This window comes from Dermacentor silvarum, chromosome 4 (genome assembly GCF_013339745.2).
Source record: "Dermacentor silvarum isolate Dsil-2018 chromosome 4, BIME_Dsil_1.4, whole genome shotgun sequence".
NCBI classification, from domain to species: domain Eukaryota; kingdom Metazoa; phylum Arthropoda; class Arachnida; order Ixodida; family Ixodidae; genus Dermacentor; species Dermacentor silvarum.
Genome location: NC_051157.2, coordinates 178,271,222 through 178,343,108, shown reverse-complemented (window position 1 = coordinate 178,343,108; position 71,887 = coordinate 178,271,222). Strand labels below are relative to the sequence as shown.

The window sequence follows — 71,887 nt, the reverse complement described above, 5'->3', positions numbered from 1 at the left end:
CAGTGAATTAAGGTAGAGTTAATTAAGGCATTAGAACCCGCGACCTTTGTTGAGAGTTGAACCCTCGACCATTGCTGGGAGTCGAACCCACAACCTTCCGTTGTGCGCAAATTGTTACGAACACCGTTGGTACTCGCAATTACACAATGCATCAGAAGGTTTCGGTCATGTAGTTATCAATGACTGAAAGAGCATAATCATCGCGTGGTGGGCGTAATGCTCTCGCATTCATCCACGTAGGGTAACGAATTGCTCCTTGATTTTCGTCTACTAGAGCGCTATAACGTAAAGCTGTTCTAAATTGGTTCTATTCCACTTCTGTAAGGAGCTAGTTGGTATGGCATCCTTCTGTTGAGTGTTCTATACTGTTTTTCAAAGGACGAAAAAAAAAAAACTGACACACGTGTGCGCATTTCTGTACTCAGCCCTCCACGATTGGTCAAACATTTCTCTGCCTACCCCCGATTTGTCTGTCTGTCACGCGATGTCACGAAAACCACGAAAATTCCCCACCTGATATGACGTGTGCGGACTGATTATGCATGATTAGACCGAACAAGAACTTTAGCCACTATCCCTCCGCGATTGGACAAAATTATCGGGCTGTCCCCACTTCGCCCTTTCTGTCACGCCATGTCAGAAAACCGCGAACACTCACCACGTCAAATTGATGTGCACGCATTAAAGATGCATTGATATGCCGAAGAAAACAATATTTTTTTTCTAAATAGCCGGAGACTGCCCCATTTTCAAAAGAAGGAATAGAAGACGTCTGCCTACTGGTCGCTCTGGCAATGGCTACTCGTAGCAGCTGGTGAGAATGGATTTATTTGCGTGTAATATTTTTTATGTGGCAATATAACGTTGTCGAGCCCTTTCGGCACGTATACAACATCGCTTTGCCAACTCTTCTTCCCTGAGGATCCGTTTTAGCGACATTAGTAACCTTCAGTTGCACGCCGCCGCGATTTTCGATCAGCCACCGCAAATTAGGCAAGGGGAAGTGGGCCAATCCCAGACGCCGGCACCAGCCTCCTCATTCGGTTATCTACTTTCACTGCGCAAGCTCGGCCACACTGAAATCATCTCCGTTTCTACGTGCTTCTTGTCTCTTGTCAGCCAATTACGTTAAATGAGGCAGTGCTATTCGCTTCGAAAGCAAACAAAGATGACCTCCTGTAAACGAGGAAAGCGTTTCATTGGGCTGTTCAATAAACGCTGCGGGTCACCGCCTGATGCGGTTACGTAAATTTGACGTCAGGAGATTGGAATAAAAAAGAGGTTGGAATAGGTTTATTTTATGGGGGCCCTGGTACAAATATTTGCTTGATTAAATTGCATGGACAGATGCCTATTCAGCAAATTCAGCAAAATGCACAATATTCAAAGTGCGTGGAAAACGCAACCATCTCATCATGTTGTATAAAAGCTACTTTTCATTACTTGAGACTCAGACGAAAAACGCAACATAGTGCGGCGGATTGAGATGTTGACTGCACATCTAGGATTTTTATGCAGACTGGCCTCATTCGATAAGCACTTCACGTTGCCTTTTCGTCCTTTCTGATGACACAGCGATCTAGATGAAATTGAGGGGAATTTTTTCGAAAGCTGACGCCAAGTATGTAATCGAACCCATATGGTTCCACATGCGTGTGACGATATATCGGATAAGTCTTTTACGTAATCTACTGCATAAGAATGGATAGTTGGGCGAGTTGGTGCGGTAACATTTCTTTTTCTGCCTCCGTCCGTGTCTTCTTCGCGCTTATATCAAGAATATTTTACGTAATAGTTTTGGGGTTCATTTTAAAAATGATTGAAGGCGATGTAGAATACTACGTGCAAGCTGTCTGGAGAATGCAAGTAGAACCCGGTTATAACTAACAGGCTATGCACCAAAAGATAGTTCGATATTTTCAATACTGCGATATACTCACGTAGCCATAATGAACTTACACCTACTCTAAGTTCAATAACGTGTTGTCGCTTCTGTTCCATGGCGGCCCTAGCGGCTGGCGAAGGCGTCGCATGCTTGACAAATAAAAGAGTCACATCGCCATCTCGATGATGGAGGGTGCTGACAAGCTCATCAGGAGAACATGTGCTTCGGTAATTTCGTGTTACGAACCATTTACCTTTGGACGTTGGTGATGAGAGGCCTTTTCCTTGAGGTTGGCACACCGGGCGCTGCTTCCTCGGACGATGTGTCAGGGAAGTCTGGGACTGCAACATGGCGTTAGAGGCTGCCTTAAACTCGCACGGTGACCCGAAGGACTGGAATGGCAGCCTGCGAGGCCTTGCTCGCTGATATCTTCTTAGACCGAGCTGGAGTGTCGCGAGACAGTGTCGGTGTGAGGCGGTGGCGCTTTTGCTGCTGATGATAATCTAACTTTGCGGCGCGTACTGCGCCGCACAACGTTGCAGCAGGGTGGCAAGAATTGAAATGTTAGCTTTGCATTACAAATATTGTGGCGTGAATTATTATATTGCGTCTTCTCCATTTGTTGTCTAAATGTCACCGTGTCGAGCTACTGTCACATCAGTGCAGTTCCAATTTTGCCTTTAATTAACCCCCTTTTATTGTACTCGTACGAAGCGTTGACACCAGAGGTCCGAATATGTGCGAGCTTCATGCACCGCATGAAGGAACGTGGGGCTGGGCCTGATATCCAGGATGTTTTAACACACACGTTTATATGCTATTTTGTGCAAAAATGAGGATGAACACTGAAGATAGGATGCTCACGTTTGAGTTCAAGCTGCCTATTCTCGATGACCATGCGTCCGTCTCGTCTTTTAACACCTCCGTCGACCTGGTCCCGTCACCTTCCCCTGTCCGGCGTCTGGCGATGGACGACATCTTTCCGCGCCAAACCGGTGGTTTGTAGCCCTTTTCATCCGAGGAGAGCTTAGTGTTGGCTTGGCCCAAAACACACACACATCACTGTGCACGAACAGGGAAAGAGGGAAGCACAATGACCCCATCTCCGACACGGACGTGGCACTTTGGGCCTGGCGGTATTCCAGAAGGGCGTCTGTGTCTTGTTTGCTTCTTCTTAGTCCCCCCGAGGTCATGTGAAGGAATGTCCCCTTACAAATTGCCCAAGCCCGTCCTGGCAGTTTACAACTGGTTTCCTTGAATCATCGCAGTTGTTGTTGTCCTCTTGAACTTATGGCATGTACTCATGAGGGAGGATTGGCCATGGCTTGCAATGGAAACATAATGTTGAGTCCTTGCTTCCCGTTAACTCATTGGTCTGTGTTGCCTATATATAAATAATACTGATAATAAATAGTTTTTTTTTCTTTTTTAAAAGTGCTTGCAAATGACTGACGATGGCGTCGGTTAGTCCACCATTGTCACGTTCTCTGTAAGCGATTGCTTTCACGAGGTAAGCTCCCGATCACAACAGAACTGGCAAGCATGTAATGTCTGTACCTGTTCTTTCCTTTTTTAGAAACGCTAAGTACTTGCAATCAAGGAATGCATCGAAAACAACAAAGAAGAAGATTATGACAGCGATGATGATTATTACGTTATCATGGTGATCCTCTACTACGGCACCAAGAAACCGGGGCCCGAATTAACAAAAACTTCTTACGCTAGACTTGTTAGTAAGAAAGAATTTCAGCCAATCTGGATGCAAGACATATTATTATCTAAGGCGACCGGCCATTGGCAAAGAGCACCTACGAAGGAAAGCTTTTTGAATCTGGCCCCGGATTTTTAGGAGACGACGAAGTGAAGTGAATCGAACGCAGACCGACTCTTTAAAATCTGTGTTAAGGAGTTACCAAAATCTTAATTTTGATTATTCACCTTTACCATTTTGTTCGTTGTTAGGTGCATGTTTTATTTTATCCAGTGTGGCCAATCCCCCTCGTGGGTACGAGCCATGTTTTGAGGCAACAACAACAACAACGACTCTTTAAAAAATGTCTGGATACCTTCAGAATGGAAAATTGCTAAGGTAACTCCGATACTCAAAAAACATGAAGGTGGATATTATTTAGATAATATTAGACCAATTTCTCACACATCCAACTTGGTTAAACTAATATAAAGAATTTTGAATGGCCGAATGACGACATACACAGCTGAAAACTCAATACTTAGCCCCAGTCAAGTTGGCTTTATATTAGGGTGCTCGATATGATGTGCGCACCTAGCTTTGGAGAGTCGAGTACAACTTGCACGTCGTAGGAGAGAATATTCAGCATTGGTGACTTTAGATCTAGCTAAAGCTTACGATTCCGTGGAGCATGGACTTCTGATAAAGCAACTGGAGATGTACAGGTTTCCGAAATACATCACGGCGTGGATTGCAGAATTTTTAAGGAAAAGAGAATTCTATTGGTTTCAAAGCGGATGTTCATCGTCAAGGTATAGGCAGAAACGCGGAGTACCACAAGGATCAGTGTTATCTCCTGTTTTATTTAATATATTTTTAAGCTCCATTCCTTCGCTCCAGGACATTCATGTATATGTTTATGCTGATGACAGCGCTTTTTTCGCGTCCAATGATGATCTAAATTCACTGTATCAATCGTTACAAAATTACTTATGCATGCTTGAAACCTGTATTGATAATATGTCTCTGAATGCTAGAAAAAGTGCACTTCTTGTCTTTCCTTTAGATGTTCCCATTAATATTTCATTGGTGTATCGTCAAGAGTTCATTCCCCAAGTGAATTGCCTTAAATACCTGGGAATCACGTATGATGGGTCACTAAACTGGAGAAGCCACATTGAAAGAGTTGCGTCTAAGGCAACTCGTGCCGTGGGATGGCTACGTAAGATCAGTCACCAACGATATGGGCTGCGACGGCATACATTAATTATGATATACAAAATGTATGTCCGACCCATCATGGAATTTGGGAGTGTTTTGTTTTCTGGTAGCCCAGCTTATAAAATTCAACCTCTGATAATATTAGAAAGGGAAGCTCTGCGATTGTGCCTTGGACTCCATAAGTTTGTTGCAAACACCATGCTGTATATGGAAGCACGAATACCAAGCTTAAAAGGCAGATTGAGGATTCTTACAGTCCAAACGTATCTAAAAATTTACGAATCTCCTCAAAGAAGACCAATGTATATTTTTATTAACGAACCAAGTTCCTTCTTTAGTAGTCATTGGTCGCGATTACACACCGCTCAGATCGTATTCGTACAGGCACAGCTATCACCATTGAATGTGCAAATTCAACGCATTCACCCAACAAGTCAATCAAAATAAACCTCCAGATAGAATTTGATAATATTTTCCCCTCAAATGCTAAACTAATGCCATACCAATATTTAAACGATCAGTTACAAGATTACCTCTCTCACCTGGAAACAAACAATATCATAGCCACTGATGCTTCACAGTCCGAAGAGAAGGCTGGCGTAGGTATTTTCTCTGCTTCCCTTAATTGGTCCTTTTCTATTCGCCTTCCAGATTACACGCCTATTTTCATAGCAGAATTATTGGCGATTGTTCTAGCGCTACGTAAACTTCCTGCAAATCAATCAACAGCTGTTGTAGTTACAGATTCTCTATCGGTATGTGTGTCGCTTTTCACGGAAACGATTTCAGCTCTCCTTAGCTTGTTTCACGATTTAGTCCCTAAAAGTTTACAAAAAATTAACTTGCTGTGGGTTCCTTACCACTGCGGTTTATATCTAAACGAAATGGCAGATTTATTAGCAAGAACATCTCTAAATGGACCTTTGATCCCTGTTTTACCGGATACTTCTTACGTCACTGCATCGAGATGCAGAAAATTTTGTTTGCAAAATGGTTTAAGCAACTTACCGATGAAACCATCTCCGGACTTTCAGCATGTCGGTTTTAGCTGGAATAAACAGTGGTGCTCTTCTCGGCAGTTGGAAGTTACTTACACCAGACTACGCTGTCGCATCCCGCAATTGAATTTTTATTTACACAGAGCTGACCTCACGATGTCTCCTCTATGTCACAACTGCAAGGAAATTGAATCAATAGAGCATTACTTTTTATCATGCAGACGATATTCACACCACAGAAAGTTATTGCTGGAGGCTCCAATCTACAAAATTGGATTACGTTTAAACATACCAGTATTGTTATCATTTGGGGCCTCAGAACTAGGCTATAGTCACAGAGACGTGTGTTGCGCAGTATTTAATTTTTTAACTGAAACAAAACGATTACCTTGCTAATTATTGTATATGTATTCTACACATCAGATGCATTCATATCACCTAAATTGATTTCTCCAAATTGTTTTGTTAATATTACCTCCCCGTGGATGTAACAGCTCTTCACTTTCACCTTTTCAGCTAGTCTGACTGGTCGCTCGCATGGAAATCTAGCTATTGCGGCATCTGCCTTTCTTTTTTCTTTGTCTTTTACTTGGCGTTTCTTGTTTGCTTGTTTTCAAATATGAATTTTCTTTAGCATTCCCACTGCCGCCAGATTCTTGGTCTATCCCCTTTAGTGGGTGCGAGCCATGACAGAGGTACATCATCATCATCATCATCATCATCATCATCATCATCATCATCATCATCATCATCATCATCATCACCTGATAAACAATGGGCTACCAAGGAATACGTCAGCCTGCTCAGGTCATACGTTTAGCCAATAGGTCTCGTCGTCGTCAGATGACAATTAAGAAGACCCAAATTTGTCTCACGCGCGAAAACGAGATTCAGTGAGTAAAATAACTTTTTATTGGAGGTCAGGCGAGGAAGTGAACTCGTCACGCACCCGGCTAGTCCGACGTCGGGACCGGCAGGTCTAGCCCACCGGCCCGGTCGCTGGTCAGCCGGACAGCCTGGATTTGCTTGTCTAGAACGGGGCTACGCATAAGCGAGTCCCACTCCTCCTTGCTGAACTTGGGGTATCTCGACCCGCACTCCCAGGGCATGTGTGCTAGAGTGGAGGTCTACCCATAAGACGGGCAGGCGTCGTCGCGATATACGTCAGGGTAAACTTCGTGTGGAACGGCCAGACACGGGTATGTGTCGGTGTGTAAAAGTCTAAGAGAAACGGCTTGCGCCCTATTAAATTTGGGTTAGGGGGTGGAAAGACCCTTCTAGACATTTAGAAGAATTTGGTAAGCTCGTTGTGAGCACACCTGCTCACCTTATATTTTGCTGCGGCATTGAGGCCACAGCAAAATATAAGGCGAGCAGGAGGGAGCATCCCTGTGGCCATAGGGGGGAGGGGAGTCGGCGCCCCTTACAGAAGAAGCGCGGTCGGTGAGGTCGAGCGCAGCCTCGTGAGCAGACTCGTTGAGGTTCGGGGGAGCACCCTCGGCCGACCCTATCGTGAGCGGGAAACGAGTGAATCGAATGATGCGTGAGAGCATCTGGACTCGAGACGCTAAGAAGACGAGCAGCTTGCTCGGCGATGCGACCCTTCTGAAAAGCCCTAACTGCCGTTTTGGAATTGCTATAGATCTCGAACCCACGACCATCTAGCAGGGCGAGGACGATGGCGGCTTGCTCGGCGACTTCAGGGTCTGAAGTGCGAATTGAAATTCTATTGGAAATCTTGCCGCTGGAGTCGACCACGACGACGGCAAAGGTATTCCCATCACTGTACTCCGCGGCGTCGACGAAGCGTGCTCTGATGCCTTGTTGCTTGATCTGTTTGAGAATCGCTACTGCTCTCGCCTTGCGTCTGCCCTCGTTGTGGACGGGATGAACGTTTCGAGGCGCGGGGGCCACTTCGCACTTGTCACGAATGCATCTAGGGATCGGTGCACTGACAATCGAGGATAACGCAGGAGGGTAACCCAGCTCTCCGAGGATGCATTTACCTGCCGCTGTGGTGGTCAGGCGAGCGAGTTGCGCGCGTTCTTGGGCCTCGGCAATCTCCTCGGCGGTGTTGTGTACCCCCAGCTTGAGGAGATCTTCGGTATGGGTCCTAATGGGTAGCCCGAGAGCCCTTTTAACTATTTGCGGTTGAGAGCGTTGAGCTTGTCTCGCTCCGCTGTGAGCCAGTTGTGCATATAAATCGTGTACGTGAAGTGTCATAATACGAAGTCGTTGATCAGGCTGAGGAGACTGGCTTCCTTCATGCTTCGGTGTCTGTTTGCGATTCTGCGAACGAGGCTGGAAGCGTTGTCCGTCTTTGCGATTATCTTGCGGAGAGATTACATGCTTTTCTTCATCGCGATAAATGACTCACCACTGAGTGGGAAGAGGGGTAATGCCTATAGACCAAGCGTTCGATTTGACAAACATCTACGAAGTGACTGTCCGATTATCATAAAATGTATGTCGGGAAAGATGCGACAGGCTCCAGCAAAATATTTTAGTGGCGTATACATGTGGATACACGCAGAGGGCATTAGCTGAACGTCAGGCAAGTTTCGAGTCTCACGATAGCACTAGGGGAAGGACATACAACGCGTGTAATATTTTGACAATCATAGTTTCCTAAAGCAGTGTTACCATTGGGTACTCGAGAATAGGTTTTCGCTTGGCCACCCTGATACCAATGCAAGTGACGCGCCCGGGATTCGAGTCCGCGACCTCGTGATCAGAATGGCAGAGCCGCTGATCCGTATTGCAAGTACGGGAACTACACGAAGTAGCATGCAAAGCTCTGAGAACGATAGTGGTCGAAATATACGCGCGATTTGTGCTTGCTCATTAAAACATTTTTTTTCTCAGTAGAGAGCTGGTATGGATGTCGTCTTGCGTGACCATTACATTTTAACCACATTACTTGAACCTAAGCAGTCTTGCGTTGACGCACTATTTTTAGGATCATATTTTAAGTCAGTAAATTTTGCCTTCGAAGTTAATGGCTTTGACCTAGTAATTTACTTGTACTTGCCTAAGATTTTTTTTTCAATGGAGATTGCTCCGAGTGGCATCTCCATTAGACAACATGTACACGGTGTCCCGCTAAATTTAGCCCCTATTTAAAAATTTTAAGACGCGCTATGGAGAAACCGACTTAAAGCGTTTGGTTAACAACTCTACGAAACAAATCAGACAATATTTTTCAGTCTATTTAGTTGCATATTACATTTTTATTTAACTTCGCAAGTTTTAAAGCAAACAAAAACAGCCAATGAAAGATTTGTAGTGTTTTCCTTATATTGGGGATTCTCAATTTCTTTTTTTTTTCGTGGCATAAACAAAACCAGCCAATTATGAAAGAAACTGGTGCGACTATGTGTTGGTGCGCAATGGTCGCAGTTCTTTTAAACCTGCCACGCGTGAACGAAGCGCGGTGTCAACCTAGCGCGCTGCCGGCGAGAAAGTGACAGGGCGAAGGCGTTGGCATCGGAAGTTCACGCCATAGGTTGGTCTCGGTTCCACCGCTGAAGGAACAGACGCGTGGGTTTAAGATATATGGATAAGCATAACGAGGAACCCGCGCCGCCCTGTCACTTTATCGGGGACTGGAGAATAAAAGCAAATATTAAGTCAGCATGGACTGTTAAATACACATTCTAGAAACCTCGTAGCGCTTTCTTCGGGCAAAAAAAAAAAAAAAAAAATAGACATAGTTCCGGAAAATCGCTGCCTGTTTAGTACAAGTTACACATTACATTGCAATCGCCAATTCTAAAAGCTTTCCTTTTTTTTTGTGCTCGCCAACGTGCTGGCTTTTTTACCCTGGTAAGTTTTTTTTCAGTTCTCATGACTTCATTGTAATGACTTGTAATGACTTGTATTGTAGACCCTTAATGCGGCTAGAACAGCTAGCCAAAATTCCAGTTGCGAACTTTTGAAGACGGAGGAAGTGAACACGGACAAAATGAAAACAAAAATAAGTTCGTGCTGACAGCTAGCCGAATAACTACAATTTTTGTCGGCTAGAACCACATGCAGCCAACGGGCAAGGAAGCCCCGGAAAGCATAAAGAAATTTAAGTGTTCACGTATTTAAAATATGTGAATGATATGGCAAAGGGAAAATAAGGGTGGAAGAAAGGGCAACTTCCCGCAACTGGGTCCAGAACCCACGGATTTCGCGGTAAGCCCGCGATGCTCTGGGAATTGAGCTACTGTGAGTGTCGTCCACTTTCCTGTATATTTGTGTTTGTATGCTAGATCTAGCCGTAGGAGTGCTAGACAGGGCGTCATGCAACCACGACGGGGGACTTAGAATATCCTTTCAACTGCAGCTGACGAGGTGGCATGACGACGATCCCGACTGGATGATGACTACTACGGCAACTGTTGTCAGCGGCACGGGAAAAAAAAAAAAAAATGGGCGGACGCACAGGTAGGCACAGCAAACCCAATATCAAGCTTTGAAGTACTGTCGCAGTCAGATTATCTATCTATCTATCTATCTATCTATCTATCTATCTATCTATCTATCTATCTATCTATCTATCTATCTATCTATCTATCTATCTATCTATCTATCTATCTATCTATCTATCTATCTATCTATCTATCTATCTATCTATCTATCTATCTATCTATCTATCTATCTATCTATCTATCTATCTATCTATCTATCTATCTATCTATCTATCTATCTATCTATCTATCTATCTATCTATCTATCTGTATTATGTTCCCGATCTATTTCATTTCATTTGTTTCTACCTTAAAGGCCCGAATGTGCACTATAACGCAAGCACACGTCAAAAAACACCAGGTGGTCAAAATTAATCCGAAACCCTCCACTACGGCGTGCCTCATTATCAGAACTGGTTTTGGCACGTAAAACGCCAGAAAAGCAGAAAAGAAAGGCTAGAAAGCATTGCTAAAGCGCAGACGTCGACATGTTTTATATAGCTGAATACTGCATATTGAAATATTACAATATTGAATATTACAATATTCCAGAGCTATTTTTCTCTTTTCTGAAGTACTTAGTGTACTTAACAATGTATGATTCCTGCAGCATTCCGCAGCATTCCTGTTATTTATTTATTTCATTGTTCATTTCTCTCTTTTATATCGTTTTTCACACCGCATTTGCCTTCTGTGTACTTTCTGCTTTGCCCGTGCGCCTTGTGTGTTGCCCTGTTTTTAAGTAAACCAATACACTCTTTGTAGCTGGGCACCATGATGAACATTTAGACTTAGTGCCAGACTGGCAATGCGGGGCCTCTTGTGAGAGTGGCGGTCGGCAGGCAGTAACTTCGCCGTTAGTTTCCAACACCTGATACCGAAGGCTTGAAGGATTGCATTCTACCACGAAATGCCATTTACACCAAGGACACAATGCTATTGCTATGGACTTTCGAGCGCACCACCGGCGTCGGCCATATAATACGTGATTATTTTTCTCCATTCTTTTCGATAAACTAGGCCGTAAAGACATCTCATCGCAAAAGAGGCATTCAATCAATAAATGTTTCCCAATTCTACACCAATACCCCCTGGGGTTTTGTGCCATTGTTAGGGAACCGCTCCTGCTGGTAGCGTGCCGACGAGGAAGACGAAGACTCTGTAAGCGTTCTGTTCGCATCACTGGACTTTCGACTGCGGCCCAAGAATGACTTCAGGCACACCGTAAGTCAACCCTCTGCTAATGTTACTATGCTACCTTTCAGTCCTCAATTTTAGCCGCAGTGAGGACGCACTCGTATACTTTTCTGTTAAACTGTTTCATCTTGGCTCCTTATCACTTATCGCGTCGATAAAGTGAGAAACTCACTCGAGTGTGACCGTCTTTAATGGTGCTAAGTACGGGTAAATCATTCAAACGAAACGAAAAGTGGTTCTCAGGTTGACGGGATCCCCGGAATTCGTGTGTGTTTGGCAAATCGCAAAGATATACTCTAGAATTGCTCGTAAGAGAAATTTTCAGCCAGTCTTGATGTATGACATATTACTAGCGAAGCCGGCAGGCCAACGAAAAATAGCATTTACAATTAAAAGGTTTTGTAAATGTGGCCCTAGAATGTCTAGACTGTGCTTGTGTCCTTGTGTCCGGACTTCACAATTTATTGCTGCCACACAACATAAAGAGCTCTTTTACAGGAGGCGCCAGTGATTTGCTAATAATACACGTTGAACGGCGAGACAACTGTTCATTAAATAAACAAAGGTGCCCCTCCGTTTGAGGATGCTTGGCTTGCCCATTAGGAAGCGGGCCGGTAGCCCAAGCTACCCGCTGAACAAGTAGGCGGCGGATACCTCCGCCGCCTACTTGTTCAAGAATTGTTCCCGAGGGACGCCGAATTAAGAAGCGGGCCTCCGCCGTGACGTCATGGAAATCAGCAAAATGTAATTGGCTACTGCATGTACACTGATTCTGTTTGTGCAGGAGCGTGCTGAACTGGGCTGGTGTGTGCATGTGGGACACTTCGTCCGATATTCTGCGCTGTTCTTTCGCCCTCAGATTCGGTTGCAGTTGGGCAGCGGTGCATTTGACCCTGCGTTCTTTACTTCTCCTCGAGAATGATTTATGAAGCGACGAAATGTTGCATAATTCGTTCAGCGTATGTGGTGGATACCTTAGAAATGTTCTTTCAGCACGAAAATAACTGCTATAAAATGTGGTGCATGATTATCTTTGCGAATGGAGTGCCATCCATTCTTTAGATACACTGCTCAAGCGGCGCACTGCGAAGCAATATTTCTGTAGCGCTACCGTTTCAGATAGCTTTGTTTTGTGACTGTTCATATTTTGTGTCTGCTGCATTTTTTTTCGCGGTAGTGTATTTTACAAGTAAAACCAAGAGGAAGATGTCGCTTTGTTAAATCTGTAGCGCACTACTGCGGTGCTACAAGAGATCATGTTGGGACATACGTGGCTACTCAACATAAGTTACCTAACTTGCATCTAGTTCCATCCTCGGTGAAGTACATGAATAGTGAAGTAAAATCCACCATATACGCTGAAGCTACTTCATTGTTGTTATAATAACTTACCCAGATTTAATTACAGCGATTCATTCAGTCCTTATGTGACTTCAAAGGTGAACATAGTAGAACGTAATAAAAATCAATACGGCCACAGGTAACTAGAACCTTTTACGCCCTAGGCACACAATTGTGCATGTAAATGATGACGTTAGGTTTAATTCCCCAAGATGCGAAGCAGTAAGATCATTAGGAGAACTTGTCACTGGACATATTACAAAAAACTATCAATAAAAGCAAAGCTCTCCAGCGTCATAGCAATAACGTTCACTAACAAAAGCGTTACCGAGCGAAAAAAATAAAAAGTCTTAAGAAGAAGCTTCAGCTCAGCCCCAAATCTGACGCCACCTATTAACAAATGTAAAACGCAGAAATGCTTTTCCGAGATAAACCATGGGCAGATTTTGTTGAAATTTGGTGCATTGGAGATAAAAAATAAATTCTAGTGACGGTTGGAAGCGACATTGTGAATTGTGGTCTTGATTTATTCACAAAAATAGCCGAGAAGTGGTAATTACGAAAAAAAAATAGATTTTCAACAGCTTTTATAAACACATTGACAGCTTAAGTAAAAACTCGCTTCCAACAGTCCCTAGATTTTATCTTTTTCTTTGATATGCAACAAACCTCATCCTATTTGGTGCCGTGGTTGCCGATAAAAACGATTTCTCCTTTCCCATGTGTTTAGGTGGGAGCCCGCGAGCTCCCTCTTAACTGCTGTCGTTTAGTACAGAAAAACACCTATACCAGTCGCAAAGCTAAACACTATATATAAAGTAGTAACGCCGGCGCGTCTTCCCTGTCGTTCCCCAAGGCGGTGGTGAAATGTCACAAAGCGTCTCAAAACGCACATTCCCACAAGAAAACGACGAGGCAAGCTGGCGTACTCTCACATTTATGCACACGCCAAGTGTCTCAAAGCGCCAGCTTGCACAAGGAAATGAGTGGTGTAAGGTCGTTTCACGCGTACTTCTGTGGGCCTATAGCATCAGGTAGCCGCCATGATAGACTAGTTCAAAGTACACCATCCGTCGCGGCAATCTTTCATTAAGCGACCGCTTGTGTTAAACGCGTTCTGGCGTCTTTGTCACATATAGACCCTTGTCGCCGTCTAGTTCAATCACTATTAACAGATGGCGCCACTTGCCCCAAGACCCGCCATGTTGGTGGTACGATTGTCGGTGGCGGACGGCGCGTTGCGATCCGAAAACGCCGCTGTGCTTAGATTTAGTTGTACTTTAAAGAACAGCAGTTGCCACCTGTCCTGACGCTGTGTTCTTTGTCCTCGTCTAGATTGCGCCCTGAATTTTTTTTTAGTTTTGAACAAGATGACCTAAATGAATCTCGAGTCCCAGCACTACCGCAACGCTCATAACCCACTGTGCTGTTTGAGGACGCAAGAACCCCGCATAATACACGTACACACTTAAGTAAAACGCTGCTTCCCAATTAGTCGATTCACAATTGTGGCATTTCTGCACGTAAAGGTTGATCAGCTGGCAGCGTTTTGTGTTCAAAATGATGAAGCACCGAAAAAAATGAGTGGCAATTTAGCGGTGAATGCGAGAGTAATGCGTGAGTTTTGCACCGCACCTCTTTGAGGTCCCGGATCCCGGGCGTTCACCTCATTGCAAAGTGTGGTTCAGCAGCTCATTCGACATACGTCCTTCCTTTCCGAGGAGCAAAGTGGAAATGACGCTGATCTGGGTCCTATAAGGGGTCAGTTGCGATATACATATGCACATATCCCTCATTACGTAGCGAGGGTCTTGAATCCGGCAGCTTTGGTGCATTCAGACTGCATGTGTGGGTTCATTGACCAGTTACGTTCATCCATACTGTTCATGCCACAGGAGTGACGTCTGTGGCAAAATGGCTGTTCCACATCCGCCACTATGTCCAGGAGTAGTGGTGCTGGCAAACACTCCCACGATTAGTTTTAGTAGATAAAAACAAATACCCCAGAGGGCGAATGGGAAAAAGTGCGCCGCGATAGCTAAATTGGTAAGAGCATCGCACGCGTAATGCGAAGACGTGGGTTTGTATACCATATGTGGCCAGTTGTTTTTTCACCCACTTTCATTTCCATTTATGTGTCATTCCTTTGATTCAATTAAGAACTGCAAGTAAATTCGCCTATGCTGTCTTTTCTGTCTATGGAGCCACCGTCCTGCCATGTTTTCGTACTCCTTGGGCGCTATAACGTAAAATGATTCCCAACTGTTTTGATTCCAATTTCTGCAATCAGCCTCCACGATTGGTCAAAACATTTTCGGGCCACTCCCAACTTCGTCCTTCTGTCACGCGATGTCACAAGAACTGCGATAGCTCCCCATCTGATATTACGTGTACACACTGATTATGCATGATTAAACCGCACAAAAGAAAAATAATCATTCCTGATTCCACGCCTCTTCACCATTAGCCCTCTGGTATTGGTCAAATGTTTTCTGGCCACGCCCACTTCGCCTGTCTGTCGCGCGACCCCACAAAACCGCGAAAACTCACCAGGTGAAAGTGACGTGCACGGGAAAAAATGCATTAATATGCCGAACAAAACTAAATATTTTCCCGAATAGCCACAGACTGCCCCGTTCCGAAAGGAATAGAAGATGGCTGCCCGTCGATCGCTCAGGCCCTCGCTACTCCCACGTGCCAGTGAGCATGTATTTATTTGCGCATAATAAACCTTCTTGCGTGGCAGTAAAACGTTATCGAGCCCTTTCGGCATGCATACGACATCGCTCTGCCAACTCTTCCTTGCTGAGGATCCGATTTAGCGGAATTCTTATCCTTCCGCTGCACGGCACCGCGATTTTCGACCAGCCACCGCAAGCTAAGTAAGGCGAAGCGGACCAATCGGAGAAGCCGGCACCACCCTCTTCATGCGGTTATCTATTTTCACTGTGCTGGCTCGGCCCCATCGAAACCCTCTCCACTAGAGCGTGCTCCTCGCCTCTTGTCAGCCAATTAGATAAGAAAAACCGCTGAGTGTAGATAATGTTATTGATTTTCAGAGTGAACAAAGGTGACCTCCTATAAACGAGGAGAGTGTTTGATTGGGTTGTTCAGACAACGCTGTGGGTCACCGCCCGATGCTTGCGTCGGTGGTTAAGTAAATTTGACGTCAGGATTTGGGATTCAAAACAGTTTAGAATCATTTTACGTAATAGCGCCCCTTGTTTCCTTGCACCGCAATACAGCAACAAAATGTCGAATTATCATTTGACTCAAACTAATGTATTGCTGCAATGTAAGAATTTTGCGATTATGTTTTATCTGAGGCAAAGCTTCCACAAGAACTGTGATGGACAGATAAATCCGCCAATTTAGTTAGACACTTGCTCCATCTTGTAAACATTATTTTCTGGTCTCTGCTAACGTCCAGCCATATTCACAGAAACTTATTGAGATTTAAAGTCACGTACTAGATTTCAGTGCCCTCGCTAGAATTCACGAATACCAATGAGTGGCTTACAACTATGTTACGTAAGAAATGTTTAAAGCGGAGCATTTTGTTAGGAGCCCCAACGTAAACAAGTGATATTACGTATATTCTGAAGCCTACTACAAAACTTCGAAACATCAACGTTTTAAGCTCAGCGCTCATCGTGAACAAACCTAGCGCAATCGATACATTCACGAGTGATTACGCAGAAAATAAATATCATGATGGCATCGCTCCACTAAACGTTACTGAAGAAATAGTATGATAACTTGTGGCTTCCGATTCATTTACAATTAATAAGGAAAAGAAATTATGAGCGAATAACAATCATCCTTATTTAATGCCGCGTTGTAGCGCTGTGTCCTTGAAAACAATTTTTAGCCCTGCCTTACAGTACGCGCCCCGCACAGCAGTAATTGTAGCGTTTAGGCAACGCTTTATTAAAGAGCTCGGAAGGATGGATATACGACATTTAAATGTCCTCGGAAGCTCTCGCCAAAGTTTTGTATCGTTCACGCAGTCAGTGTCATGTGACAAACGCCCAAACAGCGGCTCGCTGCACTGCACGACATCGCGTGCTGCCGTTGTAGACCGAGGGAACGGAGGCCGGTGGAGGCAAGCAATGGGCGCGTGACCACGTAATCCAACCTGACGGCGCCCGCGGATGTGAGCCGAAAATGATCTGCAAGCAAAGACGGCGCACCAAAAATGGAAACGGTTATACCTTTTCGCAACGCTGCGAATATCTGAGAAACCCAGTCACACAGCCATGGCTGTGCAAAAAAAAAAAAAAAAAAAGAAAGAAAAACTTGGGATACTTTTTTTTTCTTTTTTTAATGCCAAGCCTTCTATGTCTCACTGATTCCTTCGTGAGCGGCGAGAACGCACTGCAGGGAAGCGAACTTAGACAATGGAACCATCTGCGCACACAACAGAACAACGGCGCACGACATACGTATCGCAGAACACTACAGTTTACAATCGCAGTTGTACCCGTAAGAACAATGGGAACTGTAATGCCACGCTACCCAGACAAACGGTATATCTGCCATTGCCGATACACGGGATCGGCCTTACGGGCCCGATTGCGTTCGCGCTTACATTTGCGTATGGCAGCCTCTTCTGCCTTGCGCTGCACCTGCGGCGTATATACTCATGGTGACGGCCGGGAATGCATTGCGTGACGCTTGTAATGCAATGCAGATATGTACAGTTCCTGTGGGTAGCGTGGCGTTACAGTTCCCATTGTTCTTATCGGTACAACTGCGAATGTAAACTGTAGTGCGTGTATCGTCAAAGGCACAGCCTCTGATCGTCTACCACAGCGATCACAAGGCAATACTGTGCAAGTGTAGAGGCGTCCGTGAAAGTGTGAAAGTTTAATCAACGGCTACATGATCTAAAACAAAGGCTATGCAACTTAACGAAATGTGGCTTCATTCAACTTCAACGTTAAAGAATACCATCCTAAACACGCAATGAAATCATATATGCATCACATCGGGTGGCTTAGCATTTCTTGGGTTCGTTGCGTGGTCGTTCACTTTGGACTTAGATTCAGTTTGCAGGGGAGGAAGCTTGCGTTCAACCATCTTTCTTTAAGAAAGGGGCTTTGATTTTTTCTTTTTTACAGCGCAGCTAGCTGTTAAGGGCTCAGTCTCCGATGGTCGCGACCGCGTGTAGAAAAAAACTCTCATTGGCCGTATGCTGCATGTGCGAGTGAAAGCGCGCGAGGGACGCGTGCTTTCATGGGGAGTGAACGCACGGCGGAGAGCAAACGCGACTTCTTCCGTCGCGCGAAAGGCCGTGGGGGGACGGGAGGGAGGGTGGGAGGTGAGGAAACGTTTCGCTGCGGCACCAAATGCGTATCTTGCAATCGGGCGCAAGGGGAACTGGTGACTCATTCACAGTTTCAGCAGATTTAACATAAAATGCATGCGCTGCCAGTGTTTTGTTTCATGACATTTGTTTATGGGCTGTCATTCTCAAAATTCTGAGGAGCTGTATAAACTTGAACATGTAACAGTACCAACAACGCGCAGAACTGTTGACGGCGGCGGCGTTTTTCCCGCGTTCGCACCGAACGCGCGCGCATTGGTGACGTGTTTATGAAGAATGTGCCAATATTTGCCGTACACCCTATGGCGGTGTACCGTAGCGACCATAAGGCCATGGTCCCTGTGGTCACTAAATAAATGAAAACCACCGGATCACATATGTTTCTCATTGTTTAATAGTTCAAATAACCAATTACATCATCACATCTAAATAGCTATAAATGGAAATACATAATTCTCGCCATAGTACAACTTCGCTGGTCTTCCATCTCCACCCCAGTGGAAGGGCTGACAGTTTTTTTGTGTATACGCACGGCCGTGCATACAACGCAAGCTTTAGTAAAGTCGCGCCATGGTTGACAGGGATTCGTCCGACCCGGAGCACTCGATCCCTCCGCGGATCATGTGGCTGCACCAGAACCTGCCCTGGAGCCAGTTCATCTTCGCCGAGACGGTGGTGGTGGCCGCCATCACGGTGCTCGTGGTCGTCGGCACGCTGGTGGCACAGGCCGTGCTGGGTTTCTACACACCTCCCTGCACCACGCCGGCCTGCGACCAGGCCATGAACTTGGCACGCAGCTCTCAGCGCATGGAAGCGCCTCCCTGCGACGGCTTCTACGAACACATGTGCGGCGGTGCCTCGAGCGATTACTCCCGGCGTCACCCGCTCGTGCATGCCATGTCCGCCGCGCTGCTCGATAGAGGCGCCGCAGTCGGCAGCGATGCCAAGAACAAGGACGCGTTGGACAAAGCGGCAGTCTTTTATGCCAGCTGCCACAAGCACTTTCTGCCTTCCGCGGAACAATCTGGCCTGCACCAGGATGTCATCAACGTGCTAACCATCATCAAGGTACTTCTGAGCGAGGAATGTTTAACCCTTTCAGACGCTAACTGATTTTGTTGATTTAAAACATACGTCAACCACATTCCCTACATTTGCAGAATCATAAAAAGCGTACAGCTGCAAAATAGATTAACAATTTTCAACCCTTTATTGTTTTTGTCATGTTTAGAGAATATTGGCTCCACGCGAAAGCTAATACAGGAACATCAGATATGAGAACATCAAATATTTCATGTCTAGTAGGTTCGAAATGCACCTATGCAGTCACTTGAAGATTGTACCTGGTGCAACGAACTGTGAGAAACAATGAAAGAAGTCAACCCGCTGCATACAAGGACATACTAAAACCGAGTAAAAATACCCAACCGTCTACATTCCCACTCGTTTTATTAATGCATTTTGCACATGTTGTTCAAACTTGCAGCACATTTTCAATCTGAAGTGTGTGGGGATTGAGGGTTGCGCCGGCATGATTGCGCGCGCTTCGCCTGCTCTGCCATCCCTCGCCATCGTGCCCCGCTGGCCTCCTTCTCCGCCCGCGCCGCCTAACCGGTTCCCGCGGTGGCGCTGCGCACGCGGCGGTTGGCGGTGAGGGCGGAGCGTGGACTTCTCTCCGGTACCAGTGCACGGTTCGTTCATGCTTTCCTCTCGTCCGCCGACACCTTTGTGACTAGGACTGGAGCTCGCGCACGGTGCCTTTGCCCGTGCGGGGAGCGCGTACTTTGTGCTGATCCTTTTCCCGCCGCTAAGCCGACGAGCGGTGCCATTAGTGCTCGCGCGAGGTCGTACCTCACCGAGCCGCACTTGCCGAAAGCCTAAGCCGAAGGATATTGCCCGTGCTCTCGCGAGTTGACCCATTGTTTATCGCCAGAGCAAGTAGCATAGCCGCCGGGACTTTTCCTAGCGGCGTGTCCCAGCTTGAGCCTGTGCTCTCGCCGCGATGTGCTATAGGCGCCTGTTATTGTATTTTCGCCCTGGTGCGGGACCCCTTTGGCTCCCCGCCGCGCGGGCGTTTGTGCAGTGCTGGTGCCGACGGTTTCAGTAAATGCTTTCCGTCAACTCAGGGCTTTACTGTGTTTTTGCGTGCGTCGCTCGGTAGCCCCTTGCGGCCACTGAGCTCGCGCGCGAGCGGTGCTGGAGGCGACGGTTGACGCGGCCCTGTGGCTCGCTAAGCTCGAACCCGCGGTGGTTGGTCTCCTGTGAGACACCAAGAACCCACATTGGCGCACAACGCGGATTCAAAGGCTCATTAAGCCTTTGTCTGTGCTTAGCCGAGTCAATACGCCTTAGCGAATTGGACTCGCCGCGTTATGTCTGCTAGGCGTAGTGACCTTTGTTAGTGCTAGCAGACGCCGCGTTGCTCGAGAACGGGGCCAGGGCCCCCCCTTGAGCAGCGCACTCCTGCACCCTCGCTTGTAACGACCCCCTGTGGGGACGGCAACGCGAGGCGCTACGTACCAGCTCCCTTTGGAGCAGTAGCGTTGTTTGGAAACGGGGCCAGAGCCTTCTCCGAACAGTGCACACGGGCACATTCGTCTGCCACGGCTCCCTTTGGAATGCCAAGCAGTGCGATGTCGCAGCGCTCCCGATCATTGACTCCTTCGGGAGTAAACGGAGCGCAGCGCGGAAACGGGGCCTTAGCCCTCTCCGACTTTTGCCCGTTGGCTGCTTCTCAATTGAACAGCCAAAACCAGTGGTATGCCGCGGCCCCCTGTGGGGATCCTTCAATCACGGCGACCACGAATTCCGCTCATACGTCTCCCTTTGGAGTACACTCGGTGGCGCCCAGTGGCACACCGATCGAGCACACACCAGTTGTATCGACACTGGCTGCTTCTCAATTGAACAGCCAAAACCAGTGGTATGCCGCGGCCCCCTGTGGGGAACCTTCAATCACGGCGACCACGAATTCCGCTCATACGTCTCCCTTTGGAGTACATTCGGTGGCGCCCAGTGGCACACCGATCGAGCACGCGCCTGTTTTGTCAACGTTGGCTGCAAGCGGCCTAAGCAATTCACGTATAGCTGCCTCAAGTGGCAGCTGTGAACGACAGCAGGTGCACCCCGCTAGGAGCCCTTTTTGCTCTGGGGACGGCGGCGCGCCGGCCGGTATCCCTGTGGAAACCGCGCCACTGATCGAGCTGCACGTCAGTTCATCCTTGCTCGATCGCGCCTCTAACGCGCCAACGGCTCCCTTTGGAGCAGGCGCACAGACGCTGTTGCATAACGCCGCCGAAATGACCCAGGCGCTCTCTGGGGCAGTTAAAACGCTGTCGGCTGTTCCGAAATGCGCTCACCCCGCTGTACGGTTGGCAGTCCCGACCTACAGCGGATACGGTCACCTGCTTAGTGCCAGGGACTACTGTTACTCCCTCGCACGCTACCAGAGAGCTCTGGGTTTGAACGATCAGGATGTACTCGGACGCGTCGTCCCTGTTGCACTCACTGACTCGGCGGCTAGGTGGTACAGGCTTTCCAGACACCGTGCAACAACCCTTGAGGAGTTCCGCGCGGCATTCCTGCGTGAATTCCTACCCGCTGACTACGAGAGTAGGATGTGGCGAGAGCTTGGGCTACGTACACAGGCTCCTGATGAGTCGCTTCAGGAGTACGTACGGGCGATGCAAGACCTTTTCTTAGTCGCCGAGCCCAATGGCTCGAACGAGGAACGCGTCGAACGGGTGATCAGGCAGGCACATCCGACCTTTTCGGCGTACCTGCGCGGCGGCCGCTTCCGAAATCTGGAGGAATTAGCCGCCGAGGCAAAGCGCATTCAAGGTGAAATTATCGCCGCGCGCGCCTATCGCCCACCGCCGCCCGCCAGCGAGGCCCTTGAGCCGAGCTGCGCGTGGAGAGGGCCTGAGCCCTTTCCCCAACGGCAACAACGCCGGACGCGTATTTACAAATGCTAGTAGGCACAGCGAGGAGCTTCACGATTGCCATGACAACCCGTGTTAAGCGGAAGTCACATGACCCGCAGTGCCACGCCCCCGCTGTGCCTACTAGCATTTGTAAATACGCACCCGGGGCAACGGACCGCATTCGGACCACGCACCGGTACAATCTGAGGAAGCGGTCACCTGTGTGATTTCGCGCCGGACGACGGACTTTTCCGCAACCGAAGGCCCTCAGTAAAATGCGTAGCCTCAGTGGGCTAGCTTCTTTACGGCCAGTGCACGAAAATAAGCTAGCCCCAGCCCAGCGTATTGCAAGTGTGTTTATGTAGTGTTTTAACAGTGTGCATTTTTTCCCCATTTTTTTAAGTACGCACGCTGAGTGTATTTATGTTTTTTTTGAAAGTGTGTTTAATTTTCGCGTGTACAGCCTTATAGTTTAATTAATTACGTGTTTTTTTTTCTTGTACGTAGACGGTGAAGATTTTTCCTTTTTCTTGTTCTTTTCTTTTTCCTTTTTTTCTTTGCCGAGAAGGAGGTTGTTGATTTGCGCGGTCGTCAGGCGCGGTGGTGGACAATGGTCCCATTGACTCGTCGGTGTGAGGGGGACGAAGGACGCTTTGCGCCTTCTAGGGCGCGGCGCGTTGTGTACGGCGATGAGCATGGCGGTGTTTGGGAGTGCTGCGCAGCTTGGAGAAAACCGCAAGGAGTGTGCGTTCGTGTGTGTGCGCGTGCGTGCGTGCGTGGTGCCTGTTGGTCTTCGAAACAACCAGAAATCACGCCAACTGCTGCATCGGATCGTCGTGGACACTGAAGGTGGACGGGGTCACTGACCCTCTGACGACAGATCGAGAGCCCGGCTCTCTGCAGTCGCCGCCGCTGTGCAAACGCCTTGCAGCCACGTTTGTGGCTGCCCCTTTTCATCTTGGCTCCGGCGGCGTGGCCAGCTGACCCGGCAGTGTCCTGCCCCATCCGGCTGGAGTTCGGGATCGCCACCACCACGAAAGCAACAACTCCGATCTACCAACGGTGAGCCCGTTCCTGCTATCAAGACTGCCCTCGAGACTCCTACGTCTTCGGCCACCGCCCCTAGCCACAGAACTTTACGCGCCGTTTCCCCTTCGCACCTTGGACACTGTCCCGCGCCAGCGGCCGCCTTTTTTGTTAATATTTCTCCCCCCTCTCGCGGCATTTTTTTGTATTATAGAGCGTAGCAGTTTATTTTTTTATTTTTCCACGATCCTTGTATATAATTATTATTTTTATAGTGCATGAAAGTGTTTTGTTTTATATGTCGGAATGCAGTGTGTTAAGAGTACTTGCTGGGCTGAGGTTAGCATTTAGCTTGTGCATGAAAGACTCAATTGTCTTTGATGCATAAGCCCCTACTAGCTGTTTCGCCAGGCTGGTAGGGGGGCATTTAAGGAGAGGAGGATGTGGGGATTGAGGGTTGCGCCGGCATGATTGCGCGCGCTTCGCCTGCTCTGCCATCCCTCGCCATCGTGCCCCGCTGGCCTCCTTCTCCGCCCGCGCCGCCTAACCGGTTCCCGCGGTGGCGCTGCGCACGCGGCGGTTGGCGGTGAGGGCGGAGCGCTGACGTCACGACGCGGCAGGTTGTCGGTTGCTAGCGGCGAAGCGTGGACTTCTCTCCGGGACCAGTGCACGGTACGTTCATGCTTTCCTCTCGTCCGCCGACACCTTTGTGACTAGGACTGGAGCTCGCGCACGGTGCCTTTGCCCGTGCGGGGAGCGCGTACTTTGTGCGGATCCTTTCCCGACGCTAAGCCGACGAGCGGTGCCATTAGTGCTCGCGCGAGGTCGTACCTCACCGAGCCGCACTTGCCGAAAGCCTAAGCCGAAGTATATTGCCCGTGCTCTCGCGAGTTGACCCATTGGTTATCGCCAGAGCAAGTAGCATAGCCGCCGGGACTTTTCCTAGCGGCGTGTCCCAGCTTGAGCCTGTGCTCTCGCCGCGACGTGCTATAAGCGCCTGTTATTGTATTTTCGCCCTGGTGCGGGACCCCTTTGGCTCCCCGCCGCGCGGGCGTTTGTGCAGTGCTGGTGCCGACGGTTTCAGTAAATGGTTTCCGTCAACTCAGGGCTTTACTGTGTTTTTGCGTGCGTCGCTCGGTAGCCCCTTGCGGCCACTGAGCTCGCGCGCGAGCGGTGCTGGAGGCGACGGTTGACGCGGCCCTGTGGCTCGCTAAGCTCGAACCCGCGGTGGTTGGTCTCCTGTGAGACACCAAGAACCCACAAGTGTTTTAAGTTGCATGTGATACATTTTAACTGTCATTAATGCATCATGCATGCAGCGCCTTTGCTATTGGTGCACAACCTTGGCGTACACAATTGTGGACACAGCGCCTCAGAGGGTTGACCCTTTCTGGTGCAACGATTCCTTCGGAGTCGCGATTTCACACGTACATCTTACGCCTTGAGAAAAGCCCAAATAAAAAAAAACGCCCAAGCACTCCGTACAGATGACTAACCAGCGAAGCTGAAACGTGCGGCCCCGCTGTTTAGCAGTGGGTTAATCCCGACGCAATATTGAAGCGTTTCTCAATTACTGTTTACATGTTTGTGTTTCTAGTGGAACGCACGCGCTAATGGCAGGCGGATGCTGCTAAGCACGACGCCGAGCTAACTCGAGATGTCGAACGCATGCGACAACGGCGAGCCGAGAAGCCGGCGTTGAGGGCAGAGCAGGTACGACGCATGAACAACGTCACCAACGGCGCATCCAATGGCGCGCGCACTTGGGTGCGGCGTAGATAACGACGTAACTGACGGCGCAGCCAATGGAGACGTTTATCGAAATATGGGACGAACGGTTTTTCGTTTTTCCTAGCCATGTACAGCTTTCGTTGTAAAAGCAAAACGAGAAATAACAGTCGTAAGAACTGTGAATGTATAGCTTATGTAAACTTAGTGCAATTCAGACTATTGATTCTAGCTGAAATTTCGGAAATACGTGCATGTTTAGCGCAGTGCTGTTAGGCCTGTCTGCCGCATATCTCTAGAGCATACCTGCTAAGGTCGGAGAAATGCGAACAGCCCTCAAATAATTTGTGACCATAATTAATGCACTGGGGCCGCGACAGTATGAATGGGAGATATCACACCCACTAAAAAATTTGCTCCCTCACGGGCAGATTGACTACAGATACACCCTTTCTGCACCTTTACTTTAGCCGAAAATGTGAAAATAGGGTGTACTCAATAGCAGAACAGAGTTACTGCACCTCTTGGTTATTTTCGGGGTGCTAGAAGGGCGTTATGTTCGAAACGTACGCCTTAAATACCGTAACGTATATGTAAACCTTGGTGGTCAAGTAGAGAAACAGGGCCCGAATTAACAAAAACTTCATACGCTAGAAATTTTACTAAGAAAGAATTTTAGCCAATCCGGTGTAGATCAGCTGTCAAGTGGCAGCGAATCATAGCACGTCAGCCAATGATACTTCTTCGGGGGCCCTATAACGTAAAACTATTCCAATATGTTTTTGTTCCAATATACTGGCGTCTAACTTACGTAACCACCGATAGAAGCATGGGCAGTGATCCGCAGCGTCGTTTAAACCGCCCAATAAGTGCTCTCCTCGTTTATAGGAGGTCACTTTTGTTTGCTTTCAAAGCGAATAGGATTGCTTATATTTTGACAGATGTTTGTTGTCTAATTGGCTGACCAGAAACAAGGAGCACGTAGACACGGAGAGGGTTTGGGTGTGGCCGAGCCAGAGTAGTGGAAGTAGGTAACCGGATGAGGAGGGTGGTGCCGGCGTATGGGACTGGCCCGCTTCCCTTTCTCAGCTTGCGGTGGCCTTCGCTATTGGTCAAAATATTTCTGGCTGTGCCCACTTCGCTTTTATCCGCGCGACTTTACAAAACCTAGAAAACTCACACGTCAAAGTGACATGTACGTATTAAAGATGCATGAGTATGCCGAACAAAACTAAATTTTTTTACGGAATAGCTCCAGACTGACCCGTTTCAAAAGGAATAGAAGATGTCTGCCCACCGATCGCTCTGGCACTGGCTACTCGCAGCTGTGAATGTATTGGTTGGTAGAACGGATTTATTTACGCATAACAAAACTTTTTTACGTGGCGGTATAACATAACGACACTGCTCTGCCAACTTTTCTCTTCCATGGCGATCCGTTTTAGTGGAGTTTTTAACCTTCCGTTGCACGCCGCCGCTATTTTCGATCAGGCAATAGCGGAAAAGGTGTGGAATCGGAAATAATTATTTTTCTTTTGTTCTGTGTAATCACGCATAATCAATGTGAAAACGTCATATAAGATGGGAAGTTCTCGCCGTTTTCGTTACGTCGAATGACAGACAGACGATATGGGGTTACATCGATAAATGTTTGACCAATCGTGGAGCGCTGATTGCAGAAATGGAAGAGCAAAAGTTTGGAATAGCTTCACGGTATACCACCCCAGGCTGATGTTCCGTCTGGTTTAGTATTGGTCCATGGCGGCGAAATATTATGCGCAGTAGGTCGTGCACTGTCTTTTGCAGTATCGATTGGGATAAACTTTCGCAGCCGTGTGCGGAGCAATCTCCTGCCGGTAATATCACATATTTTATTATGGAGGTGGTGAGCCATGGACAACTATTTCGCTCTCCTCTTTGCCCTTCAGATCTTGCGGCAGCTTCGCCTAAACTGTTTCACCTTAGTGCTGGTTTATGGACAAGCTGCAGAACGTGGCGTCCGCTTACATATCAGCTGAGGCGCGACCGTACTTTTCAGGTGCTGTAATATTCTATAAAACAACATCGCCGAAGTGACTTAGAGTACTCTATCGTTTCTGGTACATGTTTCTTTTCCGTTACATTCTTTTATCAATAGGGGTTATGCTATATTCTGTAACCAGGTTTGCCCACGCAGCTCATTTGTCTTAACTGAGATGATCGCGTTCCAGCTAGTGGCAATGGTAAACGTGAGACACGCGTTTTCAAAACTTGGATGGTGCGAAGGAGGGAAGACAGCAGGAATGGAGTCAGCAGCCTACCTGTTGACACCTTAGTTACGATCCTAACCTGAGGTGCGCCATTGTGGTTACGTCAAAGTAGCCGTGTGCAAAGCCTGCTTACGGAACTTCCATATCCCCTATCGTATATATGCAATATTGTTTTGGGACGTTTAACGAAGGACTTTGACTTGAATCCGCATACCGTTAGATATTTTATTATGCCCGATGTAGATAACGTGCCCTTTGATTTGTTTTTACTAACTGGTCTACAAAGTTTATGGAAGATAACATTGTTGGACCGCAATGCTGAGCCAGTTGCTTCTTCGTCAGTACAGTTTAGTCGAATGATTGTTAACCTAAAGGACATCTATGACGAAACAGAATTTCAACCAGACTGGTATCCTCGATTGATTAGTTGTTGTGGTTTCCTCCATTTTAGGGGCATATATGCTCGTTTGCTTTGTCAGTCATACAAATCGTACGTGTTTTTTTTTTTTGTTTCTAAGGTTACATGTATTGCCTTTTGCCTCTGTGATGATTGCATGCGATGTTAACGCGCTGAATTAAGTGCCATCTATGAAGAAAAAAATAAGTGGCTGAGATCTAACACTTTCTACTGACATTCTGTAGGTCCGCAGTTTGAATACAGGCAAGGTATAGTGCGGGGTCCTTTCTTCGTTTTTTTTTGTTTTTTGCGTCTCGCAAAGGACTTTGGTATTCTTTCGAAGGACACCGACTGGTGCCACTGACAGACACGCCAATGACCAGAGTAAAGAGGGTAACAAATATCGCTGTAAAAAAGGACACTTGCCCCCGTATTTAGAAACGCATCTTAACTCGAAGCCCATGCTTGACTTGATCTAAAGGACGCCTGGAGTGAACACGTCGAGGGAAACACAATGACCGTCCTCGGCACGTTCACGCCAGGCGTTAGTGTGCGATTTCGGTAAGGTAGCCATTGTGGGGAAGGGTTAATTCTCAAGAAAAATCTTTCATATGTGTGTATTCACTGAAATATTTTTTCTATGGGTGTAAGGGGTTGAGTTATAGACGTAAGAAAACGCCCTTAAAGGTGATGATTTCCTTGTGTTCAAGGTGCCTATACAGCTTACAGAATAACATTTGCTCAAGTTTTTTATCGTTCAGATACACAGAAGTTCTCATTTTTTACGCGACCTCGCGCCAAGGAAGGATTTTATCAACTTTAGCCCAGCGTGAGAGCGCCACGAGTGCTTGCACCATCGGCGCGCATCGGCAACGACATCCGAGCTGCTCTTTACATAGAGCTTCTTGCAAAAACCAGCAGAGGGAAATGTGGCGCTAGTGTCTGCTAGAGATTTGAACAACTTTGGAACTAGAAATTGCCCACTTTAAGCAATATATGGCGTTATAAGTGCAACAATTTTGACTGTTTATTTGTGTGCGCAAGGAGTTTTCGCTTTTGTGCGTTTAGCGAATTGTGAGTGTTTCGAAATTTAAGAAAATGAAGTAGAAGAGATAAAGCTTCATGGAAGCCTTAAGCCGCAAGCAGGAAAAATAGACTAATACTCATGCGCTACCGATCATTTCCGTGGTGGCGGAATGAACGGAGCGCCAGAATTCCCTCTAATGACTTTTGCAGGAAACGTATGTCGCAGACCGCCGGTACCCAGCCACAATGACCTCCAAGCTGTGCTGTTTAATAATTGTGAACAATACGTGTGAGAAAATAATCGCTGTGAGCTCGATTTCCTTCTCTATTTTTTTTCTTTTTATGCGCTCTTTGCATTACCCTGGCATGTTTCAGCATTGTCGACTCGCAGAATATATACGGCTAAATCTTAGAACGGTCATCTATCATTGCTCTTTGTAACAAAAAAGAAAAAAGAAACATTTTTATAGACATTTCGCCACGCATTGCGAGATATTTGCATGGCATCGAGCCATATGACAGCAAGCGCCAAAATTCCTTTCAGAAACTTGCAATGGCTAGACACGCACATGCCTCTCGTAAAAGAGTTCGATTTGACTAAATGTTTGGCGATAAAGCAACTAGTTCCACATAGCTTTAAAGTGCCATTGTCCGAACATTTATCGTTTTCCAGCAATTGCAAATTTGCTCTACATAGTTCTAACTTTTTTTATGCATCACGCTTAAAGGGACACTAACAGAATGTATAAAGCCCAGTTAGACCTATACATTATTCCTCCAGAAGTCTATCATTGTTTTCTGTGTGACGATATATGAATTTAACAAAATGTACTGCAACCTCTATTTTCTACTTAAATATAACTTCGTTGCTCAAAAAATTGCTTCCGAAGGTCGTGCTGCTGGGCCTCAATTTGAATCTACCGCGCCACAACGGACGAGTTGACGTAATCCCCGCGTAGCCTATCTCTCTATCGCTCTCTGCGAATCAGCCAGTGCTAACGTCACATGACAGGTACCATAGTTCAACATTAGTGCCGCTTTTCTGATTTTCCATGTTCATTACTTTCTTGCTTTTAAAAACTCTGTTCTCTCAACGAATTACGAATTCGATATTAAAGAAGCGTCATCTTACAATCTTGCTCAACCGAATATTTTTTTAGTGTTCCCTAAACATCCCCAACGAACCCTTCAAATTAATGCCACTACTTCCGAATGTCCACACGAGAAACACTCTGGAGTATCTTTAGCTACGCCTAAGAGACCTTATGGCGAAAGCCTTAGTCAAGCTCATGACTATGACTCCGACCATCAACCTTTAGCCCTTTTCTTCACTTAGTACGACATCCGAACCAATTACATTGGTTTTCGAGTGTAATCTTTTTTCGCTGAGTCATTGGCATTTTTGCTGAGTCACGCTCATGACTATGACTTGTACCATCATCTTTTAGTGTTTCGTTCACTGAGTGCCCACGTCCTAACCCATTCCAGTGGTTTTTGAGTGTTAATCTTTTTTCACCGAGTAATTGCCATTTCTTGCTGAGTCATGGTTAATATTGAGTCAATATTGTATTCTACTATCATTATCGTTACTATAATAGCCATACTTGCACGTATAAGTATAATTAATTCTCGATTATTTGTTACTTTGGGGGTATTTCGACCCATTCTTCCGCTTTTTCATGGTCATTATCAGAATTAATTTAATTACTATCATGATTGCTTATCGTTATTTATATTCCTTACGAAATCACATATCGATTGATATATAATCTTATGGTGTTTGTAATGATCTTATTGAGTTATCGATTGTTCGTACATATTTTTTACTAATTTTTTGTCCGATTTTTGGGTCCACTTTTTCAAGGTCACCTCAAAATGAAACATAGAAGGCTTGCGCCTTAATAACTTCTGCCTAATCTTTGAGTGGTCTTTTTAGAGCAGGCGTTCTTCGACTGGTGTTACCTGAATGACAGCTTCACTGTTATACTTCTTGTGGGAGCACATGTATTAAAAAATTTCCTCTCTTTTCCATTCTCTCCTCCTTAGACACGCTGGGAAGACATCGCGCAGCATTCAGTCAGTAGCACGTCAACGCTGAAGTTCATGCTGCGCCTGGTCCTCACGTACCGCATCGAACTGGGCATCAGGATGCGTCTCTACGCGGGCAACATGCACCTCATGTCTGGAAACTCGCTGCGCAGCCATCTCGCCCTGCCTGCGCGACAGCTGGAAGGGATGCTCAGCACAGCGGCAAACGCCAGCGGTGCCACGCTGACGTCGGCGCAGATCACGCAGTTGTTGATCGTCGACGAGTCTCTCACGAACCACCTGGGCGGCGAAGAAGACGTGAGTACGTGGCCGCCGGACCAGCTGTTCCTGCAGATCTACCCGAAGGATCGCGAAGCGTGGGTGGAAGCCCTGGGCGATGATCCGCGCCTGCTCCAGACCCTCGACCCGACCAAGCTGGTGCACGTAAAGGGCATGTCCTTCCTGCACATGTTCACCCACCTCGTCCTCGAGACGTCCAGCCGCATCACGCGCTCTGTCTGGCTTCTGGTGCACGCGCTGCTTCCTGCCCTGGAGGCGGAGGTCGTGCGGCACACGCCCCCGGAGCAGCTGGCGGACGCCGTCGTGTTGTTCTGCTACCGCCACAGCCTCGAGTCGCAGTACGGCGTCGCCATGGAGTCCTTCCTGTGGACGCTGGCCATTGGCTCGCAGAGTGTACCGTCGGCGTTGCCCACTACGCAGGACTTGGTGCGCTCGCAGGCGGCGCTCTCGGCGGCGAGGTTGTTCCGCGGTGGCCTACTGCATGAGGTCATGGAGGTAAGCACGGCTCGATCAACATCCTCTGTAACAAGCGATATACGTCGTTATTAGGTTAGGATTTCCTAGTCTAACCCGCCTTTTGCATGTCCCGAGTGCGCATGTGCTGTACCCTAGCGGCGAGTGCCGAAAACGTTTTGTACGGCGTCGGTGGTTCGTGCAGCTGACGACGCACGCGTATGCAGCATAGCCGTCGGGCACGCGAACTCTTTATTGTCGACGGTGTGCCGGTCGACGACACGGTATTTGCGTTGTGTTTCGGTAGAAACTTCAGCTGTTCACAGCGATATTCGGTTAATGTCCGGTACATCACAGTGTATGCCGACACAACACCGATGTCGGTCAGAAGTCGACCTCACGCCGGCGCCAACGCTCAGCCGGCTGTATAGTTGTGATACTGTGCAGGTGGGAGACCTATATTGTCATACAAGTATAAGACGAAGAAGCGACCGACGACGCGACCGACGAAAGCGAGTAATCATAGTGTGATAAACTTTCGTGCCGACGACGCCGACAAAACCAGTGTGCTGATCGCCGTGCGAGCGGCCGCCGAGTGAGAACATCGCACCGACAACGTGAATATCGCCGCAAATGCGCTCGTGTATGTATTTATTGACGCTCAAATTGAGTCGAAACGTGCTTCCGACGCAGATATGCACGATTTCCAGCCCTTTCCAGCCCTCCACATCAAGTTTGAGGCAGTGTCGATCTCGTTCAGGCAGCTCCATAGGCCTAACACAGCCTACGAGTTCGTCCGCTATCGGCGGACCTGAAATATAGGATAAGCAAGTACGACGAAGGAAACTGCTTATATAGTTCGGTACTGACCTTACCGACTTGAAGTGAACCACTCTTAGCATAGTACTATGTACACACAGAGTGGGAAGCGGTGACACGGCGCAGTGCTAAGACCGCGGTGCAGGCACCGTTCTTGAACGAAGGCTGTCAGTCGCAGTCGCCGGCGCTTCCATGAACGAAGTGCAACTACGGAGAGTGTATTTTTATGCGGCCAGATTTAGTAGTTACAGAAAACACAGTTTACCTCTTATGCTAAACAGGCAACAAGTGATGGCCCTTTCGATACTGCATCGTAAGCAACAACACCGCTCGTTGCCACGCGAGTATGGCGGGCATCGGCATTTTCGCGTGCTAGGTGGTCGTTTTCGCCGTTTTCGATGTGCCCGGGACGTTCATGCCTTCTCGTCTCAGTGTGATCGCTTCTGATATGTGCATGTGAAGTGTTCATATATGTTTTGAACATTTCCTCATTGTTTCGTGTGAGCGGTGCACGGTTTCTACTGCACTTGAAGCGAACCGCGAGCGGTGGCCGTACGCGTGCCATGTAAACAAATGCGCCGTTATTGCGTTGCATAAATACTCTGGGCGCAGTGTCGCCCCTTCAAAGAGCTATGGCCACTGTGGTAAAGACTCACCTATAAAAGCAGTTTTTATCAACCTATTAGCGTACGTTGAGCGCAGGTCTAACCGTGGCAAATGCATGAACTCGGCTGCTATATATACGATACAGCTAACCTCCGCTGAGCGGAATCGACCCCAGCTTAAACTTGATGTGGGCGGCTGGCAAGTGATCACGTTCGTGCATTTCAACTTCCGAAGCATGTTTGGACTCATATTCGGTACGAATAAATATGAATAACAGGAATACACGCGGAGGCGCTGTGTCAATCGCGTTACGGTGCGATGTATTCGTTCAGAGGCAAATCGCACGGTGACTGGTTTTGTCGGCGTAGCTGCCCGAAATCCCGCCATCATATTTCGACGACTTAAGTCCCACCAGAGTCATTGCCGGCCTAGGCATCCTGTCCAACAAGCGGCCACTCACACAAAACGAAAATTACAACGACTGACAAATGCGCAAACCCATTTCAGCTCGCTTCTTATAGCGTGCCTCTGCGTCCCGCGGGTCCCTGACGCCGTACATATTGTTTCTCGCGGAGCCCGCTAAGGTGGCGCCACAGCGCAATGCAAAAGGCGGATTGCAGGGGTATTCCTCCTCCTAAGCCTACGTTATTATGAAGACAAAAAAAGTAAAGGTTTGTTTTTGCCATCCTCAACGAAACCACGCATGCTGCTTGGTCGTGTTCATGCGACTGTGGAAAGAAGCATGCAAACTATCATGATACGTGCGTCAAATACGCAGTGTGTTCGTTCTCCGTGAAAGCGCGTGTCCCTCGCGCGCTTTCACTTGGACATACAGCATTTAGCATACGGTGCGCGACTACGATTTCATCGCCCTTGGACTTTATACGGAACCTCACGGCGACGGCAGAAATCCGCTGAGTGTGTCCGTATCATAACTATCGCAATAAAATGTGCCCCTGCCAGCACCGTGCCCCTGATACCACGGGCCAGTCAGTCTCTAGAGTCTGTAAAGGTGTACGTTTATCTAGGTCAATTACTCACAGGGGACCCTGATCATGATAAGGAAATTTACAGAATAAAATCGGGTTGGAGTGCATACGGCAGGCAGTGCCAAATCCTGACTGGGAGCTTACCACTGCCGTTGAAATGTGTACAATCATTGCATTCTACCGGTGCGAACATATGGGGCAGAAGCTTAGAGGCTAACAAGGAAGCTCGAGAACAAGTTAAGGACTGCACAGAGAGCGACGGAAGAAAAAATCTTAGGCCTAACGTTAAGAGACAGGAAGAGAGCGGTGTGGATCACAGAGCAAACCGGGATAGCCGATATTCTAGCTGACATAAACTGAAAGATGGAGCTGGGCAGGCCATGTAAGGCGTAGGGTAGATAACCGGTGGACCGTTAGAGCTAGAGAATGGGTGCCAAAATAAGGGAAGCGCAGTCGAGGACGGCCGAAAACTAGGTGGGGCGATGAAGTTAGGAAATTTGCAGGCGAAAGTTGGAATCAGCGCAAGACAGGGGTAATTGGAGATCGCAGGGAGAGGCCTTCGTCCTGCAGTGGACATAAACATGTCCAGATGATGATGGCACCACCGTTCGCGTGATGTTACTATATATATATATATATATATATATATATATATATATTGATACATGCATATTGCGTGTTTCTTATGGACGATGCGCGCGGGCGCCCAGACGAAGAAGACGAATTGCGCTTTGCTCTCGAGCTGTCGGCTGAACTGGCCAGCGCTGCAGCTATCCTGTGTAAATATATTTTGTAAATAGTCTCCAGTACTCAATCCTTCGTTCGCGTAACATTTTGGTGGAGCGTGCCGTTCCCCGTCCTCGCCACGGAGCTCCGCAGCGGCCGCACCGTCCAGCTTTCCACCATGGCTCCCGCTGACGAGACCTCATCTGCTCCTACTACTCCGACTCCAACCACAACGTACGTCACGGTTGCCACTCCCCGCGATCCTGGCATATTCTCCGGCCAAGATAATGTCGACGTTGATGACTGGCTCGGCATGTATGAGCTTGTTAGCCGCAACAACCACTGGGACCCTACCATTATGCTCGCGAACGTCCTCTTCTACTTGGACGGAACACCTCGTGTCTGGTTCCGGACACACGAGGAGGAGATCTCTAGCTGGGATGCTTTCAAGGAGCAGCTCCGCGACCTTTTTGGAAATCCGACCGGTCGGCAGCTGGCTGCAAAGAAAGAGCTTGCTACTCGAGTGCAGTCTTCTACTGAATCGTATGTCTCGTACATACAGGACGTGCTCGCTCTTTGCCGAAAAGTCGACGCGAACATGGTCGAAGTTGACAAGGTAGGCCACGTTCTCAAAGGGATCGCGGACGATGCGTTCAACTTGTTGATATTCAACAATGTGTCCACCATCGACGTCATTATCAAGGAATGCCGCCGCTTTGAGCTCGCCAAAAGCCGCCGCGTCATTCCGCAGTTCTCCCGGCTCCCTAACACGGCTGCGACGTCCTCCTGCGTCGCCATTACCGCTTCACCCCCGTCCAATGAGACCGTCACACGTATTGTTCGCCGCGAGCTCGAGGCTGTAAGTCCTGCCCCGTTCCATCCACGCCCAGTTGACCCCACCATTGACCAACCAGCCCCGGCGATCTCCCTCATTCAGGAAGTTGTGCGGCAAGAATTTGCCAACCTCGGTTTTCCTGCTGCCTGCTCCGTCTCGCGACCTGACGCCCGACTGGTGCCGACAGCTGCGCCTAGCACCAATCTGTATTCCCCTCCCAGATACCGCAACCCTACAGAGTGGAGAACTCCGGATGACAAGCCCATTTGCTTCCGTTGTCACCGCATTGGCCACGTCGCTCGCCACTGCCGCACCTCCTGGATATCGCCGTATTCGAGCTACTTCTCCCCGTCTCCGCGCCCATATGCCGACCCTCGCCGCTACTCGCCTCGCCGTATGCCTTCTACCTCTGACGTATCCATCGATGACAGTCGTCCCGCTCGCTCACCGTCACCTCTGCGCCGTCGGTCCCCGTCGCCCCAGCCACGCCGCTATTCGTCGCCGACCAATTATGGGTCTTCCCGGACGGAAAACTAGACCATGCAGCTCCTGGGGGTAGCGCTGCATTATCTTCGTCGTGTCAAAATCCCCCATTGACGCTCCCAACGAACCAGAACTTACTTGATGTCCACGTCGACGGTGTCCCTTTGACGGCGTTAGTAGATACTGGAGCCCAGGTGTCCATAATGAGTAATAACCTCCGTCGTCGATTGAAAAAGGTTCTCACGCCTGCTACTACACGAGCTGTACGCGTCGCCGATGGCAGCACTGTTGCCGTCACTGGAATGTGTACTTCCCGGATCAGTATCGCCGACCGCCACATTCCAGTTCTTTTTACAGTGCTGACCAATTGTCCCCATGACCTAATCTTCGGACTAGACTTCCTTACGGCGCATTCAGCTTTGATCGACTGTTCTACCGGTACCCTTTGCCTCGAACTTCCTCTACTCGCGCATATTCGTGCTGAACTGCCGAACGACTTTAGTCCGACCGCCTTCGTCCGCCTGCCGCCTAAAACCTTGACTTTCGTCGAATTGCTATCATCTTTCCCTCTGCCCGATGGTGATTACGTCGCTACTCCTGTTCCTGATGTCCTTTTGCTGCGCGATATCACTGTGCCCCACTCCGTCGTAACCGTCGTCGATAACCGGACATGCCTTCCCGTCGTCAATTTTGGACTAACAAAGCAAGTTCTACCCCAAGGCATATCGGTTGCAACGCTGCGCGCTATAGGAGAGGACCACGTCACGGCGTTTTCCGTAGACGGCTGCTCCGAGTCTTCACCATGTCCACAGGATGCTATTTGCCATGACGAAACCTTTAGTCCCATGATTGCTGCGGACCTATTGCCTGAGCAAGCAGCAGCTCTGTGTCGCCTTTTGGTTTCGTACCAAGACATCTTCGACCTCAACAATCGACAGTTGGGCCAGACTTCAAATGTTAAGCACCACATAAATACTGGTGATGCCAGTCCTATTCATCGCCGGCCATATCGAGTTTCTCTTTCAGAGCGTAAGGTTATTCAAGATGAAGTGCACAAGATGCTTGCCAAAGGCATTGTTGAACCCTCGTCGAGCCCTTGGGCGTCGCCCGTTGTGCTTGTTAAAAAGAAAGATGGCACGTGGCGCTTCTGCGTAGATTATCGTCATCTAAACCGAATTACTAAAAAAGACGTCTATCCCTTGCCTCGCATTGACGATGCCCTCGATTGTCTCCACGGTGCCAACTACTTCTCATCAATAGACCTTCGGTCTGGTTATTGGCAAATTTCTGTGGATGAAAGGGACCGAGAGAAGACCGCATTTGTCACCCCTGATGGTCTTTATCAATTCAAAGTTATGCCATTCGGTCTGTGCAACGCCCCAGCCACATTCGAGCGTATGATGGACTCTTTGCTTCAAGGGTTCAAATGGACAACATGCCTTTGCTACCTAGACGACGTTCTCGTATTTTCACCTACGTTTGAGACACACCTCGAGCGCTTATCAGCTGTTCTTCAAGTCTTTCGCGAGGCTGGGCTCCAACTAAATTCCTCGAAGTGTCACTTTGGTCGTCGGCAGATTACAGTGCTGGGCCACCTCGTCGACGCTTCCGGTATTCAACCAGACCCGGAGAAAATTCGTGCTGTCACGTCTTTTCCTGTACCTCAGTCTGTCAAAGACGTCCGAAGTTTTGTAGGACTCTGCTCCTACTTCCGACGGTTCATTAAAGACTTCGCAGCGATTGCCCGACCACTTACGGATCTTCTGAAGAAGGACGTGCCGTTTACCTGGGGTCCCGCTCAAACTGCCGCGTTTTCCCACCTGACCAACATTCTCACCACGCCGCCTATTCTGGCCCACTTTGACCCGTCCTGCCCTACAGAGGTCCGTACCGATGCCAGTGGTCACGGTATCGGAGCCGTCTTAGCCCAACGCCAACAGGGACGCGATCGTGTTATCGCCTACGCTAGCCGCCTCCTCACAGCAGCGGAGCGCAACTATTCGATTACAGAGCGTGAATGCCTGGCCCTCGTCTGGGCGGTTTCTAAATTCCGCCCGTACTTGTATGGCACGCATTTCTCTGTAATCACGGACCACCACGCGTTCTGCTGGCTTTCCTCACTCAAGGATCCTACCGGCCGGCTTGGTCGCTGGGCTCTGCGGCTACAAGAATTTTCCTATGCGGTAGTCTACAAGTCGGGCCGCCTACATCAAGACGCAGACTGCTTATCACGCTATCCAGTGGACGAACCACCCGCCGACCCTGACACCGATGCCGACGCTTGCGTTTTCTCGGTTTCTCGGCTGCCACAAGTCGCCGACGAGCAACGCCGTGATGCCACCTTGCGCGCCATCATTGATCGTTTGGAATCTTCGCCTTCTGATTCGTCCCTTCATTTGTTTGTTCTCCGGGATGGTGTATTATACCGCCACAACGTCCGCCCCGACGGTCCTGCCCTACTCCTCGTCATTCCTCGGCACCTCCGGTCAGCTGTTCTCCAAGAACTTCATGACTTTCCAACGGCAGGTCACCTCGGCGTCTCCCGCACATACGACCGGATTCGCCGACGCTTCTTTTGGCCAGGCCTCGCCCGCTCCGTACGGAAATACGTTGCGGCGTGTGATAAATGCCAGCGGCGGAAAACACCATCGACGCTCCCTGCCGGGTGCCTTCAACCGCTCGACATTCCTTTGGAGCCGTTCTTTCGCGTTGGCTTGGACTTACTTGGCCCTTTCCCTCTATCAACGTCTGGCAACAAGTGGGTCGCTGTGGCGACAGATTACGCCACGCGCTACGCCATCACCAGAGCGCTTCCAACAAGCTGTGCCACAGATGTCGCCGATTTTCTTTTACGCGACGTGATTCTGCAGCATGGAGCTCCACACCAACTGCTCACTGACCGTGGTCGGACATTCCTTTCAAAAGTCATCGCCGACATACTGCAGTCCTGCTCAACCAGGCACAAGCTGACTACGTCTTACCATCCACAGACCAATGGTCTCACGGAGCGTCTCAATCGAACCCTGACAGACATGCTTGCAAAGTATGTCTCGTCTGACCATACTGATTGGGACCTCGTCCTACCGTATGTCACATTTGCATATAACTCTTCGCGCCACGACACTGCCGGCTATTCCCCGTTCTTTCTGTTGTTTGGCCGAGAACCCACATTGCCACTGGACACATCCCTTCCAACCGCCGCAGCAGAGACCAGCGAATATGCACTTGACGCCATCACCAGGGCTGCCCAAGCTCGCGAAATTGCCCGCGCTCGCCTCCTGACCTCCCAAGCGAACCAGCGGCGTTTGTACGATCGACATCACAGAGACGTTCACTTTTCGCCTGGATCTCTGGTACTCCTGTGGTCACCGACTCGTCACGTTGGCCTGTCTGAAAAACTCCTGTCTCGGTACACAGGCCCATATCGAGTGCTGCGTGCCGTGACTCCAGTTACGTATGAAATCGCCCCAGTCAGTACCAGTGCCCCATCTGCCCCGACTTCCACTGACGTTGTGCATGTCGCACGCCTAAAACCATATTACCCTCCTGTACCCACTGACATTTAGATGCACCGGGACGGTGCTTCTGCCGCCGGGGATAATGATACATGCATATTGCGTGTTTCTTATGGACGATGCGCGCAGGCGCCCAGACGAAGAAGACGAATTGCGCTTTGCTCTCGAGCTGTCGGCTGAACTGGCCAGCGCTGCAGCTATCCTGTGTAAATATATTTTGTAAATAGTCTCCAGTATCCTTCGTTCGCGTAACAATATATATATATATATATATATATATATATATATATATTGCGACGAGGTTTATTGTCGTTGATAACGTTGCAAGAACGCTACGTAAAGGTAGGCACTGCAAAGGCTTTTTGTAGCACGGGGCTCACTCGCGATCACGGTACGATACTTCGTCTTCCTCTTCAGTCGGCACATACACAGGGGCGGCCTCTGCTTCATTACAATGCCCCTGGAGCGAAGCATAGCCATCCTGCAGGTGACTCAGGGCGCAGAGAAGATGAGTGGGTCGTAATACGGTTTCAGGCGGTTGACATGTACTGTCTCTCGCCCACGACGACGCAGGTCTGGTGACACTGTGAGCGGCTCAACGATGTAGTTGACCGGTCAAGTGGCATCTGTGATACGGTACGGACCATGATAGCGCGCCAGGAGTTTGGAAGAGAGGCCAGGAATGTGGGCTGGTATCCAAAGCCAAAGAAGCGAACCGGGATCAAAGCTGGGTGGTGGTTGATGGGTATGATCATGTCGTGTCTTTTGACGTTCTTGAGTCTCGCTAGTGAGGGAACATGCCAGCTGACGACAATCTTCAGAATACTTGGCGACTTCGGAAAGCGGGGTGTATTCTGCGGCGTCATGTTAGTACGGCAGTATGGTGTCCAAAGCGCATGAAGGCTCACGGCCATACACAAGGAAAAAGGGGGGAAAGCGGGTAGTCGCTTGCGTCGTGGTGTTGTATGCGAACGTGACAAAGAGGAGTACGGCGTTCCAGTTGGAGTGGTCGGATGAAATATACATCCGCAACATGTCGCCAAGTGTGCGATTGAACCGCTCGGTGAGGCCGTTGGTTTGGGGATGGTATGCAGTCGATTTTTGGTGGATGATCCTGCACTCAGTGAGGAGGGCTTCGACACCCTCCGACAAGAAGACACGGCCCCTATCACTCAGTAGTTCTCGGAGAGCACCGTGGCGAAGCACAAAATTGCGAATGATGAGAAACCCAACTTCACGGGTGGTCGCTGCCGGCAGAGCTGCAGTCGCTACGCGAGTAAGATGATCTACGCCGACAATAATCCACCGATTTCCACTCCCGCTGCATGGAAGCGGGCCGTAGAGGTCGAACGGACGAGCCGGGCATGGTAGCGGCTGCAACGGTCCTGTGAAACGGTGTGTAGGTGTCTTGCCCTGTTGGCAAGTAGTACAAGCCTGAATGTACTTTTGCACAAAGTTGTACATGCCTCGCCAATAATAGCGCTGACGCAACCTTGTGTAAGTTTTGAGGACGCCGGCATGAGCGCTTAGGGGATCAGCGTGAAAAGACGCGCAGATGTCGGAGCGCATATGACGAGGTATAGCAAGGAGCCATTTCCGACCGTCGGGCATATAGTTGCGGCGACATAGAATGTTGTCGCGCACGGAAAAGTGGGTTGCTTGGCGACGCAGCGCTCGTGTCGAAGGGACATCAGACGGAGCGGCAAGGTAGTCAAGTAACATTGAAAGTGTTGGGTCCTTGCGCATGTGAGCATGTCGGTGATGGTCAACGGTGACAGGGTGGACGTGGAGTCGGGCAAAGACGCCAAGTCAGACGTCAGTGGGGAGCGGGAGAGCGCATCAGCGTCGGAGTGCTTGCGACCGGAGTGGTACATGACGGATGTCGCACTCTTTGCAAGTGAAGCGCCCGACGTCCTAAGCGTCCCGACGGGTCTTTCAAGGAAGAAAGCCAAGAAAGGGCATGGTGGTCAGTAACTACGGCGAAAGAACGGCCGTAAGGTATGGGCGAAACTTGCTTAGTGCCCAGATGATCGCTCGGCACTCCTTTGTCACTGAGTAATTTAATTCTGCTTTCTTTAGAGTACGGCTCGCATAAGCGACGACATATTCATCATAGCCACCTTTCCGTTGCTCTAAGACCGCACCAAGGCCAACTCCACTGGCGCCAGTGTGAACTTCCGTAGGAGCAGCAGGGTCGTAGTGGCGAATAATCGGTGGTGAGGTCAACAAGTGGCGCATCTGCTGAAATGCCGCATCATATTCAGGTGACCACGCTGCTATGCCGTTACTGGCGGAAAGTAAACTTGTCAAGGGCGCCATGATGGATGTGAAGTTGCGTACGAAGCGACGAAAATAGGAACATAAACCAATAAAACTTCTGAGGGTTGTGATAGACGTGGGCGTCAGGAATTTTGCAACGACGGGGAGCTTGTCTGGGTTCGGGAGGACGCCGCCCTTGGAGACTACGTGACCCAAGATGGTTAACTTGCTTGCAGCAAAACGGCACTTTTTGAGGTTGAGCTGTAGGCCGGCAGAGGCGAGACAGGTCAGAATGTCATGCAGGCGAGCGAGGTGTGTCGGAAAATCGGTTGAGAAGACAACGATGTCGTCGAGGTAAACTAGACATGTATTCCATTTGTGGCCGCGAAGGATGGTATCGATCATACGCTCAAAAGTAGCAGGCGCGTTGCACAGCCTGAAGGGCATGACGTTAAACTCGTAGAGGCCATGGGCGTAACGAATGCGGTTTTCGGACGGTCAGGTTCGGCCATTGGAACTTGCCAGTACCCGAGGAGCAGATCCAAGGAAGTGAAATATTCTGCGCCTTGCAAGCAGTCGAGAGCGTCATCGATTTGAGGCAGTGGATAAACGTCTTTTCTTGTTACCTTGTTTAGGCGTCTGTAGTCGACACAAAAACGAATGGAGCCATCTGTTTTCCTTACCTATACGACAGGTGAAGACCAAGGACTTTGAGAAGGACGGATGACTTCACGTTTGAGCATGTCGTCCACTTGCGCCGTGATGACTCGTCGTTCTTTGGCTAATACACGATACGGGCGCTGTCACAAGGGGGAGTGGGAACTGGTGTCGATGGTGTGAGAAACACCGGTGGAACGGCCCAGTGACGTCTGATGGCAGTCGAAAGAAGAAAGAAAGTTGTGAAGGAGAGCGAGAAGTTGGCGGTGATGAGATGGGGAAAGGGCAGGGTCGATGGCGTTGTCAAAACACAGTGAAGACGATGAGTCTGAGACAGAAGCGATGGCGTCAACGTAACAACGGTGGGAGTCGGTAGGAACATCGAGATCGTCAACGTAGTCGACCGCCTGCAAGTATAGGGTCTCTCCACGCAGTAGGTTGATCGGGTACTGGTAGTAGTTGGTGACCAGCATAACAGTTGACTCAGATGTTATAGTGAGCACGGCAAACGGAAGAACTATGCCCTTGCGCTGAGCAATCACATCGGACGGCGTGAACACTACAGTGGCGTCAGAGTCGGCAGCAGACGACAGGACAACAGCCATCGACGACTCAGGGGGTATGGTTGTGTCGGCATCAACAATGAGTTTATCGGCAACGCGAGGAGAGACGGTCAGCAGTGATTCACATAGTGGTAAAAGCGACAATTCGGCACGCGAACAGTCAATGACAGCATGATGACGTGACAGAAAATCCCAACCAAGGATGAGGTCGTGAGAGCACGTTGGTAGCACGAAACACTCAATTATGTATAGAACTTCGTTGATGACGACACGGGCCGTGCACACAGCTGAAGGGTGAATTCGCTGCGCGCTGGCAGTGGCGAGCACCAGGCCAGAGGGAGCTGTAGTCACTTTTCGGAGTTTGCAACGAAGGTTCTCGTGAATGACGGAAACGGCGGCTCCGGTATCGACTAGCGCAACTGCGGGTACTCCCTCTACAAAAACGGTAATAACATTTTGCGGCGAAGATGGAGGTCTTGAGTTCTTGCCTCAGGAACTGCAGCAGTCAGTTTCCCGCTTCAGTGGGAGCTCGACGACGCAGGGGTGAAATCGAACGCCGACGAGGGGAAGGGGAACGACGAGTTTCTGATCGGCGATCGGTTTCAAGACGTCTCGGTGAAAACGGAGACGCGGCGGCGTATTGTGGTGCGTAGATGGGCGTTTCAAAGGTGGTAGGCGTTGTTGGGGCGCGGTGGCGACAGAAGCGCGCCACATGGCCAGCAATGCCGCAGGCGAAGCAGATAGGCCGGTTGTCTTGAGTGCGCCACGTCGCGGTTGGACGAAAAAACTGCGGGGATTGTCGGGCAACAGGAAATGAAGCCGGATGCATGGGCGATGAAAAGGAAGCTGACGGCGGAGGAGGCCGTGCAACCACGGCTACGTAACTGAGCGGTAGCGACGTAGGGTGATTGGGAAATTCGGTATAGGGCAGCGGCACACTCATAGGATTGGGTGGGGAGGTTGTAGGAGCTGCAGGAAGCGCTTCCAATATCTGATTCCGGATGACTTGCTGTAGCGTTGGACTCAAAGCTGCCGAAGGTGCGTCGCTATGAGGCAGCAGCGATAGCTGCCTGGCCACCTCTTCACGAATAAAAGCTTTTATATGTTGCGATAGGGTCGAGTTGGGCAGAAGGTACGCAGAAATTGCAATGCTGGAGACTGAATCGGCATGCTGAATGTTCTGGCGGGCGATGGAACGTTGGCGGCGCAGCTCTTCAAAGTTCTGACATAGGTTTGTAAGGACAGATACGCTCGGTGGGCTTTTTGCCAGCAGCATCTGGAATGCGCCATCCTCTATGCCCTTGAGGATATGCTTGATCCTGTCATCCTCTGACATGGTGGGATTTACCCGCTTGCACAAATCGATAACATCCTCGATGTAGCTGGTGAATGTCGCTCCAGGCTGCTGTGCGCGCTGGCGCAGACGCTGTTCAGCTGCGTAGCTTACGCACAGCGGGGCGATCGAAGACTTCGGCAAAAAGTGTCCTAAATGCTGACCAGCTTGAAAAGTCTGATTCGTGGTTGAAGAACCACAGTTCGGCTACGTCGGCGAGGTAGAAAGACACGTGGGACAGCTTAGACTGGTCGTCCCATTTGTTATGGGCACTTACACGTTCGTACGATGAGAGCCAGTCTTCCACGTCGGGTACAGCGGTCCCACTGAAAATGGGTGGGTCGCGATGAAGAGGGACGCCGTCGCAGACGACAGTGGCAGCCGGTGGTGCAGGCAACAAAGTGGCTGGATCAGGCATTGTGTCGGGCGACAGTATTGGTGTTGGCAGGGTTTGAGTGCGGAGCTCCAGGACTAGCCGAAGGATCTCAGCAACCTCCACCAAATGCGACGAGGTTTATGGTCGTCGATAACGTTGCAAGAACGCTACGTAAAGGTAGGCACTGCAAGGGCGTTTTGTAGCACGGGGCTGACTCGCGATCACGGCACGATACTTCGTCTTCCTCTTCAGTCGGCACATACACAGGGGCGGCCTCTGCTTCATTTCAATATATATATATATATATATATATATATATATATATACAGGGTGTTTCAGCGAACACTTTCAAAATTTATTTAAGGTTGCCTGTGGCAGGTAGCCCAATTCTAGTTAATGAGCTGGTCTACTCGAAGAGGCGGACATTACTTGCACAAAAAATTGAAATGAATAATCGTCTAATTAACAAAAATTCACTAATTAAGTTTTTAGCTAATTACCCGATGGCCCATATTGCAATTTACAAATTGTAGCCGTGGAGTTCGCAAAGCGGGTCCACTTGGCACGAATTCTCGGGATGACACCCGTTTCGAGATATTAATTCCCGAACTTTGCGGAGAAATGCATTGGCGTTCCAGTTAGGTTCTTCACAAAACGTCGCTTTTTGCATTGAAGCAAAAAATTAACTGGAACGCCAATGCATTTCTCCGCAAAGTTCTGGAATTAATATCTCGAAACTGGTGTCATCCTGCGAATTAATTCTAAGTGGATCCGCCTTGTGAACTCCAGGGCTACAATTTGTAAATTGCAATATGGGCCATCAGGTAATTAGTTAAAGACTTAATTAGTGAATTTCTGTTAATAATTCAATTATGCTTTTCAATTTCTTGTGCAAGTAGTGTCCGCCTCTTCGAGTAGACCACCTCATGAACTAGAATTGTGCTATCTGCCGCAGGCAACCGTTGAGAATTTTTGAAAGTTCGCTGAAACACCCTGTATATATATATATATATATATATATATATATATATATATATATAAAATAGGCGCAAATAAAAGTGTCCGCCGGTAGGATTCGCCTAACACAGTACATGCTCTAACCATTAGGCCACGGGCGCCTGTCGCAGCAGGAGGAATAGAGCATTCTTCACCATTTACCTGCGGAAGCTGGTGCGTTGATTGACTAGGCGCGTTTTATTGCAATATGAATTAGTTGTACACTCCACGCGATTTTCGTCGTCGTCGACATTTACGCATAGCAATTATGATTTTATTAGTTTTCTTAGTTTTTTAAAGAACATTACTCACGTTAACTTTACGATTTCCCTTGAGTCTGAATTTGAACGCCAGATGGCCGCCATAAGTTACATAACCGTGTTCGTGTTACAATCGCACCGACTGGTGTATGGAAGAAGCAGTATTCTAAAACCTCAGGTAAAACAGCATTGCTTGCTGGAACAAATTGTAACACAGCCCATGCGAACCCTGGCGGCTTGTGCCATCGTTTTCCAGTACGTAGTAGCCTGCCGGTGTGGGGTTTCTGCAGCGAAGTAGCCCGTCCTTCACATAGTGCAAACTTACGCCCGCGCGTGGTCATAACGCTGGCCGAGGAGTTCCAGCAAAACGCTAACGCCCTGAAGCAAGGCGGGCCCACATGGGCGCCAAGACCACTCCGTAGTCCTGATGGAGAAGCAACGTACTGCTGCGTGTGCGGCAGAGTCCACAGTTCAACGTCGGGAGCACTGCGGGAACAGGAAGCCGACACTAAGCGACAACGTCGACTAAGCCCTGCAGTTCAAAAGCGCGAAGCGGACGCACACATGGTGCCCACCGTGGACATGCAACTGTACGGGAACGCGAGGCCGAAGCAAAGCGACAGCGCTGACAAGACCCTGTTGTTCTAACCGATGGTTCTCGATCGCCGTCATCGAGTTGTCACTGTTCATGTGCGTCAGCACACGCCACACCAAGCGTGTTTGCTTAGTCAGCTTATCCAATGCGAAGCATTTCTTAGCGAACATTTGCTACTTTGACAGTATCTATCTATCTATCTATCTATCTATCTATCTATCTATCTATCTATCTATCTATCTATCTATCTATCTATCTATCTATCTATCTATCTATCTATCTATCTATCTATCTATCTATCTATCTATCTATCTATCTATCTATCTATCTATCTATCTAGCCACCCAAGTCTTGGTGCTGTAATGGTCGTTTCGTTAACTTGGTAGGTACTAAAATTACGATAGTATGACACGAGTGTATGTTCAACATAAGTGATAGTTAATGACATAAATGTCATGACATGCGTGTCATGTAGGTCATGACAATGACCCAGCGAAAAAGAATAACACTCAAAAACCACTGAAATGGGTTCGGACGTGTGTTCTAAGTGAAGGAAACACTAACGGATGGTGGTAGAAGTCATAGTCATGAGTATGACTCAGGAAAAATGACAATGACTCAGCGAAAACAGATTGATTTACATAACATGCGTGTCATGCCGGTCATGAAAGAGCCGCCTACTTGTTGGTGCTCTCATGGCCGTTTCGTTAACTTGGTAGGCTCCCTGCAAACTGCTTCGCATAACATCTATTCGCACAGGGCGTGGGATCTGTCGGCTTTCTATGTTTACGGCAATTCATATGCCACTAAAGCTACGAATTTTACGTCGTGTAAGATTCTAACATGTTGCTATGGAATTCATTGCATTGCCCATATCACGAAACTGTGATTATTTTTAAATGAATAGATAAACAAGAACCTCTAGCACAGAAGCCCGATACTCTAATATCACGCCACGGACGCTTTTCCCCCACAACGGTGCGACTTTTAACCAGATAGTAGTTTTCACAGGTAAAGTGCCGCAAATTATTTAAAATCATTAACACGTCATTGTGCGTCAAAATAAGGGCCGATGTCAGAAATGGTGCTGTCTAATATTGCGAGCCGATCCCAAAAGTAGTGCGGTGTCAAAATGTTTGCCAACTTTTAAGATAGTGTAGTAACCGGCCGCGACAGGCAGCAGCACAACGAGACGCTAGCTGGTGGTGGAACAACATTTATTGAAGGCACCACTGCTATATATATATATATATATATATATATATATATATATATATATATATATATTGCAGTGGTGAAAGGGTTTAGGAGAGGGAACGCCGCCGATAACTCGGCGCAGGAGCCGGAGGGTGGAACGGGGTATACGAACGAGAGGGTGCAAAAAGCGTGCGCGCGCACAGCTGGCTTGGCTGGTGCGCAGCAACGTCAACAGACAATATAACAGTATAGTAAAAAAGTTTAATAATAGTCTGACGCTCCTCCTACTGCCCTATAGTGTGGTGCTCAGTGACTACGCCCCTATTTCACCCCTAACGCGCTCAGGAAGTCTTTGTCTTTCAAGGACTTCCAGTAGAGGTTGAATCGACTTCCAACTTTTGTGCTAGACAACATGATCCGGTCCCTTCTACGTTCATATATATAGTGTCGAAGCAGTTTCACAAACAAACCTAGGACTGAATTTACAAAGTTTGTAGGCAGACTTCGCTAATCTCTATAACGACCCGATGGCACCTGCGGTTACAAACAGTTCTAGCGTAAGAACACTTCTGCGAATAAAGGCCTTGGTCGAGCTGCTCACAAGAACCTTGCCAATTGACGGCGTTGTAAGGGCTGCTGTCGTTATCAAGCGCGCTGGCAGTGAGCACCTGCGTGAACGTATTGGAATCGGTGGCCATCGGAGTTGTGTTTCTGCAGGAGCTCGAGGATATTCAGGAGAGGCTGTTTCTGGATCCTACTTCTTCGGAAGAGGCCAGGCTGCTCGAGAAGCTGTACAGGGACCTCCCGACGCCGAGCCGTTCCGGCTACTACGTGAACCGGCTGCTGCCCATTGCAATGGCGCCGGACAGCTCGCCGCTGCTGGAAGGCCACTCGCGCTGTCTCGAGGACGACTTGCTCGGCGCAGCCGAGGACGCGTACACACGTCGTCACCTGTGCGTGTCGCCTGCGATTTTGTCGCAGCCACTGTTTTACCCGGGCACCGAGGGCTTCGTAAACTTCCCGACACTGGGATTCCTGTTAGCCGAGCCGTACGCAGACGTCCTCTTCCGGGCATTGCGGAAGGCGCCCTCTGGTACAGATACGTCGCGGCGGTTTGCGGCCACCATGGCTTGCCTTCGGCGCCAGCTGGAGTCTCTGAGCAACACGAGCATAACGAGCGAGGCCAGGCCAGCAGCGCTGTTCCGCCATGCCGGGGCACTGCAGTTGGCGCACGACGCGGTCGAAAACTCTGGTGGGTTCTCCGGTGGCGACGGGCAGCGACGCGCCTTTTTCGAGCGCCACTGCTGGCTCTGGTGCTCTCAGCTGTTGAGAGGCGCGCGCTCGTCGTCAACCTCCCAGCTGGACGCCAAAGGCGTCTGCAACATTGCCGTGCGAAACGTGCTCGCCTTCTACCGCGCCTTCCGCTGTTACCCAGAGGACTACATGGGCAGCGTCGAGGTGTGCGCCGTCTTCGGAGTCCCGCCGTACAAAGAGTGACCTCGGCGGCGAACAACTTTCCTTCGAGAACTCTACGACTATGCGCGCCTACACGAAGTGCTCTCTTCACCTATGAAGTCAGTTTTGCTTAGATTACGAAACAAGGAGCCCTGAGACGCTGTCTCGGTGTTTGACAGTAAATATATCGAAATAATCTGTGCCCACGTTTAAGCATAGTGAGAATCTTTCTTTGTTCTTCTGGCTGTTTCTTATTTTGGAACTAATCGCTGCACCGGTAGAGGATCGAGGGCTGCGGTTTTGTTGTCAGCTCAAATCAACAGGGTCATACGCGAACGAGACGTGCAGTGCCAGTCATGGCAGGGCGCTTGTGTTTGAGCCCCTTTCCCCCACTCCCTGCAGTGACGGCGAATGAGGGCGTGGAGACACTATACCCACTTCTACCTGCGGTGCATTCCCTAGATTAACTGCATGTAGGGCTAGTGACCTCGGCGATTTCCTTTATGGCGCACGCGAAAGAAAACGCACGATATTGAAACACCTGCAGGTAGATATAGGCACTGCATAACAGACAGATAACACGTTATAGAAAAACTAACTGATTACCATTGCTTTTACTTCGACCAAAAATGTAATTGATTAGAGTTATCAATTACTGGTCCACGAATGTAATTGAGATATTACTCAGTAGTAATCGAGTACTTCTACACTACTTTCCCACGAACGTTTATTAACATTACATAGATACAGTAAACCGAACGAGCTGGCATGGAACTTTCAGTGCATCCTCTGCAGCCCTTCAAGCAGCTTATCGGCGCTAACAATTGCACTAATAATTTCCTCGCTCATCGTCCCTCATTTTTGTTCAGAATACTTGAGCAGCGGCACCGAAAACTTGCTCGAGGAGGGAGAAGGGAGCGGAAGACTTGCAGGTTAGCCAGTTCGCTGGATGTGCGCGATGGGATGTTTGACGCATTGTAACGTTTACAGATTGGCACAAGACTGTGGCACTCAGCATAAAACTCCTCTATGAAGCGCAGCGCTTGACTGTTACTGGGACTCGGAGAAGATGGCCCCGGTTGGGTCACTGAAAAGCTGAGAAACTCGCCCGTATGCGCTTTCCTGGCAATAACGCCCTAAGGAGCCCAAATCCCTATGCAGACATACTAGTTCAGTTCGTCGGCCAACATCTGATAGAGCGTTAAGATGAGGAAACGAGTCCTGGGCGCCGGGTTTACCTGGCTGAACATCCGAGGCTGCTGCATGACACGATCTCGGGTATTCTACTACATGTTTCGCCAAATTCAGCTTCTGAAAGCTGCGTCGCTTGTTACAGCTTGTCTCGTCAATTAGGTAACGGGTTACATGTAATTGGTTACTGAAAATATTATTGAATGACAATGGCCGTTACGTAGCTAGTAAACAAAGTAATCTTTAAATTAGAATATAACAAAAAATTGTTGCTAGCAAATTATTAATTACATGTAATTTGTTACGCACAAATTTGCTGCATAAGAACTTTTACCTTTGGACCTGTTGCTCGAACTGCTGCTGTCATGCTGCATAGTTTCATCGGTTACAACGTAGACGCGTATTTTGCGTGTGATGCTCGCCACTGCGACGACGCCAGTTACAACACTCAAGCTGTAGTTAAAGGCTGCGGTAAAGAAACCTTAGCCTAAAGGTAAATTACGACAAAAAAGACAGATTGCGCATCCCCGAGTCAATGACAGTGCTAAGCGCCGTCACTGCAATTTCACATGACATATCCCTTCACACGACATAGCCACAAGTGCGCATGCAAATCCAAGGACGTTTTAAACCTCCTTGTGTAAATCGAAAATTTATTGTTCCGTCTGGTAATGAACGAAACCGGTGGGTTGAAGATGAATATGCAGAAGACAAAGATAATGTTCAATAGCCTGGCAAGGGAACAAGAATTCAGGATCGCCATTCAGCATCTAGAGTCTGTAAAGGAATACGTTTATCTAGGTCAATTAATCACAGGGGACCCTGATCATGAGAAAGAAATTTACAGAAGAATAAAATTGGGTTGGAGTGCATACTGCAGGCATTGCCAAATCTTGACCGGGTGCTTACCACTGTCGTTGAAAAGAAAAGTGTACAATCATTGCATTCTACCGGTGCAAACATATGGGGCAGAAACTTGGAGCTTAACAAAGAAGCTCGAGAACAAGTTAAGGACCGCACAAAGAGCGATGGAACGAAAAATCTTAGGAGTAACGTTAAGAGACAGGAAGAGAGCGGTATGGATTAGAGAACAAACGGGGATAGACGATATTCTAGTTGACATTAAGCGGAAGAAATGGAGCTGGGCAGGCCATGTAATGCGTAGGATGGATAACCGGTGGACCATTAGGGCTACATAATGGATACCAAGAGAAGGGAAGCGCAGTCGAGGACGGCAGAAAACAAGGTGGGATGATGAAGTTAGGAAATTCGCATGCGCCAGTTGGAATACGCAAGCGCAAGACAGGGGTAATTGGAGATCGCAGGGAGAGGCCTTCGTGCTGCAGTGGACATAAATATAGGCTGATGATGATGATGATGATGATGTCGTGGAAGGATCTCGACGAAGCATTTCACCCCTTCGGGCGCAGTACCATTGAGGAAGGCTTTCGTTTCGACATAGTGGGTGAGGTTGCCAGCAGCCATGAATGTCCACTTATTACCCAATGTTGACGTTGGAAAGGGCCCGCAAAAAGTTAATCCCGACCTCTGGTACGGTTGGTTAGTGGGATAGATCTACTGTAGCAATCCCGCTGACTTTGTCGGTGATGTCTTGCGTCACTGGCAGTCTCGGCAGGACTTGACGTAATGGATGACGTCAGCGTTCAGGCACGGCCAGTAATACTTCTCCTGAATCCTCGACCATACGGGAAAATCCTAAGTGTCCTGCCATTGGGTCCTCATAAAGGGCGCGTAAAACATCTGGTCGCAGTGCTGAAGGCAAAACCAGAAAGTAGTTGGCACGAACTACCGGAAAGATTTTCTTTACAAGGACGTCGTATATCAACAAAAACGAAGATATTTCGCTCCTAAATACCATAGCGACAGTGTCGGTGTTGCCTTCCAATTACTCAGCAAGGCTTCGTAGCTACGGGTTGGCTCGCTGCTGTTCGGTGAAGTCGTTGACACATTTTTCCAAGGAAAGAGTCATCGTCATGTTCGCCTTGCGGCAGCGGGTCAATAGACGCGCTGGAGAGGCACTTGTAATCAGAATGTTTCCGTCCGGACGTGTAGATCACGGTGATAACCCGGCAGCACCGTGCGAGACGGCTTGAGTGTTTATATTTTTGTTTATATATTTCCTCCGTTTTCACCAAAGATGATGCTACACTTCCATCCTTTACTGACACTTCCGATCGACCTTCAACGTCTGGCCACCTGGTCAACGAGGAAGGAGTGCTGAACCTGCTTCTGCGCATAAACATTAAGAAATCCCGTGGCCCCGACAGCATCCCGAATGAGTTCCTATATAGATATGCTCAGGGGTCGCTGGGATGATTATCCTGTGGGCCCAGGCCTCAAACATACAAATATGGCACAATGAACACAGAGAGGCTTTAATGACACGGGGACGAGACTAGGATGACGTACACGATAACACACACAATTCACTTCTAGTCTGTCGCTTATACAGCGTCACTTTCGGATGAAGTCTAATAGCGTGGCGGTATCGCACACTCACATCCCCAGGAGTCGCAGTGATGACTCTAGCAGCGGGTGGCGCAGGGGATGGAGGCCGGGGAGGAGGCCCGGCACACGACGATCCACTCGCGTGACCGCTGGATCGGGACGTCAGCCCGCCACTGCTGCACCGGAACACGCCGGCGTCATATGCCCACACAGTAGTGGAGCAGGCCCGATCAGGCACAGGAACAGCCAGACCTGTTTTTCAAGCTCACCCAGGGACACCGGCCTAGGGTAGATGGGCAGCTGGGCTCATGAGGCACGAAGACTGTGACCAAGCACAGGCTCAGACCGGGCACAGGCTCAGCCCAGACAGCGACAGCCCGGACCGCTCTCCCAGCTCACCCAGGAATACCGGCCCAGGACCACCGGCCTGGGGTAGGTGGACTGCTCGGCTCGTTCGGGACGAAAGCCCAGACTGTAGTCTACGGCAGTACCACGAGATGGCAGCACTGAATCCTCGGCCATATAAGCGTTCAATAAACGCGGTCGGGGACTTGCCCGCCCGGAGAGTTACCTGCTGTGTCACTCGCCCGCTCGACATGGTGTCAGAAGTGGGATCGGGACCATCGCGTCTCGGCTGATCCCGTGCTTGCGGCTTCGACACACACGCTCTGGCCCCGCCACTCTCCGTCGAGTGGCGGGGCCTTCGCCATGGCTACCGGTACAGGCTCTACCGGAATGCTCGCTGCTTCGTCGGCCGCTGCTTCTCTACATGGCATGGCCCAGCTGCGTCCACCACCGGCGTTTGACTTTGACAACCCCAGCTTCTGGCCCACAAGACTGCTGCAGTACGAGGACTACTCGTTCGCCACTGGACTTTACGCCGCTCCGACGGAGGTCCAAATGCGCTCTATGCTCTACTGCATGGGCATACTGCTATGCTCTACTCCACAAGCCAGGGTGGTCCTCGCGTCCACCACGCTTGGAGACGCGGACCTGAAGGCCGTCGTTGCCGTAAAGAAGGCATTCAATGACCACTTCGTCCACCCGCCGAATGAGCTGTACGAGTCTGCTCGCTTTCACCGCCGTACGCAGAAGCCGGGTGAGTCGGCCGACGCATTCTACACTGCGCTTAGGACGATCGTCAAGCGTTGCAACTATTCCTCGCCCGACATCGAAGAGCGTATTGTCCGAGACCGTTTCCTCTTGGGCTTGCTTGACCGCAAGCTCTCGGACCACCTTTGTCGGAACCCGAGATTGACGTTGCATGAAGCGCTCACGCACGTTCGCCAGCACGAAGCGAACGCAAGGCTCGTGACTCGGCTGATTCATCGACGCTCGCCATCGACGCCGCTCGCGTTCGCACCAACGTCGCTCGCGTTCGCAAGGAAAAGCCAGCGTCAGCGTCTCCTGATAGGACAACGCAGCAGCTGTGCCCATTCTGCGGACGCACATCGCATCCTCGCGCCAACTGTCCGGCTCGCGGAGCGTCCTACAATTTTTGCCGCAAAAGTGGGCACTTCGAGAAGTGTGCCTTAAGAAGAAACGCGGCAACAGGAAACGCACGCCGAAGCCTTCTGCCAGCTCCATCGAGCTACATGCAGTTGCGGGAGAGCGTCCGAATGCGATGTTCGTCGAAGTACTCGTCGATGGGTGTCCACTTTCCTTCAAGGTGGACTCTGGCGCGGAAGTTTCTATCGTACCCAGTACGTTCCCTGGCGTCCCCTCGAAGCTTCAAGACCCCAAAAGCGAATTGAAAGGCCCTGGCAGCAACGTTCTACCGGTCTTAGGCACTTACGTTGCTACCTTGTCATGGCACGGCAAGTTCACCAAGCAGCTACTCTACGTCCTGTCAACCAAGACGGTCCCGCTGCTGGGCTTCCCGGCAATCCAGGCCTTGGGCGTCTGCACGTTTGTCGACCAAGTCTCGGGGACTCCACAGCCCTCGGGCGACTTGCGTCTCGATCCCAGCCTCTTCCGAGGACTTGAGACACTGGTGTCAAACTGCCCCACGTGCGCCGAAACCAGGGTGCAGCGCTCGGAATCTATGCTGCCGTCAGCCACTCCAACTCGGCCCTGGGAAGAGGTGGGCGTCGATCTGTTTCATTTGAACGGCCAGGACCACGTCCTTCTGGTGGATTACCGGTCACGCTTCCCGGAGGTCATCAGCCTGCGCTCGACGTCAGCACCTGCGGTGATCAACGTCATCAAGAGCGTCTGCGCGCGCCACGGCATCCCAGGACTGGTGCGCAGCGATAATGGTCCTCAGTTTGCTGCAAGAGAGTTCTCCGCCTTCGCCGATTCCTATGGTTTCCGCCACGTCACTAGCAGCCCCCATTTTCCACAGTCCAACGGGGAGGTGGAACGGATTGTGAGGACGGTTAAGGACCTGCTGCGGAAGGCGGATGATCCTTACCTTGCGCTCCTGGCATACCGCGACACCCCTGGGGTAAACGGAGTGAGCCCTGCTCAGCTGCTCATGGGCAGACGCCTACAGACCCGGGTACCGAAGGCATCGCATCAGCTGGAGCCTACCTGGCCGCCGTCGGTCCCATTCACTCGGCGTGATCAAGATAACCGCAGGCGCCAAGCATCCGACTTCAACAGAAGACACGCGGCTCATGAACTGCGGCCTCTTCAGGCAGGCGAGCAGGTCTGGGTACGGGACGTCAACTCCCCCGCGATCGTCATGGGGCCAGCACAACGCCCTCGCTCCTACGTGGTGGAGACTCCCACAGGTGTACTCCAGCGCAACCGGATGCACCTGGTTCCAACAACGGGACGTCCTGCGGAAGACACTACCAGTACGCCTGGAACTCCCGCGGCGGAGCAGACCGCCATGTCCACAACAACGCCTGGAGCTGATCAAGCAGCCCAAGACCAGGGAACCGCATCGCCTCGGGAAAGCACCTCCTCTGCAGATGCTCCCTGCGGTTCTCCTTCAACGGCACGCGTCTCTAGGTTCGGCAGAAAGATACGCAGGCCGAAATAGCTCGACCTATGAACGTTTTGTGCCGGACCAAGAGTTCCTCTGTTTTGTGGTTCTTATTTTATCAGAAGGGAGGATGTAGTGTACGGCAGTACCACGAGATGGCAGCACTGCATCCTCACCCATATAAGCGTTCAATAAACGCGGTCGGGGACTTGCCTGCCCGGAGAGTTACCTGCTGTGTCACTCGCCCGCTCGACACAGACCAGGCAGCTCAGGCTGGTGACATGATGATGATGATGCCTCAATCAATGGCAAAACCCACTGTGGGGGATAGGCCACATGGCTGTCCCTTCAGCGCCAGCCACCGGCTCTTCTTCTTCCTCGTCCATCGCGCACCAGAACAGTCACGCAGATTCGGCCACGCAATTCAAACATAGTCTACTCCTATCACAGTCGCTAAATATCTCACCACAATCTTCCAATCATCGCTTACCCAGGGAATAGTTCCTATAGCCTGGAAACAAGCTAAAGTAACTCTTGTCCACAAAATTAGGAGTACATCAGACGTAGGCAACTACCGGCCCATCTCTCTTACGAGCACCAGCGCCAAACGTCTTGAACATATAATCAGTAACCATCTCTGAAATTATTGAGAAACTAACAATTTATTATCATCAGTGCAACATGGTTTTCGTAAAGGGTTGTCTACAATAACTCAGCTCGTTCAGACAGTCCACGATGTAGTAGTAGATGTAGGAGCGTGCGGCAGCCGAGTATACGAGCAGCCGTACTCAAAGAAACAGCAGTGCAGGTGCAGAACAAGGTGTATGGGTTTATTCGTTTGACGCACTTTTATAAGCAGCGGTTGCTTATCCGCTGCTGATATCAGTGCACGTGATACCGCAGTGGCGCGTCAGCGCTTGACGTTATCATATTCCTCCCCCCCCCCCCAAATCATAGTCTTTATTAATTGGTTTCAGGGACGGAAATCACGGGAGGCATATCGGTCTGGCGGTTTCCGGGCACACTGGCTTCTGCGCAGGGTTGGCGGGGAGACGGAAGATGCTTCAGCTTGCGTCTTAGGATGTTCGTTGTCCACAGCGGGCAGTTGCAATTCCTGCCCGTCTGGTGGTGGCGGGTCCGGGGTTGTTGCGTCATCCGGAGGGGGAGGTAATGCCGTGTCCGCCTCATGATGCGCCTGCTGGGGTGCGGTGTGGGCGGCCTCCTGATGACGTACAGAGTCCTCGGTCCCGGGTCGTCTCGAGGCCTCTGCCCCGATGTTAAATCCTGCATGTTGTAAACAACTGCGCGAGCGCAAATGGTCAATATGAACGTGCCGGACTGTGTTCCGAGTCTTTACCAGATAAGTCACAGGGCTGACTAGCCGCACTACACGCCCTTCCGTCCATAAAACCTTCTCTTGCCTGACCGTCTTCACGTATACCCAGTCTCCTTCACTGAATGAACGGAAAGTCGATCTCCGCCGCTCATGCTGCCGCTTTACCACTTCCTGCTTGGTCTGCATGTCATCCCGAAACGATGGCCTCAGTAATGACAGTTTCGTGCGCGGCAACCATCTAAGAAACAGCTCGGCCGGACACTTGCCTGCTGTCGTGTTTGGTGTTGTCCGATACGCCAGCAAGAAATCGTCCAGTCTCGACCGCATTGGTCTGCAGTTACCTCCTTTGTTGTCGTGCATCAACTGCTTGCGATGGCTCCTTTCAGCAGTTTGCACCGACCTTTCGGCAGCCCCGTTGGATACCGGATGGTATGGCGGGCTGTACGTGCGTCGGATGCCACAGACATCGAGGAAGTCCTGAAACTTCTGCGACGAAGACTGTGGGCCATTATCAGAAATCAGTTGTTCAGGAAATCCGTAAGCAGCAAACAGACTACGCAAGCCCTCGACAGTTTTCGTAGCTGTAGTTGTACGCATAGGAAACACTTAGATCCACTTTGAAAACGAGTCTACGCACAAGAGGAATGTAGTTTTTTCGAAGTAAAAAAAATCCACATGCACTCGCTGCCAGCAGCGGGCGGGAAACGGCCATGGCTCGAGAGGAGAACGGGGAGCACTGTTTTGCATCTCTTGGCAAATGCTGCACATTTTTACCGCTCTTTCTGTGTCTGCGTCTAGTCCTGGCCACCACAGCAGGCTACGTGCGAGCATCTTCATGCGTGACGCCCCAGGGTGTTCTGCGTGCAACAGTCCCAACACCGCGTCATGCAACTTTGTTGGCACATTAACACGACTTCCCCATGTGACGCATCCTGCTTCCAGCGATAGCTCCGCACGTATGTTATAGTACGGTACAAGTTCAGTGTCTTTGACTTGTGCTGGCCATCCTTCCAGTGTATATCGGTAGACCTTGCTGAGCGTGCCGTCATTTTTGCTAGCTTTAACAACATCCTTAGCCGTCAGTGGCGTAGTCTCAAAAACACAGAGGGTATCGGTCTCATCCTTCCTGGTTCCACTTGAAATAGGCAGTCTGGACAGCGCATCTGCTACTTCCATTTAAGATTCCTTTCGATATCTCAATTCGTAATGATAAGAATCCAAGATTAAAGCCCATGGTTGCATGCGAGCAGCCGCCAAAGATGGAACCTGCTTGCGTGGCCCTAAGATGCCTATCAATGGTTGATGATCCGTGGTCCGTGAACAACATGAATTCCCGGTCATATACGTAGCGATGAAACTTCTTGAGGGCAAAGATTATCGCCAGTGCCTCTCGTTCAATCTGGGCATAGCCACGCTCAGCTTGCGGTAGCGTCCTGGACGCAAAATCAACAGGTTTTTTTATACCATTTGAAAGTATCCGAAAAAATTACTCCATCTCCCGCTAAAGAGAACCATGTGTGGATGCGAAGCAGCGGGGAGATGGTTAGCTTGAGCGGGAGATGGATCCACCGCTCGACTTTGACGTTTCGATTCGGCTTCGCGTTGCCATGCCGCCTCGGGATCCACCGCTCGACGTTGACGTTTAGATTCGGCTTCCCGAGCCCGGAGTTCAGGGTCCACTTGCCGCCGTTCACGTTTACTTTCGGATTCGCGAGCCCGAAGTTAGGGATCGCCACGTCGCCGCTCCGGTTTCGTGGCAGCGGCCCGAGCACTCATCGCGGCGCTGCACAGGAGAGAGAATGAGGCGCGCGCTCTCCGTTATTTTCATACCGCGGAACTACCGTGGCGCTCCCAGTGGAGTATGCAGCTGTCGCACCACCTGTCGTGCGCGCCGCTCCGTAGAGTAGAGGATTCCTAGAGGAGAAAAGGGGGGAGCGTAGGAGAGGAGAGAGACGGGGAGGGGACGCGCATGCGCTGTGGGGGTGTGTGACGCCGCGGGACAGAAGGAGGAACGGACAAAGCCCCCGCCATAAGCTGCTTCGCACCTAAAAGAACCGCGCCGAGCCCATACTGCGAAGAATCACAGCTTATAGCCAAGGGCTGTTTCGGATCATAGTAAGCCAGTAGCGGACTGGTCGAGAGCGAGTTCTTCGTTTCTGGAAACGCGAGAGCACACTTGCCTGTCCAATTCCAACGCTTGCCCTTCTTCAGGAGCTCGTAGAGCGGTGCAGCCACCGTCGCCAAGTTCGACAGGAACTTGGAGTAGAATGTTACCATTCCAAGGAAAGACTTCAGCTCCGTACTATTCGAGGGCCCGGGTGCATCCTTAATCGCCCTGACTTTCGGTCCCAGTGGCTTGATTCCCTCCGCTGAAATTCCGTGGCACAGGTAGCGGACTTCGCTGCAAAAGAGCTTGCATTTTTCCATGCGCAGCGTCCCATTGTGATCCTGTAACCGTGTCAACATCTCTTCCAGCTTTTGCCGACATTCATTCGCATTCGAACCTCCAATGATGACATCATCAATGTAGCACCCTACTTGAGGGATGCCTTTTAGAAGACCGTCCATGAGCGACTGGAATATGGCAGGGGCACTTGCGAGGCCGTAAGGGAGCCTCTGGTATTGGTAAAGGCCTTGGTGTGTGTTTACAGTTAAAATCGCCTTCGCATCTTCGTTAAGCTCCACTTGATGGTAAGCGGTAGCAAGGTCAAGGACACAGAATACCTTTGAGCCTGCTAACAGTGCGCACAAATCTCCTGGCAAAGGAAGGGGGTAATGCTCAGTCAGAAGCACCGGGTTCACCGTGACCTTGTAGTCATCGCACAGCCGCACTTTTGCTCCTTCATCTTTAGGTACCACCACCAAAGGAGTGGCCCTATCACTTCTGGTGACCTTTTTTAATACCCCAGTCTGTTCTATGGCGTCCAGTTCCTCGGACACAACTTGCCTCAACGCAAAAGGCACGGGGTGGGCCTTGCAAAATACTGGCTTGCTGTTTGGCTTCAAATGAACTTGTGCTTTGTAGCCCGTTATCAACCCAATCTGCGGTGAAAACACGGCCTCAAATTTCTTGTTTATTTAATTCACAGCATCGTCTCGCTTTACAGCTTGAACTTCCTGCCAGTTCAATTTAAGCTTTTTCAGCCAGTTGCGACCAAACAGACATGGCAACTCTCTTCCACAGTCATCTACTGTCAGCACAGGTAAAATCTCAGTTTGATCACCATGCTCGACTCGCACGCTCCCCGATCCTACGACCGGCACCAGTTCCCCTGTGTATGTCCTTAAAGGAACAGTCGCTTTCTTGACCGTCAAGTGTGGAAACTTGCGCTGAAAAACCGACTTCGGCATGACGGTGACGGAAGCCCCTCTGTCAATTTGCATTCTTATGGCTTGTTCTTCCATGTGAACAATGACTTAGTACGCAGACTTACTTATTGTCATAATGTATATTTCTTGATCTTTGTCCGAATCGTCTTCCCGGCAATCGATTGCATTCAGCGCCTTCGTTCTGCCTGTGCGCTGCCTGCACTTTATTCTCATGTGACATTGCTCACCAGAATTATGGCACTTGTACTTGCGATACCGGCAACTTTCGGGCTTATGACTTTTTCTTCAAGGGAAGCACTCTAGGGGTTCAGTCTTGACCCGATAGCTGTCCTTAGCACGATTGCCTTTCCTCAGAACATCAACTTCTAGCCCTGTCGGTCTTTGCGATCTACCTTGGGGCTCTTCTAATTTCATTTGTTGAGTCTGTGTAGAAACTAGTTCACGATTTAACGCGATTTTGCACGCCTCTTCGCATGTCAGCTGTTCAGCTGCAAACAGCTCACGCTGAGTGTCGGCGCAGCGTAGCCCGGCGACAAGCCTGTCTCTAAGCGCTTCGTCGAGAAATTTGCCAAAATCGCAACTTCTCGCCAGGTGCTTCAGCTGAACAATAAATTCGGCTACCGTCTCTTGCTCAAGTTGCACTCTTCGGTTAAATCGGCACCTCTCCACGATCACGGCCTTTCGGAGACTGGAGTGGGTTTTCAACAGAGCCGTCACCTCGTCATACGTTCTGCTGGCTGGGGAGCGAGGTATTAGCAGGTTATTAACTACTTCATACACTCGAGGTCCTACTACAGTCAAGAATACAGCTAGTTTCTTGCCTTCAGCCACATCATTCGCCAAGACGTAAAGCTCAAATCTTTCCAAGTAGGACTCCAAGCTCTCGCTCTTTTCATCAAAATTATCAATTTTTCCCACCTTCGCCATTGCTGCGCCGGTCAGGTTGTCGTCGTCTTCAGCAGCAACAGAAGAAGGAAGAGGCAAGCCGCCGCGATCCCATCCTCGTCGCCAGTAGATGTAGTAGCGTTTGGCAGCCGAGTAGGCGAGCAGCCGTACTCAAAGAAACAGCAGTGCAGCTGCAGAACAAGGACGCACTTTTATAAGCAGCGGTTGCTTATTCGCTGCTGATATCAGTGCACGTGATACCGCAGCGGGGCGTAAGTGCTTGACGTTATCACACTTTCTCTAACGATAAATGGCCGAGGACAGATTGACCTAATTTGAAAAGCGTTTGACAAAGTCTCGCATCCTAAACTCTTCCTTAAATGAATGAAATATTTAGAAATCCAAACATTACTAAGTGGTTTATATACTACCTCCACTCTCGTGAGCAGGGGCGCTATAACGTAAAATGATTCCAAACTGTTTTGATTCCGATTTCTGCAATCAGCCTCCACGATTAGTCAAAACATTTTCGGGCCACTCCCAACTTCGCCTGTCTGTCACGCGACGTCGAGAAAACCGCGATAGCTCCCCATCTGATATAACGTGTACATACTGATTATGTATGACTAAACCGCACAAAAGAAAAATAATCATTCCCGATTCGACGCCTTTTCACCATTATCCCTCTGCTATTGATCAAATGTTTTCTGGCTACGCCCACTTAACCTGTCTGTCACGCGACCTCACAAAACCGCGAAAACTTACCACGTCAAAGTAGCGTGTAGGCGAAAAAAATTCAATAATATGCTGAACAAAACTGAAAATATTTCTGAATAGCCACAGACTACCCCGTTCCGAAAGGAATAGAAGATGGCTGCGCGCCGATCGCTCAGGCCCTCGCTACTCGCACCTGCCGGTGAGCATGTATTTATTTGCGCATGATAAACCTTTTTGCGTGGCAGTAAGACGTTATCGAATCCTTTCGGCATGCATACGACATCACTCTGCCAACTCTTCCTTGTTGAGGATCCGTTTTAGCGACATCTTTGTCCTTCCGTTGCACGCCGCGCGCGATTTGCGACCAGCCACCGTAAGCCAAGTAAGCGAAGCGGACCAATCCGAGAAGCCGGCACCACCCTCTTCATGCGGTTATCTATTTTCACTGTGCTGGCTCGGCCCCATCGAAACCCTCTCCACTAGAGCGTGCTCCTCGCCTCTTGTCAGCCAATTAGATAAAAGAAACCACTGAGTGTAGACAATGTTATTGGTTTTGAAAGCGAACAAAGCTGACCTCCTATGAATGAGGAGAGTGTTTTATTGGGTTGTTCAGACAACGCTGCGGCTCACCGCCCGATGCTTGCGTCGGCGGTTACGTAAATTTGACGTCAGGAGTTTGGAATCAAAACAGTTTGTAATCATTTTACGTAATAGCACCTCAGTATGTAGAAATAAATAAAGAATCCACGTCCAAAACAGTTTCGTCTGGCGAACCTCAAGGCAATGTTTTGGGGCCTCTTTTACTTCTCATCTTTGTTAATGATTTGCCTACTGATATAACCGTCCCGCTAAGATTGTTTGCAGGCGACTGGGTAATATAGAAAATGATTGAATCTTTAAATGACCAGTTAGACCTCAACACCAACTTAAATAAAATTCGACAATGGTGTAATGAATGGCAAATGTCACTGAACCCAGTAAGATCAGTTTGTATGACTAGAACAAAGAGAAAGACGTCCCTGAGGTATAAATACAGTATCGGTCCTCATGAAATAACAACAGTAACATAATATAAATATTTAGGATTATTATTTACCTCAGACTTGAGGGGGAACATTCACATCAATGAAGTTTGTGGAAGGGCAAATGAAGTTCTTTGGGGCTTCAGGCGAAGATTATATAGCCCAGCTCCCGAAGTGAAGAGCCTGGCGTATAAGATACTAATACGGCCAATCATTGAATATGCTAGGATAGTTTGGGACCCAAACACTGCTACTAACCGTCATACTTTGGACGGAGTTCAACGACTGGCTGCTAAATTTAAATTTAATAAATATCAGCACGTGCACTCTCCTACTACTATGCAGTCGTGCAAACATTTCCGCGTTAGAATTAAAGACTTAAGTTTGACCGATTAAAATTGTTGTTTTTAATTATTCATAACCAGGTTAAAATAAATTTATCGGAATACTGTGTAATTTCACCAGATCAACACTTGAGACACAGTCACAGCTTATACATACAGCCGCCAGTTACACGCAATGATACATTCAAGTGGAGCTTTTTTCCCAGGGTGATTAAGGAATGGAACCGATTATCAAATTCAGTAGTCACATCTTCCTCCGTCAGTGCTTTTACTGCTGGTTTACTGCTGGAGAATGTTATCTTCTCTGATATGAATGCGTCGTATCATGTATTTTTGTTTCTGGTGCCTATGAAACAAGTTATTTTGTCTTTGTTCACTGCATGTCACTTTTTATAGATACTGCCATTATATACTGCCTTGTAATTTATTTTCGCTCGAGATGTAGCAGAATTTTGTAACTTCTCTTCTATTTTTTTCACTCATGCAAAGGACATTATTGGGCTGCCAGTAAAAATAAACAAACAAAAAAGAATATGGCAGCCAATACAGTGCATGATGGTCGCTTGCGACTTGCGATTTTGAAGGGCCTGATGTAACGTTAGACTGAAATTTCACGGCAACCCAAATAACGCCATGGCACTCTTTCCGTCGTAGGCTTCGGCTTTGGATAGCACGGCGCCGAGGCCTACTCTACTTGCGTTAGTGTGAATTTCGGTTTAGGCGTCTTCGTTGAAGTGTGCCAGAACTGATGGTGACTGCAAGAATCGTTAACCTCTTGACATGCCTCGACCTGCGGCGTTATTCGATGCTTGAATTGGACGCCTGATATCATTCGATAGGGCATTGGCTCCGGGGCGTTGCGTGAAAAAGTTCTTGACAAAATGCCTGTAATAGGCGCACATACTAAAAATCTGCGTACTGCCTTTTTGTAGGTTGGCTGGAAATAATTAGCGCTGGCAGCTGTCTTCTGCGAACAGGGACGGACTTCAGCCTCGCTGATGAGGTCATCTTAAGCGAACCGGCACTCTGGCATTTCAGCGTGAGCCTGGGTGACTTGATGGCGTCTAGTACTGTTCTAAGCCGCCTAAGGTGGTCGTCGAAATTCACGACGAAGGAAATGACGTCATCAATGTAGACGAGACACGTCTGCCACCTCAACCCTGCCAATACCGTGTCCATCACGTGCTGGAACATTGCAGATCACCGTGCAGAGCCCGAATGGAAACACCTTGATTCGTAGAGGCCGTCCAGCGTCTACAACAAGGTGGTCTTCTCGTGACCTCACTCATCGACTTCTATTTGCAAGAAGCCAGTCTTGAGATCCACCCACAAAAATACTTAACCCTGAAGAGCTGGTTCATTGCTTCGTCTCTGTGTGGGAGGTTAGTATATGGCCTTCTTCGCGAATTTGTTCAGGCTCGACGAAAAAACGCGTGGTTGCAACCTTTTCTATTATTGTTACTGCAGGAGCAACCCATCAACATTCAGTAGGCTGGAGACTTTTATCGCAGATAATTTCATCGATTTGTTGCATTCTGGCTCCTTGTTGTCGCGTCGAAACTCGGTACGGGCTTTGACAAAGTGGTCGAGCGGATTCTTCGGTTATTATGCGAGATGTAGCAATTGGTTTTTGTGGAACTTTCGATGATGCCGAAAAGCAGTCTTATGCCGTTCTAGGAGACTTCGGGGCTGTTGCTGTTGACGCATGCGAACGCTTCAATCGATGTCGAAAATTGGTTCAGGAAATGGGGTTGTCAAGGTAGCGGCGGCAGGATCAAAGAGAACAAATATATTGCTGGTTTCCACAATTCCTTCACTCAGTGCCATTGTCATGCCCTTGTTGAGGCGTTTGTTTTCTTGGCTGAAGTTTGTAAGCACCACCTTCGCTTTCCCTCCATGCAATGAAGCGAATCTGCGGTGCTTCAGTGCCGACGTAAATGATGGCGCTAGAGCGAGGCATGATGCTGGCTTTATCTTCAAGTACACTCAGGGAACGCTAACAAAGAGTCCGGGTGCTGTAACCGAGAGTTACCGCATTTGAACGCATCTTCAAGAGCCATTGAGGCATCACACAAAATCTGAGGTCGAGTTGAAATGGGAAGCACCTCAGGTCGAAGCATTCAACGAACTGAAATGGCGCCAACAGTCGCGTCCTTTGCTTACACAATTCTACGAATACGCCGGTACCGAAATCCATACCAATACAAGTAGCGTAGGGCTCGGTGCATGGCTTGTTCAGAGAAAAAAACGAACTTGAAATGGTCGTTGCTTACACCAGCCAGTCGCTGTCGAAAGCAGAATCCAATTGTTCTGCGACGCATTAATTGGGCGACTGCAAAATTTCATCCTTACCTATATGGTAGGCCCTTCAATGTGGTATAAGCCACCACAACGCACTGTGTTGACTGGACACCTCAGGCCGTCTCGCACAGTGGTGCTTCAGACTGCACGGGTTCGTTGTCACCTCCTACAAGTACGGACAGAAACATTGATACCGACTGCCTCTCCGGCGCCCCATTGACCCGCCGCTTCAAGACGACCAGGACGATGACTCTTAGAAACAATAAGTGCCGACGCCTTCGGCGCAAAGCAGTGAGCAAACCCAGAACTAAGAAGCCTTGTCGAATTTTTTGAAAGGAAGACAAATTTCGTCCAATGGGTATTTATCCGTGTATTGTTTTTTCGTTGAAAAACAACGTCCTCGTAAAAAGCTTTTCGCATGTCCGCGCCAACTACCTTCTGGTTGTGCCTTAGGCATGCGCTCAGAGGTTCTACACGCCCTTCCTAATGACGTAATAGCAATCCACCTCTGGTTCTCCTGTACACTCGTGAGGATTCAGGAGCTGGCCACACCTGAATGCCGACGTTGTCCATTACGTCAAGAAGCGCTGAGACTGTCATGAACGCAAGACACCCCTGACAAGAACAGCGGAATTGCTATAGCCAATTGAGCCTCTTTGCCGACCGTGTCCGTGAATGGGGATGACCTTGTTGGGGCCCTTTCCGACTGTGGCGCTCTTCAACAAACCTCTTTCACGCCGACATGGATCACTGTAGATTTGGCACCCCCGGGCAACAGTTTCTCGGGACCAAATAAAGTTCTCGTCACCGTCACCATGCAGCGCCGCCGCCGCCAAGCCTGCGCGTGGCCTCCGAAATGCATAGCGCGCTGCTGCGTGCGAACGCTGAGAAACGCCGGGTTCCTCTCTCGCGCTACTTTCTGATCACGCTGCGTCGTCTACTCACGGTGCCGAGACGTCCATGCGTTGCCTCCGAGACGAGAAGCGTTGCGGGCTGGTGCCTACGGACGCTGAGAATTGTTTCCTCGCTTGCCACGCACTAAGTGGTGCGTATTGAGTGGCTCAAGTCGGCGAGAGGTCCATTGAAGAGCGACACCTATCCATACCTTTCATGGCACTGCTCGCTGAAGCGTTGGCGTGAAAGGTGTTCATTAAAATGCTGCACATACCCAGCGCATTTGTGATGGAGCCTGTTAATGCATTTGGTTGTCCTGGAGGAATCCTTGTGGCATCGGCTTGATTCCGCTCAGCATCGGAGAAATTTAAGGCATCTTTTTCCTCATTGTAGAGCGGCACATACCCAGTTGCACATGCATAGTTATCCAAGTTGGCATAAAAATGTCACAGTTTCGCCCTAAGGGCGAAGCAATGAATCCGATAGCAACACAGCAATGTCATACGAAGTAAGGTGAGCGGCTTTGGTAGCAATATGAATTGTAGTAAACATGAGCTGATTAAGTAAGCAGGTGTGCTGCGGCGTAAGTAGACCGACATGAAGAGAGACTCGATGACCACGAGAAGGCGCGTGTGAAACGGTGGTGTTGATGAGAAGCGCTTCCCGTGGGCAGCGCGTGCGAAGGGACACACCTGTAGCGCTGCACTGCCGACCCGGGCAGCATTGCATGTGTAGCGTGCGTTGGAAAATGTGGCCCGACTATTACTAACTGTGGTGTGAGCGCGCACAAACAAACATGAATAGATCACACTGAATGACTGCAGACAACGACTGTCAAAACGCTGGCAGCAAGCGCATATACGCCGCAGCGGGCGAAGGTACGTGCGGTCTATCGCTTCAACGGGAACTGAGCGGCGAATGCACAGCGCATAAAGGTCAGAGCCGTGTGGAGACAAGAGACGGTGCGGGCCAGCGACGCGCGCGGTTGTTGGCAATGCACGGTCGGATCACGGAGTTATTAAATGATTGTCCACGAGAAAAATAAATAAAACAAAAAGAACCACATGGTCCAAAAACTATGGTGGTTATAGAGTGCCGTATGGTTTGAGCCGCACAACGTGCACAATCTCGGATAGTGTCTTCCGATGTTGAGTTAGCTGGCTTCCACAACTTGCAACGGGTGCCGCAATATCCTGTCGTGGTCGGGCTTCGTCCCGGCTCCTGACGCTCCCGAGACAGGCTATGCTGCGGCATTCATCGCCGTCCTGACTTGTCGGGGTCGGTCTCCTGTTGCTGCCAAGGCAGACCACCCTACGGCGTTCATCGCCGTTTCTCAACTGCCGAGGCCAGGCTCCGCCCTGGCTTGCGCCCCTGTCGCAGCGACTTGCGGCTGATCTATATACGCCCCAGCCGTCGCTACCACACCGCTGCGGCTCGAATCAACCACTACGGTTGGTACTGTGAGTGGTGCAGAACCTGAACTGAGATTAGCGACAATAGCGCTGTAAACCTGTTTAATGTACTGTCTGTATTTATGTTGTTCTAGTCCCACGTCTACTGTCCCTGTATAAATCCGTTCCTCTCTGTCTTGGGTGATTCCTCAGTATGTCTGGCTGACCTCAGTATGTCTGGCCCACACATTTGCCCTCACCCAGGTAGGTAGACTTACGGTTAGATACAAACATTGATGCATAGAGAGATACGAACATGGATACAAACACAGATATTTGGCCCCCGGGAAGTTCGTGAAGTACCCTAGGAATGGTAACGCTTTAACAACTGACCTGGAGCACGACACAAAAGCGGTTTGTCAACGTCTGCGTCATAGTTGCGGTGCTGTCACATGACCACTGGCGGGCCATTGCGTGGGCTGTATATCGAAAGCCTGCGCGTCCCGTGATGCCTCTGTCGATGCGGTTGGCTTGGTAAAGATAAGTACCAGCAAGGTTCCGACGCAGGCAGGCGGTGTATCCAGGAAGTGTTGGACGCTTGTAACTGAAGCGTTGTTCGTCCACGAAAGAAGCGTCGGCTGGACGGCTAGGCCCCGCAGCGCCCCTGGCGCAGCTGCTGACTAAGGAAACACGAAAACCAGGACCTGGAGCACGAAGCAGAAGCGGTTAGTCGACATCTGAGCTGCCGTAGCTGCTGTCTCATGCCCACTGGTGATTCATTTGGTAATACCGGCGGCAATATTCGTAATAAAGATGGAAAATGCTACTAGCCCTAGAACGGATTCCTGAGGGACTGCAGTTAAAACTCATAGAGCGCCGTGAAGTGTCAGATATTGTAAGCGATGGTACAGTAAATCTGTTATCCAATCAGTAATGGGCCAGTTTCCGATTACAGCTTTAAGTTTCGTTATTATTTTCGAAGGAGATGGAATCGAAGGCTTTAGTAAAATCGATCAAGGTCCGAGTCGAGTATCTGACTGCAACTGTTGGATGATGCTAGGTCCTGAAGATTCTGTAATATTTGAGGCACGGTTAGTACTCCGCTACGGAAGTCATGCTGTTCAGGTGCTAAAATGCATTATTTTTCAAGAAGATTGGTATATGGTGCAGATTTTACAAGACGTGCTGGTAAGAGAAATTGGACCAAGGTCGGTATGACTGTTCCCTGCTTCCAATCGCCTGGTCGCCGCGCAGAAGAGATTGATTAGTAATATATAAGACACATGTACCTGCTGTACAATCGTCACATTTCTTGATGGACTAGGCAGGTTTTATTGGGGATTCATGATTTTTTTTTTACAGCAAGCTTAAGTAACGGATTAACAACACCGGAGTCGGTTACGTTTAACGGATAGATGCCTAACTAGGTAGCGGTGTAAATTGTTGGAGAATATCACTGTTCTTTGTAAAAACAAAATGAGTGTTCTTAATAAATTTATTGCCTAGGGTGATTTGTTCGCTAAGGAATCGTTCTGGTATGATTCTACAGTCAGATAATTGCTAGTAATAAATTCTGATGTGTCAGGTGAAAGTAGTTCTGCTTGGAATATTTCAGTTTTGGTTTTTAAATTCCGACACAAGCTTGGTTAGTTATTGCCGTTTGGGAAAAGTTTCGGCTTTCGTTTTGGTGTTGCTTCTTCAAATTTTTCTTCTTTGGTAAAGGCGTATGACCTCCTGCATAATATGCATCGTTTTTCGGTTTTCTGAAATTTAGGCCAGATGGGGTTGATAGACGTGACAGAAACAGGCCAAATCTCAAACTGCTTTGTATGCATTAGGGAGGTAAACTACTACGCTAGCGTCGTTGGCTTCATAGAAATTAGGAAATATGTATGTATGTATGTATGTATGTATTTATGTATGTATGTATGTATGTATGTATGTATGTATGTATGTATGTATGTATGTATGCATGTATGTGTGTATGTATGTATGCATGTGTGTATATATGTGCGCATGTATGTATGTATGTATGTATGTATGTATGTATGTATGTATGTATGTATGTATGTATGTATGTATGTATGTATGTATGCATGCATGCACGTATGCATGATTAAGCATGAATGCTTTTAGCTCCCATTGTCGGCGGCCTTCAAATGACCTTGAGCCAAAAGACAGCCGTTATCCAGGCAATCGAACGATAACTTCCACGGACTCAAACGAGATCAGCCGAGCACTCGAACGAGAACATCCGCTCATCGTTGCGAGAACAAAACGAGATCATCCGGGCAACCAATCAAAGTTAGGAAAATGCGGTCTCTGGCTCCCAACCCTTTGCACAGGACCTCATTACATACGCTACACACTTCCCAAAGAAGTTACAAAAATATTGCTTCCGATTTCTTCCTAATGCTTGTTCACAATATCACTGAAGCTTTAACTTCTAGTAGGCTAAAGTTTTATTTGTCATTTCCAATAGCGACGTTCAAAGGCAGATAGAGAGGTTGCCGGTGCTCTTTTGAACGCCAGCGGCCCGTGAGCCGTGAGCGGTCTGCGACAAGAAGAAAAATAAATTACACCATCTTCCCGTAGGGGAACCCTGAGTAGTATGCGAAAGCAGCCATGGGGTCGACTCAAGGTAGTTTTATCAGCTGTGTAAACTTGGACATGCAGCAGCCCCAGCAACGCGCAGAACTGTTGTCGACGCCGTCGGCGTTTTGCCCGCGTTCGCACCGAACACGCGCGGCGTTGGTGACTGTTGCCGGTGCGTCTGGGGCGCCTATCGTCGCGCCTCTAACCTAAGCTGCTTCGCATTATCGCGCGCGGAGCCGCAGGTGTTGCCATTCGTTGCGCAATCCGGAGAGAGGAGGAATGCCGAGAGGAGAGGAGATGAGACAAGAAGAGAGGGGAGGAGGATGCGCATGCGCAGTAGGGTGTCGACGCCGCACGGCGGATGGATGGATGGATGGAGGGAGGGAGGAAGGGAGTGACATAGCCCCGACCATAAGCTGCTTCGCATCTAAAAGTAGCGACAGACGCTGAACACGCTGCACTGCTGGAAGAAGAAAATGTTGTAGGCGGCATCACGGGCAGCAAAAGACGCCATATGGTAAACATTTCATGCTTACATCTACTCTCGATTTCCATAGAGCCAGCATTTTTACAGCGAAAGTTGTATATATGGCTAGGCGAAAAGAAAATGGCCGCGTATCTGTGTGCTTCGCTGCAAATGTCGTCGAAAGACGATAGTCTTCTGCCGGCCGTACTACATGAGTGCTGGTCTGGTCCGCGGCCACCCGTGATGTTGTTCTCGTACCATTTCCGTCCTGGCATGATAAATGCAATGGAGGTTTGTTTGAACAGATTTCATTTTACCGCATTATCACTGCTGGCATGCCATGTGTTCGTACCTCCACGATATGTCAGCAATGTTTCGGTCGCGTGTGGTATACTGTATAGCATGATAGTTTGCAAAGAAGAACCATTTGTGAGGCATGAATATATTTTATTGCGTGGAAGGGCTGTGCGCAGTACTACTGGTGCGCCGAAGTAGACGCCTTCCCGTCTCCGGTGACGCCAGGGTGTGAGGCACGATCACGTTCCACAGTGGCACCGGTACCACTGCACACTGAGTGTCACCATGACATCCCTCGTCGTCTGACGCATTGGCAACCAAGCAGAGCAGAGGTCTGTGTACGCTGAAGTAGGAGGCGTACTTCAGTACTTCCACGTTCTTTAGCCCGCGTTGGAAGACGTGGTCGAGAGCCGTTCCAAACCGGGTTGTAGCACTTCGCTTTCGCTTGCCAAGCTCATGCCGAAGAGGTCACGCATGAAGTTTGGTAGCCATTGGTTTAGGCCATTACGCAAGTTGACGTTGAAATCGCCAGTGATTATTTCATCAAGCGGCCATTTATGTTTTGCCCTGCCTCAGACAGCGCTTCCTTTATGTTGAATCGGCCGCATCTGGCTGGCATTGATAAAATTGAGGAGGCGGAATCGGCCGCATCTGGCTGGCATTGATAAAATTGAGGAGGCGCTGCGTGAGACATGGACGCCATCTGGCAATACATCGGGAAACATGAGCTTGTGCAGAGGGTTTCTTTCCTCCATGGCAGAGGGCGCTCGTCGGCGCGCAGTCGGGGAACGTCGTTCGTCGGCTC

The 71,887-nt window shown here is 49.3% G+C and overlaps 1 protein-coding gene across 1 annotated transcript; it reads left to right on the top strand.

Annotated features, from left to right (window-relative positions):
* The first annotated feature begins 11,403 nt into the window (after positions 1-11,403).
* On the top strand, positions 11,404-48,954 carry LOC125945064 (uncharacterized). The gene is made up of 4 exons (XM_049666629.1): positions 11,404-11,475; positions 18,700-19,186; positions 30,514-31,290; positions 48,175-48,954. Exons 1-4 carry the CDS (start codon positions 11,459-11,461, stop codon positions 48,952-48,954), a joined length of 2,061 nt encoding a protein of 686 aa, XP_049522586.1. The 5' UTR covers positions 11,404-11,458.
* The last annotated feature ends 22,933 nt before the right edge of the window (positions 48,955-71,887 follow it).

Excerpts from the sequence above, each read along its gene's own strand:
- LOC125945064 (XM_049666629.1), top strand. Across the intron at positions 19,187-30,513 it reads ACGTGCTAACCATCATCAAG|ACACGCTGGGAAGACATCGC; the intron begins GTACTTCTGAGC and ends TCTCCTCCTTAG. Across the intron at positions 31,291-48,174 it reads TACTGCATGAGGTCATGGAG|GAGCTCGAGGATATTCAGGA; the intron begins GTAAGCACGGCT and ends GTGTTTCTGCAG.